The following is a 72,089-nucleotide window of genomic DNA, read 5'->3' as shown; positions in this document are numbered from 1 at the left end:
TTAAGACACCCTTATCACCCCACTTCCCAGAGTTACCGATATCATCCCCATAGGGTTATGTGGATGGTGTTAAACCTAGTGTTACTTTGGGCACACGAATTATGCCACATCATAAGGAGCACGACAACCAAACGCAATGGCATTTAATAATTGTTGTCTGTTTGTGTTTGTGTTTGTATGTGTACTTTCACTCCACAGGTGCAGAAACTCTCCTGAATTTGGAGGTTTTTTTGGGGATCGAGCCTTTGCTCTCCCTTTTTATGCACTTTTTTTCTATCTCGCTCCAATTTAGTGGCTATTCTGAGACTGATTTGGCCTCTCTCTTTTTGTTTATCTACATTGAACCGGGGACTGAGAGAAGCCTCCTTGACTCTCCCTACCTCTCCCATTGTTGTTTTGTATCATAGCAGCGCACAGCTGTGAGAGCCTAATTTTATTCAAGCAATATAATATTTTATTATTATTGTTTGTTTTAGCCACATACTCATACCTCCTTTCATTACAATCTCACTATGGCGAACTTTGGCCTAACATTCTCTGAATCTGAAATTGAGGCATTGATGGCCGATCCTGCAGTTTTTGCAGATCCACATATATCACAAGCAATAGCGAACACTACCGAGTGGGAAAACCTTACTGAGAAAAAAAGAGAGCACATACGTACCATCCTTCATGGCACCATCCTCAAACAGTACCTTGTCTCAAACTCAGCACCAAAAGGCTTGCTGGTAACTAATGCCCCCCGCATTTTTCTCAACGATGCAGCCTTTAGAAAAGACTGGGCAATGATCGCGTGGCACTGCACCCGCGACTGGTTGGTCCTGATAATTAAAACAGCACTGAGACTCTCTGACGCACTAATGGTGGAAATCAGAGAAACTGAGTCTCATTTTAAGGCAACAATCACGGGGTACAAAAAGCGGCTTGACGAAATTAACAAGGATTTAAATGAATATAAAGACAACCTCATGCAGTCGAAAGTTACTAAACTCCAGAAAGACCAGAAGAAATTTGACTTTGAGAAAGTGTACCCATACTCTACGGCAACCTTTACCCCACCAGCACGCAATGAGAGCAAATCCGACTACACGGATGATGACTCCTCAAACAGTTGTGGGTCTAGCAACAACTCATTCAGACAGACAAAGAAAAGAGGCAACCGCGGCAATAGGAACAACAGGGGCAGGCAAGGAAACCAGGACAACCAGCGCCAATGGTATCCCCCCCAAATGGGAATGGGCCCGCACCCTTATGCCTTTCAACAGCCACAATTTCCATTCATGGGTTGGAACCCGGGTTTTATGCCTCCAACACACTTCCAGAATCAATACAGACAGACAGCCTTTTTTAGAGAACGGCCGGAGGGGCAGAGGCAGAAGAAGAGGCAACAACAGAGTGACCTGGGAAGAGGAGGACCCTGTATCGAATCACACCCGCAGCAACCAACAGCCGGGAACGAGCGGGATCTGAGTCTGGTGACGAACTTGTCAGATAGGATATTAACCACCACAGAAATCTAAGTACTTGAGAAAGGCTTGGGTTTTGTCCCTTCAGCGAGACCGGATAAATTCAAGTTACATTGCGAACTTGCAGGTTTCTTTCAAAAATTAAAACTCAAAGCCTTCTTTGAAGGTAAAACAGACCCGAATGAGATAGTCAGGAAAGGTGACACGGGACTTAGACCTAGTTCCACTTTCACCCCTCCCACGCACACTGTCCCGGCGGCTATCACCGCCTTTGAGCATGCCGTATTTAAAGATCTGGAAACACACCATAACCCTAAGACCTTTGGAAATTTCAGCACTGCCGAACATCAAGCGCTACGGACGTTGCAGAGTGACACCTTTATAACCATAAAGCCGGCAGACAAGGGTGGAGGGATAGTTATCCAAAACACTAGAGACTACGAGCAAACCTGTAATGACCTGCTTGGAGATACCAGAAACTATACCTCACTCACAAGAGATCCCACTACAGATCTCACTAACAGGATCACAACCTTGGTCCGTCATGCAGAGGAATGCGGACATTTGTCTAAAAACGAGGCGGACTTCCTTAACAACCCTAGCAACGTTGTACCATACTTTTACACCTTGCCCAAGATGCACAAAAACCGATTGCCACCCCCCGGACGTCCCATCGTGTCGGGGATCGGTTCGCTTCTGGAGCCCTTGTCACAATTTTGTGACCACTTTTTGAAACCTCTAGTACAATCCACTCCCACGTACCTCAGAGTCACCAAGAGCCTCTTGAAACTACTATCAGAAATCCCGTTCACCGAAAACACAGTTACCCTAGTGACCCTCGATGTAGAAAGCCTCTACACGAGTATTCCACAGGACGATACCATCAATGTCCTTGGAAAATCACTAGACTCAATCGAATGGAACCACCAGACACCTAAAGCCTTTATCATCGAATGTGCCACCATAGCCCTAAAAGAGAACTTTTTCTCTTTTAAAGACAAACTGTTCCTACAATGCTCAGGGACATCTATGGGCAGTGTTTTTGCTCCCAGTGTGGCCGGATTGTATGTTGCGGATTTTGGGGCCAAATTTATATTGCCACCTACTGCAGCATTCTCTACTTATATGCTTTTATGGAAGCGTTACATCGATGACATTCTGCTTCTCTGGACAGGGAGTGATAGTGAACTTGACACTTTTCTGATCTGGATCAACACGCTAGACCAGAATCTGAGATTCACCAACACTATAAGCAAAACAGATATTGTCTTCCTTGATGTGGTCATCTCTGTTGTTGGCACTGGGCTCACCACTAAGACCCACCATAAGCCTACAGCTAAAAACAATCTTCTGGACTTTAGAAGTTTTCATCCTCGCCCACTCAAAGAGAATCTCCCGTATGGGCAATATCTGAGACTCAGAAGAAACTGTAGTGCCCTCTCTGATTTCAAGGAACAGTCCACCTGTCTTACAGAGAAACTGAAAGACAGAGGTTACCCAGCACCTATCCTGAGCAAGGGTCTGAAAAGAGCAAGAAACCAACCAAGAGAGGCACTCTTGGAAGATAAGGTGAAGAACCCGGATTCAATACCACTGACTTGTGTGACAACATACAATAGCCTGTCCAATGTAATGAAAAAGACAATTAATAAACATTGGAATATTATCACATCTTGCAAAGAAAACTGGGAGAAACCGCTTTTTTCTTTCAAAAAAGGTCGAAGCTTGAAAGATGCCTTAGTACATACTCGGCCAAAAGAGAAACCTACCAACAATGTGCCATCAATAACCACAGCGTGGGGTCTACCAAAAGTCACTGGGCACTACCCGTGTTCTGACTGCGTTGTCTGCCACTTGACAGAAGCAACTAAAACTTTATCATTGGAACCAGGTAAAATCTGGGTACAGAGAGAACATACTAACTGTAACTCAACTAATGTAGTGTACCTGATTACCTGCCCGTGTCAGCTTCGCTATATTGGCATGACCACACGCAGGGTTAAACAGCGCATATGCGAACACCGGAGTAATATAAGGTGCAAAAAAGTAACCACTAAGCTGAGCCGCCATTTTCTAGACAGTAATCACACACCCAATGATATGAGGTGGACTGTAATTGAAGCACTCCAGGGGACCACTAATATCACAAGCAGACTCTTTGAAAAGGAGCAACGCTGGGTGTACCGTCTGGGCACTGATGGAGCGAGATAGAAAACAAAATTTTGTTTAATCTCGTGAAGTCACATTTCCATAACATGAATAATAATATTAATGATTTGTGATATGTCGTGTTAATACAACTTAGATTAAACTTTACACATGGGGGGACTAACATGTGTGCTCATAAACATGCATAATTGTTGCATCTTTTTGTTCGTGCAAAATAATAAAATAATTTATTGTTTTCGTTTTTGTCATTACTAACTGCTGCAAACTTAAAAAGAAGCATGTGCTTGTTTTGCTTTTCCTTGTTTGTGTGATGTCATTTCTACTATTCTAGGTGCATTTAAGTCTCATGGAATAACGGAGACTGGTAGATATAAACGCTGCTTTATTTGTTTGCATTGGCTAGGTAACATTTTGATTAATCGGGTGGGTTAATTAATTAGTAAATCTTGGGGTGGATACAGAATCTACATTATTTCTCACATTAATACTTTTCTTGTGTTTGTTTTATACTAGAAAGCTTAAGTTGCCTGCTTTTGGGCCTAGTCATTTGAGTCGCAGAAAAGAGCTGACTTGTAATTCTGCAAAAGTCACGAGACGCCCATTCTGAATTAAAGCGATTGTCAAAAGCTGCATTCACAAAGCAAAAACTGATGTGCTGTCATCATTCTGTCGGACATGGCCAAGGTCGAAAATGAACATTTTGTCAGCCTTAACTTGGCATCCGCGGAAGTTGCTTGGACGTAGTGAGAACAAATTTGAACATTTGTTGCAAACTCAGGAAGCTCCTGGTTTCACGTGGAAGAGACAATGGTCTCTAAGAAAAGTGATTTAATAGAACTTTTGAAAAGTGGGTGACATGTCACTTGTCACTCTCAGCCAATGGGACGTCGAAGATTTCTGAAAACTTTCCTTTGCGTAGTTTAGTTAGCGTAGAAAGGTATAAAAAGTCATGCCATTAGGGATGGGCTGGCTGCTGCTTTCTGACTTTCCGATGAGGGTGAAGTGCTGACGGACTTTGCGTGGAGCACGTAAGAATCCTCAAAGAACTTTTCTTTAATTTCTATCTATTTAGCTCAGTTAGGGAATTAGGTTTTAGAAATGCTAAACTTTATATATTCACTTTAAATTTGATTTACTTGCTTGAATTGTATTTTCTCATATTTCTTTACAATCATGCTTGCTTTATTGCTAATAAAATTCATTTATAAAACTATCAACTTATATACCATAATTTAGTAAATAAAATCTTACTTTTGACAAACAAGCTGGTCTTGGTTATTCAGGAGTGTAGGTTACTATTAGCTAGATCACGTCGCCAATGGTGGTCGTTTAAATGATTAGGTTTTATTCTAATGACGATATTCTTTCCGCAGATGTATAAAATGTATATAGTTTGTAAATAATATGTATATAGATTTAATCTGACCACCTGATTCAGTAGGCCCAAAATATGTCAGGTTTATAAATGGGTCCATATTTAGTATAACATTTTGTTTATAGGTTATGAAGTTGGGTAGCGTTGTTTATGATATATTTTCTATAGGCCGCTGGATCAATTCTCTGGTAGCAGAAATTGATGGTTGCTAAGAGTAACCAAGGTAATATGGTGGTTGCTAAGGGTTACTAAAATATTATGGTATGGAAATAGGATCGATGTTTTAACACATGTTGAGTTCGTTTTTCGTGCTATCTGTAAGCTATACCGGTATAGATTGTGTGGCGAGAAATTAGTCACGCAAGCCATCTGTTCTGTTTGTAGTGATATCGCCGAGTATCACAAGAGGTATCGCCGTGTACCATAGTGTTGTCGCCGAGCAGCACAGTTTTAGGGCTAGGTCTGAATCTTGTAAAGTGAGGGTTTTCTAAGAAATTAAAGCAGCATGAGAATAGGGACAAAGCGCCTTCCATAAAACTCACTGTAATGAGAGTATTAGTTATATCCGAGCTTGAGTGAAGGGTAAATTAGCGTCGGTGCATGAATATCTATAAACAGGTTAGAGTCCTGTACGGGTACATGTTTCATATCTATAAACAGGTGAGAGCCCTGTACGGATAACGTCGTTATTTTGCTAACGGTGCATGATTTCTATAAACAGGTGAGAGTCCTGTACGGATTTCATGTGTGTTTGAAATTAGGGAAATTTTCCGTGTGAAAGTGCGAGTTTGAATTGTATTTTATGTTCAAGTGGAACTCTTAGAACTTTCACTTCGCGGTGGGTTCAGAGCAAAACGAGTTCATAATTATACGTGTTAGAAGGGTGGGGTAAGGGTTACTCTACTGACAATTGAATATTATCCTTAGTGTGAATAGCGCCGTCTATTCCGAAGTGTGGATACTTGAATGTATGTAAACTATCCTAAATAGTGAAACGAACAGATGTTGTCTTTATAGTCATTGTTAAGAATTAATTTACACTGAAAAGTGTTCTTAAAATGGCGCTGTGAAAAGATTTTGTGAAGGAGGGGTAAGCGCCAGTAGTGAGAAACGAGAAACCGCAGCTGCTGTGTACGTCACAGAGCCGCGCTGGGATTGGGTGACCTACGTCACAAGCTATATTCTGATTGGCTCTTGAGTCTCTGACGGCCTGTGAGTTGATTGGTCATTCGGAAAAACTCCAAAATTATTGGTTGAGCAGAAAAGTGACGTAGCTCAACTGTCATTGGCTTGTTGGTGTGTTTCGCGCACGGATTGGTTGTTTTGCGGAACATCCCGGAAATATTTTACGAACGATTTTGTGAATTAGATTTAACTCCTAAAAATGAGTTATCATTTTAAACATGTTGAGAAAAAGCCAACATTATTTCAGAAGTTTAAGAATTTATTTTCACCTGACAAGAAAATCGAAACGCGAGGTGGTAAACTACTTCATAAGTATAAAACACCTGCAGCGTATATGGAAGGTGAATATGGATATCATACTGTCTTATGGTTCGATTGTTGGAAACGCTATACTAAAAACGACGGTGTTTTAACTTGGCCTGATGATGGTTCATTTAATGTAAAAGTTTTAAGAAATTTACGAGAGAAAATGAATGCTCTTGTTCCGAAACCGAGACCAACTCAATTTGAAGCTTTAGTTGAGTGGGAAGACGAGATGTATCAGTTACAAAGAGAAGCTAGTGGAATTAAAAGACCTTCTAAAAATCCACCTTGGAGAAGAGAAACTCATGAAGATAGATTGCGAATGTGGAGACAGGGAAACATGAGTGAAGGATTGTATTTAATTCATGAAATGGTAATGGGTACTCCTACAGGGAAATCTATGGAAAGTGAATCTGAGGATGCAGTTATGGAAGAAATATATACAACTGCTAGAAAGAATCAGCCTTTGAGACCTCCTAGATCATGGTCTACTCCGGTGGTTTCTACTGAAACTTCACCGAGTGCACCTCCAATTAATGAAGCTCCTAAACTTTATCCTAATAATTGTGAAATCATTGAAACTCCTAAAAGACCAGAATTCGAGAATGCTCGAAATGAAGGTAGACATTTTACAATGGCTCCAAGAGCAAGAGAACCTCCAAAAGATTATACAAGAGAGGCAAGAAATGTTGAAGATGTTGATTATAATGAATATTTAAGATCAAAAGAAGAATTAATAAAAAGAATGACAAAAGGCATGGAAGCTGTGACAGTTCCAGTAACAATTGGTCCTGTTCAGCCCGTATTTGACCAAAAGGAAACAAACAAAACTGGATTAACTATTCCTTTAAATACAGAAATTCAAAAGGCTGCTGAAAAATTTTATTCAGACTTATCTGAAATAAACTCTTCTAAATCGAGAATGCCTGATTTAACCTTTAATGAGGATTTATCTCCAAAAACACCAATGGGTGCTATATCAGATATAGGGAGTCCTGAAGTCAGGGTAACCACACCAAAACTTGATGTGGCCAAATTAAAAGCGAATATCGAAGAATTAATAATTGGAACAATTGGTCCAGATAGTTTAAATTACTATCGAGATGATGAACTACTGTTCATTTGTAAAAGCATACAGTGGAAAACGAAAAACAAATATGATCAACTAGAGGATCTAGCAGCAGAACTTGAAATTGATGTGAGTAAACAAAAGAATTTTGCAAAGCATTACAGATTAGATTTTTCAGAAAGTGACATTGAGAGTTTGAACTCAATGGGAAGAATAGTTCATATTAAAGATTTGATTGTCTATATCAAAAAGCTAGGAGAACTGAACAAATGGAGAGTAAAATGGACGAAAAAGAAGGAAGATGAAAGATTGGAAAAATTGTCAAAACAATTTCCAATGAGAGAAATTGCAGGTGGAGGATATGTTCATGTCCCTTGGTCGAGACAGGACATTCTGTTATTTACAAATGACTTTCCAAAATTAAGGGAAAAACCAGTTGAGTGGTACAGGCAAGTCGATAGATTTATCAAAGTGTCAAAAGTTCTGTGGATTGATTTAGATGGATTTTTTGATATTGTCGTTCCATCTGATCTTTGGACAGAATGTAAAATATCGATTAGTTGGCCAAAAACAGAACCTGAGCGAATCAAAGAAACAGGTGCTCCAAATCCACTTGTAATGGATTTTTATGAAAAAGTAATTGTTTGGATGAAAAACAAAATTCCACCCAAAGAAGTTGATTGGGTTAAAATAGAAAGGACAGAACAGGAAACAAAAGAATCAGTTCATTCTTTTTATGAAAGATTACTGTTAATTTTTAAACAATACAGTGGTTATGAAAAATTAGATGAAAAAGACATGAGCCATTTTGTCTATAGATTTGTTTATGGACTAAAACCTGAAATTGGAGAAATGATCAGAAATAGTATTGTCGGATGGCAATCACTATCTGTAGATGATATTCTAAGAAAAGCAAAGTATTGCAGTGATGAAATAGAAGTAAAACAGAAGAAGCTGAAAGAGAAAGCCATGTGGGCTCAGGTAAAGGTGGCTGAGCAACAGATTGCCAGCATGGGAAATAAGAACACTAATTTTGTTCAAACTGGAAATACAAACCAGATACAAGGAAAGTTTAAAAATAATAATTTCCCAAAGAAATTTAGCCCAAAGATTGAGGAGTTGAAACAAAGATTACCTTGTTTTAATTGTGGCGAAATTGGACATTGGAGAGACGAGTGTCCTCATCCTCCTAAAAACTTAAAGAATCCCTTATTGAATCCACAGATGCAGAATGGTGTTGACCTGCAGCGACAGCTACAGATGCAACAGGGGTTAAACGAATTTAATATTCAGCGACAGTTACAGCAACAGCAACAACAACAGGTGAATAATCGTCAAGACCAATTGCCACAACCACCTTTTCCGAATTGTGGGGGAGTTCAAAAATATAATCCAAACGTGGGATTTCAGGGAAGTGAACAGGTAATAAAACCACAAAAACAGCAAAAGCAGCAAAGGGTTCAAATGCAAAATGCTTCACAACAATTTTTATTAGCAGAAAGTCAAGATAGCGATTCTGATGATTATTGTTGACGGTGCCCGAGAGAGGAGGAAGAGTGTGTTGTTGGAGCCACTCTTGAGGTTGACCAGTCTGGTCCTTTTGTAAACGGGAAAGTTAATGATGTAGACATCACTTTTCTAGTGGACACTGGTGCTACCCGTTCTACTGTTAGATCAGTGGAAATCGAAAACCTACCTCTCTCTGGGGATACCATCCAAGTTGTCGGAGTAAGTAATCAACAAATTAAAACTGACTTAACTGATCCAGTACCAGTTGAAATTGGAAACTACAAAGATAAACACAGATTTGTGGTTTGTAATAGTAGTCCAGTAAATCTATTGGGCAGAGACATCCTATGTAAAATGAATTGTAGAATATATTGTTCTCCTGATGGAGTTGAATTACAAACAATGGAGGAAGATGGTTTATACAGAATGACAATGATGATGATGGAAGCAGAAGAAACAAAATTGTTTCCTGCATTTGAAGAAAAAGATTTACCAGAAGAACTCAAAGAAACAGTGAAATCTGAAATATGGGATTTTACTGGAAATGAGATGGGTCTAATGAAAAACGTAGATCCAGTAAAAATTACATTGAAACAGGGAATAGAATTTCCAAACACTCCACAATATAAAATGAAAACAGAAACAATTGAAGGTATTACACCCATAATTGAAAAATTAATCAAGCAAGGTGTATTAAAAGAAATGGAGAGTAGCTCTTGTAATTCACCAATTATGGGAGTTAAAAAGTCTAACGGAACATTTAGAATCGTACAAGATTTGAGAAAGGTTAATCAAATTGTCGTTCCATGTTGTCCTGTGGTTCCAAATCCAGCAGTAATTCTATTTCAGATTCCACATGATGCTGAATGGTATACAGTCATTGACCTTTGCAATGCATTCTTTACTGTTCCCTTACATCCAGACAGTTATGAAATATTTGCTTTCAGATTCCAAGGTAAGACCCTCGGATGGTCAAGAATCCCTCAGGGCTATACAGAAAGTCCTTCAATTTTTAACGAACTGTTAAAAAGATCATTAGAAGATCTCGACTTACCTGGTAGATCTACGCTAGTGCAGTATATTGATGATTTGTTAATAGCTGCAAAGACAAGAGAAAATTGTGTAACAGACACAATAATTCTGTTAAATCGCCTTGCAGAAGAAGGACATAAAGTGTCCCCAGCAAAACTACAGTTTTGCAAACAAGAAGTAAAATATCTTGGTCACAGAATTGCAAAGGGAAAAAGACAAGTAACAATAGAGAGAATAAAAATGATTCAAGCAATGTTACCACCAAGAACACAAAGACAGGTAAGAATGTTCTTGGGAATGGTTGGTTACTGTCGACAATGGATAAGTGGATTTTCAGTAATTGCAAAACCACTACAAAGACTGACAAAGTCAGATGTAAAAGATCCAATTATTCTCAATAATGCTGAGATGGATTCTTTTGAGAACCTGAAAAAGAGCTTATGCCAAGCTCCTGCTTTAGGTATGCCAAATTATGAAAAAGATTTTGAACTGTATTGCAGTGAGAGAGAAGGATGTGCATTATCTGTGTTAATTCAGAGACATGGAAATTTAAAGAAACCTATTGCATACTTTTCTGCAGTTCTTGATCCAATTGCAAAAGCATTACCAGGTTGTTTGAAAGCAGTTGCAGCTACAAGTATCAGCCTCGAACAAAGTGAGGGGATCATAATGGGATTTCCAGTAAAAGTTTTTGTGCCTCATTCAGTTGAAATATTACTGACAAGAGGTAAGACTCAACATCTAACAAGTAGTAGATTGACAAAGTATGAGAAAATCATACTAGGAGCAGATAATGTTTCGATTTCAAGATGTTTAAATCTGAATCCTTCTACATTACTGCCTGATTCTGAAATTGTTGATGACATTGAAACAGAACATGAATGTTTAGATGTCATGGAATTCTACACTAAACCAAGAAAAGACATCAAAGACAGACCTTTGTCTGAATCGGATTTTGTCTACTTTGTAGATGGGTCATGCTTAAGATCCGAAGGAGGTGTCTTAAAAGCTTCATATTCAGTTTGTACAGTCGTAGATGTTGAAGAAGCATCATGTCTTGAAGGAGTTCGTTCAGCACAAGTGGCTGAATTGATTGCTTTAATTCGTGCATGTGAAATATCAAAGGATATAAGAGTTACCATCATTACTGATAGTCAGTATGGGTACGGAGTTGTGCATGATTATGGACAACTCTGGTCACAGAGAGGATACATGACATCAGCAGGATCACCAATTAAAAATGCAGTTTTCATTAGGAGATTAATTGAAGCAATACAATTGCCAAAAGAAATCGCCATTGTTAAGTGTGCAGCGCACACTAGAGGAACTGATTATATTTCCAAGGGAAATGCCTTCGCAGATGAAACAGCTAAATACTGCGCAAGCAAAAATTATTCATACAATCGGGAGAGGAGTAAAGAAACTGATTCAAATTCATTAATGCTAACAACTGTTGTAGAAACATGGCATGAGATTAGAGATTTACAAAATGAAGCAGAAGATGAAGAAAAAGACTTGTGGTTAAGATCAGATTGTAGACCACGTGAAGAAGATGGAGTGTGGGTTTACAAGGATGGCAGAGTAGTCTTACCAAATTGTTTGATTGCTGATATGGCCAGATTATATCATGGTCCAGCACATCTCGGAAGAGATTCTATGGTTAGACTTTTCAGAGAAACATGGTTCAATACCAAGTTTAGAACTATTGCTGAATCTTTTTGTCAAAGGTGTTTGTCATGCCAACAAATGAATCCAAACAGAAAATCAGTGGTGGGGACAGGAATAATTGGTCGAGAAGGTGGTCCCTTTACCAGGTTACAAATGGATTTCATCGAAATGCCATTACACAATTGTTTGAAATATGTACTTGTAATTGTGTGCTTATTTTCAAGATGGGTAGAGGCTTTCCCTACACGACATTGTGATTCAATTACAGTGGCAAAACTAATGCTCAGAGAAATCATCCCAAGGTACGGTTTTCCAGTCACTATTGAGAGTGATGGAGGAAGCCATTTTGATAACAAACTGATGAAGTTAATTTGCGAAGCTTTGAGCATTGAGCAGAAAATACACTGTGCATACAGACCAGAGGCATCAGGAGTAGTTGAACAAATAAATGGAACAATTAAAAACAGAATTGGAAAAATGTGTCTTGAAACAGGTATAAAATGGACTGATGCTCTTCCACTTGTTTTAATGTCATTAAGAAGTACACCAGATAAAAAGACAGGTTTGAGTCCTCATGAAATTTTAATGGGAAGAGTTATGAGGCAAGCTTTTGTACCTGTAGGTAAACTGTTGAGCATAAATGACAGTGCAATTTTGGATTACTGTAAAAGGTTATCTGATATGGTAACTTCTGTGTCTAATCAGGTGGGAACTGAAGCTCAATCAGATGAAAAGGTTTTGACACATGATCTGAGACCTGGCGATTGGGTCAGAACGAAAGTACATCGGAGAAGGAATTGTCTAGCTCCTAGATGGCAGAAACCTAGGCAGATAATTTTGATCACTACTAATGCTGTAAAGTGCAGAGGATTGAAACGTTGGATTCATCCTAGTCATACTATTCCAGTACCAACTCCTGAGAGTTCTGATGTTGAAAGTGATACCACAGATGATTCTGATTCTGAGGCAGAAGGCGAAACAGAAGGTGAAATAATTCCAGATTCTGAAGATCGACAAGAAAGTCGACATCTGGAAACTGTGCCAGTGAATGGAAATTTGACAAGAAAAGACTTGGAAATAATTGAAATAGATTCTGAAGGTGAAGAGAATCTGTTAAAAGGAAAGATAACTGAGGATTCGGTTGTCTCCATTGAAGACAAAGAAGCAGAACAAAAAGAAGTTTCAGACCAGGAGAGTATCGAAAGGCAGAGAACAAACTCTAAAGTAAGGAACAGAAATCCGAAATCTGGGAAGTTAGGGGTAATTGAGGAAGAGGAGGAAGACGAATTACCAAGTACCAGTGATGGAAGACAAAGTGAAGTTCCTGAAGGAGTGAAATTGCCGAATAGAGAAGTTCCTGAGTCAATTGAGATTTCAGACTACGAAACTGAAGAAAGTGACGTGGAAGGTGAAAGTGAAAACAGAAAGAAAAGGACTTGGAAGTCAGAATCAAATAATTCTGAACCAAAGAAGAAGTACGTGAGAAAAGCAGACTACTGGCCAGGTGGAAGATTGAGAGTCAGATTGATCAAAAAGCCAAAAGAACAAGTTGAAGAAATCAGTAGTCAAAAGAGTCCTGGAAAAGAAGTTGGAGTTGGAAGAAAAATTGAAGTGATATCGAGAAAAGGGAAGAGAATAATAAGACCAAACCAAAAATACAAGTCTCCTGAGTGGACTTACTTAGTAATTCCACCTGTTATTGACATATATGATAGTAGTGAAGAAGAAAACGAAATCCAAGAAATTAGTGACAATGATTGAGGTACAAAAATATTAAATTGGCAAAAGGCTGAAGAAAATTTGTTAGTTGACACAAGGTCGAAGAAAAACTGTTTAGTTGAAGAAAACTTATGTATGACATAAGGTCGAAGAAATCTTGTTTAGGGTTTAAAAAAAAAAAAAAAAAAAAAAAAAAAATATATTTTAAAAGGGGGGTGTAAATATAAATTTAGAATTTTAAAATTTATTTTTATTTTTATTTTTAAGCTAAAATTAACCAAGAATGCCTTATGTTAAGGAGAGCACTTCAAAGTGTTCTGTTTTTAAAAGATGCTGTAAGATGACTCTGGTGTGTCTGCTCATTTTAGTTCTGCTCTGGTTGGTTCTAGCTGTAATTATCCCTTTGGAAATGAATAGAGAATCACACAAAGTTAACTTAACAAGCAAAGCTCTGGTTAGCCAAACTAAACATAGTGCGTCTGCAAAAGTTATTGATCATCAGCCTAACATTCATCAAGATAAATCAATTGGTGATTTCTCAAGTAATACATTCACAAAGCTATTGAGTGAATATGTTAAGGTAATGGATGCAAAAGACTGCTACGTCTGCGTTAAGTTACCTGCTTCTGTTTCTGAGGGAGTAACATATAATATGCTTCCTCTCACTTATGCTGTAACATGTAGTGTATTAACTAGTTTATTTTATCAAACTGGACGTTTAGAATATTACTATTCAAATTATGATGAAATTTTTGCAAATATTAAGATTGATAATGCTTTAAATAAGCATAAGAAAGCAAAACAAATGAGAGAATTTTTCCTTGTTACTAATGAACTCACTTATGAGTATGCTTATAAAAATAATTTAACTTGCAAATTAAGTGCTGAAGGAAAGAAATTTTTGAACATGGTTGAGGAGAGAAGAGCAATTTATAAGAGGAATGAATTAGTCAAGCAGACTAAGTCAGGCTTCTGGCAAAAAGAAGATGAGAAATTAAATGGCAAAATGCTTGAAAATATTGCAATTCACATAGACAAACCAGTTAGTGGAAAACTTTGCATTAGAAGAGATAATACACTTTTTGATAATTATTTTGTAGGTGCAAGTAACTGTGAAGATACTTATCAGATTTTGGGAGGTTGGGGATTCAAAGGTGGAAAAGATCCTATCTTTCCTGGGATCTATTTTGTTTGTGGTGACAAAGCCTACTACAACCTTCCAGACCACTGGTATGGAACTTGTTATGTGGGAATTGTTTTTCCTAAAGTGTTTCATGTTGACAGAGATTCAGAAGGATTGTTTAAAATTCATAATTATGTAAATAGAGTTAAAAGAGAAACTTTTACTGAAGTTCTGGGAGATATTTTTCAAGCTGTAATACCTTTTGTTGGTATAACCCTAAATGCAGGAAGAATTAGAAAATTATCCACTATAGTTGATAGATTATCAACTGACACAGCTGATGGATTTCAATTAGTGAATGTTGAAGTTATTGCAATTAGATCTATGGTAATTCAAGACCGCCTTGCTTTAGACATACTCCTAGCAAAAGAGGGAGGAGTCTGTGGCATTTTACATGTACAACATTGTTGTACATATATACCTGATGAAAGTAAGAATATTGAAATGTATATTAAGAATATTACACAAATGCATTCAGAGATAATTCCTTTAGAAGAAGATGATTTTACAGGGAAACTTTCAAAAAGGTTTCAAGCAATTAAAAACTGGTTTCATAATATCGGAAGTTCAATTCTTGGCAAGATTTTGGCACCTTTGATTATAATAGTATTCATTTTTATTTTGACCAAAATAGGTTGTTTGTTACATAAAAGAAAGAAACAGTTGAAAGAAAAGAAAAGAATCTATAAACTCAGAAAAGAAGAAGAAAGGGAGATCGAATTACAGGAGTTACATAGAGAGCGTTATGCTAATTCCAAAGATTATGCAGAAACAGACTTTTAGGTTTACTGATACAAATGAATTTGAATCGATTTCTTAGAAATTTAAATTATCAAAATTTTGAGTGCTGGTGTGGTGATTTGTTAATCACCAGATGAGGGAGTTGATGGAGCGAGATAGAAAACAAAATTTTGTTTAATCTCGTGAAGTCACATTTCCATAACATGAATAATAATATTAATGATTTGTGATATGTCGTGTTAATACAACTTAGATTAAACTTTACACATGGGGGGACTAACATGTGTGCTCATAAACATGCATAATTGTTGCATCTTTTTGTTCGTGCAAAATAATAAAATAATTTATTGTTTTCGTTTTTGTCATTACTAACTGCTGCAAACTTAAAAAGAAGCATGTGCTTGTTTTGCTTTTCCTTGTTTGTGTGATGTCATTTCTACTATTCTAGGTGCATTTAAGTCTCATGGAATAACGGAGACTGGTAGATATAAACGCTGCTTTATTTGTTTGCATTGGCTAGGTAACATTTTGATTAATCGGGTGGGTTAATTAATTAGTAAATCTTGGGGTGGATACAGAATCTACATTATTTCTCACATTAATACTTTTCTTGTGTTTGTTTTATACTAGAAAGCTTAAGTTGCCTGCTTTTGGGCCTAGTCATTTGAGTCGCAGAAAAGAGCTGACTTGTAATTCTGCAAAAGTCACGAGACGCCCATTCTGAATTAAAGCGATTGTCAAAAGCTGCATTCACAAAGCAAAAACTGATGTGCTGTCATCATTCTGTCGGACATGGCCAAGGTCGAAAATGAACATTTTGTCAGCCTTAACTTGGCATCCGCGGAAGTTGCTTGGACGTAGTGAGAACAAATTTGAACATTTGTTGCAAACTCAGGAAGCTCCTGGTTTCACGTGGAAGAGACAATGGTCTCTAAGAAAAGTGATTTAATAGAACTTTTGAAAAGTGGGTGACATGTCACTTGTCACTCTCAGCCAATGGGACGTCGAAGATTTCTGAAAACTTTCCTTTGCGTAGTTTAGTTAGCGTAGAAAGGTATAAAAAGTCATGCCATTAGGGATGGGCTGGCTGCTGCTTTCTGACTTTCCGATGAGGGTGAAGTGCTGACGGACTTTGCGTGGAGCACGTAAGAATCCTCAAAGAACTTTTCTTTAATTTCTATCTATTTAGCTCAGTTAGGGAATTAGGTTTTAGAAATGCTAAACTTTATATATTCACTTTAAATTTGATTTACTTGCTTAAATTGTATTTTCTCATATTTCTTTACAATCATGCTTGCTTTATTGCTAATAAAATTCATTTATAAAACTATCAACTTATATACCATAATTTAGTAAATAAAATCTTACTTTTGACAAACAAGCTGGTCTTGGTTATTCAGGAGTGTAGGTTACTATTAGCTAGATCACGTCGCCAATGGTGGTCGTTTAAATGATTAGGTTTTATTCTAATGACAATATTCTTTCCGCAGATGTATAAAATGTATATAGTTTGTAAATAATATGTATATAGATTTAATCTGACCACCTGATTCAGTAGGCCCAAAATATGTCAGGTTTATAAATGGGTCCATATTTAGTATAAAATTTTGTTTATAGGTTATGAAGTTGGGTAGCGTTGTTTATGATATATTTTCTATAGGCCGCTGGATCAGCACTAATACCAACGGCCTTAATGATGACATTCCATGGAATACTGTATTATCTTGAACAGGATGCCTTAGCGCCTATGTGACAATATGATTCACTGCTCTGTATAATGATAAGGTTCCCTTTGAGTTAATGCCTTTCTGTGCCCTTTACTTTTGCCTCACCACATACCTGTAATAAGAATCTGTGCCACATGCCTGTACTTTACAGAGCATCAGTTTTCCCACTATTCACACCGCTGATAATTTATTACACTATTACTATAACCAGAGTGTACAGTTAGGGCGCTATCTGTCAATTTTAATAGACGCCCGTTTCTGTTCTCATGACGCTGGCAAATTGATTTACAATCCGTTTTCCCGTGTTATATTTTTCCAGCCTCAGACTCGACTGAATAATGTTTTGCCCTGGCTAAACCACGTCCCTCCCATTCTGGGCTGGTGCGTGTCAAGCCTCCATTCCGGCAATGGGCGGGCGCATTCCAAGCCTCGTCTTGGCTGGACACGCCCACCAGGAAGAACGCGACGCGCAGCTCACATGCTCTAATACTCAGTTACCGGCCCCGCTCTCCATCGTCGGGGTCCGGTTCTGAGGCAGATCCTAGGTTTCTAGCGGGCTGTGAGCGTCAAGGGCGTGAGTGTACCTGGATCATATACAACGCCGATCTGCTACGAAACGAAGCTAAGTACCGCCCGTAAATCGGGGACCTAATGGCTAAACCTCTTTTCAATTTCAGGATGTGCCAGGCACGCTCCAACCCCCCTCCTGAGACCCATGGTGCAAGTAGCGCCACATTTTAAAGTGAGATATGTGTGTGATACTATCATCGTAGGGGGTCACAGACCTTTTGGTCCATTGATCCCTTCAGAAGGAGCACATAGAGTGTGTTTTTAACCATCTTCCCAAACGATTGAGTTTTTAAGACACCCTTATCACCCCACTTCCCACAGTTACCGATATCATCCCCATAGGGTTATGTGGATGGTGTTAAACCTAGTGTTACTTTGGGCACACGAATTATGCCACATCATAAGGAGCACGACAACCAAACGCAATGGCATTTAATAATTGTTGTCTGTTTGTGTTTGTGTTTGTATGTGTACTTTCACTCCACAGGTGCAGAAACTCTCCTGAATTTGGAGTTTTTTTTTGGGATCGAGCCTTTGCTCTCCCTTTTTATGCACTTTTTTTCACCTTTTTTTCACTTTCACGTCCCTAGGTTAGGGTGGACGATTAGAGAGTCCATACCGCCGGGGTATAGTCCTGATGAATGCCTTGGTAAATTTACGCCTCTTAAATGGCAGAAACATGTTGACTGACTGATTTATTGTATTTCTCTGAATTTTACCATTCCTAAACCTTGGCAACTAAATTCAGACACATAATACTTGTAAATACGTGTCTTAGGGATCATCTATTAAAATTTTTTTTTCCTGATACTCTTCCAGACACTTTTAATTTCACTCACCCTCACAACACGCCCTTCTTCACACAACCAGCTCCGCAGTCTTTCTGGCGTTGTAGCACACCGAAGAGGCACTCGGCCTCTTTGGTGGGGCCCGATGATGAAGCATGACACTGACCCGGCCAGATGTAGAAACAACATAGTCGCGGCCGTTGCGAGCTGACAAGTAAGTTCGAAATTGCGAACTGGTACACAACCCTCGCGAACTGGCAGAAACCCTTGCGAACACAAAAAAAAAATCCGCAAATTCGCGAGAGTTCGCGGATTTTGCGGATTGCGCCCATACTTAATTGAGATTCTCTCCAAAACGCCATAAGGAAATCGATATTCCAAATGATTGAAACTCTTTTGAATTTCATTGTCGATTCCTAGTGGGTCACAAAAATGACCTACCTCATGCATATTAATGAGGTAGGTCGCAATTTGTGACCCGTAAGAAATTGCAGTCATCACAGGGATGGTTGTCTGCGGAGTTCAGCAGTACACCATGTCTGTGTTTGCTTTTTAATAAAGTATCTTTTTTTTTAATGCAGCCCCTTTTCCTTGAAGGAAAATGGGATGTGTTTCAGAAGAAATAATGAACCTTTGCAGCGTGTGACTACTACCTGCTGTTAACAAATATTTTTTAAACATTCTCAAGGAGGAAGGTGTCCCCAAGAACCCTTCTCCTTTGCGAATGGATTACCACCAGTTTAAAACTGGTGTTATTACTGTTTTGCAACCGTAAATTCGTTGCAAAACATAATACATACCATTTCTGATTTGGTATTTGGAAGGGACGTACAAAGCACGCCCCTTCCAAATTCCAAATTACAAATGCCAATTACAATTCAGTAACAGTTACAGAATCACATTTTGCATTATGTACATTAGAAAAAAGCATTTTTCCGTCAACAATAGGCCTAATTCTGCAAATTGGGTTGTTTGTGACCGGAAAAATGCTTTGTACATATAGCCCTTACACTTTTGCAGTAAATGTACCCTCAGAGGGTTCGATTCTCAAAGGTAAACTTATATATTCAGTCTAAATTTATCCTCGAGTGTGGATATAAAGTTAGTACTCATAAATTTTCTTTATGAATTCTCAAAGAAGCAAACTTAGACGTTTGGTTGGTTAGACCAAATGTTGAAGTTTACCGCTGTGAATCGAGCCCAGGGGTTTTTGAACACGAAAAGTATTAAATGTTTTGCAAATGGTAAACGTACTCAAACGTTTAACTTACTTTTGTGAATAAGGGCCTATGTGTGTATATATGTCTATGTGCATTGATAAACGAAAAAGGCTATGCAAATATGCCTTGCGCCTAACTCACCTATGTGGCTTGGTGCAAATAACAAAATGTAATAAAACAAGAATTAAAAGCTAAAAAGGTAGCTTAAGGCGGATACACAGAGAAACAGCAGCTTTTGATTGCCTTTCTTATGTTTTTTCGGAGGTCATAAAATTATGAAAACAGATGGAAACTTTCAAAGAATCTACATTTTATCCTCCTCTGATGATCGCAGAAAGGAGAGCCAGTGGTAGGCAATAAACTACTCATTGCAGGTACCACATAATATGTGGATTTTCAGTGACGGAACTATTAGTTCTCTTCATTTGTTCAAGAAAATATTATATGCTTCCTTTTTAGACATCTTTATCTATCTTGAAGTTAGATTGTAAGGGAGAAAGATGGTAGTCTCATTTATCCGCGACCATGGCACCTTATGGGACCTAAATGTTTGTAGTGCCCAGCTCAGTTGTGTTAGCTCACAAGCATTTTCGCCTGTCCACATTGCAAAGAATTTAAATCTTCCTGCAACAGAGGAGGTTATAGTAGAGACTGCCGTATACGTTTTGAAAGTGTCTAAAACCCATTGTCATTGACTTTGAAAGTGGTTTATATTATTTTTTAATCAGCTTCCCTAATTCCTTCTGTAGCTTCTGTTTCAGAATGAGCCTGTTCTTGCTTTGTAGCAGCATAAATCATGGTAAATATAAACTTTCTGTTTTTTTACTGGATATGGTCCAAAAAGAAAATCACTTAAATCTTTATCTTCTCTGAACTTTAACATTTATTTTCTTTTTACAGAGCTCAAACTAGTTTGAGACAATCATCCTTGGCACAGCTTTTCTATGGTAAAAATAGTTACAGTCATAGGAGAATATGTGTTATACCTAGGATCTAGTACACTTGCTAATGGACCGGAATTTTTAGACAGAAACCTGTTCATAGATGTATTAGTATATATTGGTCAAAAGGCTAGGACATCCATAACATGATCAAATGTTTTTTTTCCTTTCTGCACCATTTCATTCAGATCACTATCAGTGATATTCTCTATCCATTTCAAATCTGTGAAATGTCTCACCGTGGTTTTAATATTTTCTGGTGTTCTTACTCAAACTCAGGCAAGTTGTTTACGGCACAGTCTTATTCTTTATAAATCATGTGTGCACCGACCTGTCACCTATCTGTCCACCAGGTAGGCTGCATAATATTCAAGAGTCTAACATGTGACAAAAAAGTCATGGTCCCCCAGTGATATTGTCACCGATTAACCACATGGTAAAGTCAGATTTTGTTAAATATTTTGGAAACATAATGTTTAGTAAGTTACCCTTTACCTGCCTCAGCTTTCAGAAGGGTAATTAGCATTAGCCACTGCCAACCCCTAGTTTGCACTTGGCCTGAATGAGCTGTTAATGAGGGGTGCAATTCTTTCCAGAAGCTACTCAATAGGTCAGTTTGATTGACAGGTGAACATTAATGGGCAGGGATGTCTTCTCTGAGCTCAGCAGAATATTCTGGGTAGAGGGTGCAATGCATCCTGTTGGCACAACAGTGTCAAATTCTGCCTAACACATCTGGCTGAAGCACATGTAAAACTTAGACACACTGGAAAGAAAGCAAGCAGGATGATAGGACGATTGTTGCGTAACTCTTGCCTGGGTCATACCAGACATCTGTCTCCTTGTTGTGGGTACATGGACTTCTTCAAACTGAAGTTTAGTGATAGATGGGGCAGTCCTGCTGGATTCCTGAGCCGGTTTTCCTGTGTGTGGCGGAGCGGAGCACGCAGACAGTATGTCTGCGCTCTTTGGCAGTAAGCTGCTTGCCATTCTAGTTGTTGCAGCTCGCAGTTTCCTGCAGTTGCATCTCTTACCTGTTTTCCTTCCGGTTTCCCCCTCTTGATACTTGACGTTCTTCAAGGGTTTCTTCTTGTTGGGGCAGACTCATCCTAGTGTTGTCTCATGCCGCTCATCTTGGTGTTTTCAGCTCCGCTCAGCTCTCCACTCCCGGATATCCCCTGCTTGATACCTGAAATGACAGAAAGACACAACAAAGGATATTTGTTGCAATGGACTACTTTCGGGTAACGCCCCTAGCATGCAATTGCATACACATGTTGAATTCAATAAAACCAATACTCTTGCTGGTGCTTTTTGGTTCCTCTGGTTTGATTATAACTTGATATGATCTGTGGGGGATACAAAAGAAGCAATTTACTTAATAATCATTAAGAACTGGGCTATTGCATATCATCTTGGTGGACTGTCTGCACACCTAATTGATTTTAGGCTTGTGTATTTGTATTTTTGTGATTATTGTTCACTATTATTGATGGTTAAAAAACTATGCGCATGACGTAATGCACTGAAGTGTATGAGATTTGCGTATATGTTGTTCTCTCTACTATACTCTATTTTTCATTCAGCCATCCTGTGTTAAGCCTATTATTTTAGGAGGCATTAAGATTGCAAGAGGTAGGCCATCATAAATGTATACTTGATAATCTAGGAAGCATTAGTTTTACATAGATTCCTGTACATCATTCTCTCCTATTACCACTAGATATGTGACATACCAAGTTTACCTTATTATCACCACTATAGATGGGAGAGGGGGGTTCTAACAGGTGCACTGTATTTAAAAAAGCATGTGTATTATAGAGAAAGACCAAATATAGCTTTGGGGTGTTTGTATGATACACTCTTTTTTATATAACAGGGAATGCCATAGATGGGTCCCGATAGATGCATCTCTACAGAACAGTCTGCGGCGGACGCTCTTATTTGTTTCTCTCATCCCTTCCCTGCTGTCCCACCAGTCAGGATTGGCTTTGACTTCATTGGGCCGTTGCAGTCGAGGAGGAGGTTTGAACCTAACATCGTGACCTCTTCTCTCTCCCATAGAAAAACCAGGTAAGGTTTTCACAAGATGTTGAAAGACAAAACTGTATATTAGAACCACAAGTTGAAAAGATATGTTACATATAAGCCTCTGGTTCATTTCAACGGAAGCAAGCCAAAGATTCCCTTGGGCCCCATTTATATAGCTTAGATGGTGTGTAGTATAAATCATATAAACTTTTAATAGAATGAGCCTGGAGCACAGAAACATTAAGAGTATTCTGGGTCAGCATATTGGTGTATTTCTGCTCACGTTTCCCTGGTGCCCCAAAAGCAAATAAAAAGTATGTATAAATCCGCATTTTTTAATCTTAACAAATCTCTTAGGAAATTTACTGTGATTCATACTGATTTTATTATTGGGATGTCATAATACAAATTCTCTCAGTGGTAGAGAACAGGAACGCCACCCGCAGACACCAACACCTCATCAGATCAGCCAAAAGTGTCTCCTTCAAAGATTGCCTAGACAGCAACGCACACAATAGCAAAGAGCTCTTCATCATAGTGAAGGAACTCTCCAACCCCAGCTCCAACACCAACGACATCCCACCTACGCATGACCTGTGCGACTCGCTGGCCACCTTCTTCCACCGCGAGATGGCAGACAGCCACAACAGCTTCAACAACACGACCCCCACGACTACCACTGAGACCCCCCCCCACAACCACCATTCGCACCAACCTCCTACTCTCCTGGACCAACATCAACGACGACAACACCATCAAGATCATAATCACCATCCATTCCGGATCTCCGTCAGACCCTTGCCCACACCATAACTTCAACAAAACCAGCACTGCCATCGCACCCCATCCCCGAAAAACCATCAACACCTCCTTCGAGACAGCAACCTTCCTGGAGAGCTGGAAGCACACCGAGATTAACGCCTTACTCAAGAAACCCAAGGCGGACCTCAAGGAACTCAAGAACTTCCGGCCCATCTCCCTGCTCCCGTTTCCTGCGAAGGTCATCGGGAAGACCGTCAACAAACAACTGACCAGCTACCTCGAGGAGAACAGCATCCTGGATCCTTCCCAGTCTGCCATCTGGGTTCCGCAGCAACCACAGCACCGAGACTGCCCTCATCACCGCCACCGGTTACATCAGGACCCTGCTAGACAACGGAGAAACCGCGGCCCTAATCCTCCTGGACCTCTCAGCCGCCTTCGACGCGGTCTGCCACCGCACACTACGAACACGCCTCCACAATGCCGGGATCCAAGAGAAGGCCCTGGACTGGACCACCTCCTTCCTTACCGGCAGAACACAGAGCGTCCGCCTCCCTCCCTTCCACTCCGAAGCCACCGAGATCATCTGCGGCGTACCCCAGGGCTTATCCCTCAGCCCAACGCTGTTCAACATCTACATGGCACCTCTCGCCCACGTCGCCCGACTGAATGACCTCAACATCATCTCCTACGCCATGACACCCAGCTGATCCTCTCCCTCACCAAGGACCCCCACACTGCCAAAACCAACCTCCACGAAGGAATGAAGGCCGTTGCCGAATGGATGAGGAACAGCTGTCTGAAGCTGAACTTGGACAAGATGGAGGTCCTCATCCTCGGACGCACCCCTTCGGCCTGGAACGACTCCTGGTGGCCGACTGCACTGGAACAGCTCCAACACCCACTGACCACGCACGCAACCTAGGGGTCATCCTCGACTCCACCCTCTCCAAGACTGAGCAGGTCAAAGCCGTCTCTTCCTCCTGCTTCAACACCCTGCGCATGCTCCGCAAGATCTACAGGTGGATCCCCACCGAAACAAGAAGAACGGTCACCCAAGCCCTCGTAAGCAGCCGGTTGGACTACGGAAACACCCTCTACGCAGGAACCTCGGCCAAACTCCTAAAATGGCTTCAATGCATCCAGACCGCCTCTGCACGCCTGATCCTTGACATCCCTCGCTGCAGCCACATCCCACCCCACCTTAGAGACCTGCACGGGCTCCCCGTTAACAAGAGGATAACCTTTAAGCTCCTCACCCACGCACACAAGTCACTCCATAACACCGGGCCAGCGTACCTCAACAGCCGACTCAGCTTCTACACCCCCACCCGCCAGCTCCGCTTCGCCGACCTTGCCCTGGCCACAGTCCCCCGCATCCGAAGAGCGACCTCAGGGGGCAGATCGTTCTCCCACCTTGCAGCCAAGACCTGGAACACCCTCCCATCCACCTACGGCAGACCCAAGCCTTGAGACCCTCACGGGTAAGTAGTGCGCTTTACAAATACTATGATTGATTAGATGATAGAAACTCTGGGCCTTATTTGTAAGCCCCTTGGGCTGCAGGTACGTCACTTATTACAATATTAAAAGTGACGCTCCAGTGGCACAAGGGGCTTGTAAATAAGCCCCTCTGATCTTAGGAAGCTTATGATCCCTGTTCATATCCTCAAAGGATAAGAGGTCTCCATCCTTAAACAATTTACCCAAATAATGGAGTTTTGCTATGCACCAGCATTTGAGTAAACTATCTTGGAAAGAGAGTGGGAGAATAGGGTTGTTACCAAGCGAGGTATATTGATGGAACCTGGGTACATGATAGATTGATTGAATAGCCTGCCAAACCTTGTGGTAAGCCAGAAGGGTCTTGAACTATGTGTGTTTAAAGTAAGCAATATCTACCAGGCCTTTGCTTAGCATAGCCGTTGTTGGTATATTCAGGTGCTCTGAAAATAGGCCTACTAGATCCCAAACACCAAGACCCACCACCGTGAAGGAGTCAAAACATGAACACAGCTAAATAATAGTTCCACAAAAGTAGGAGGACAAACCCACCCTCACTGCGGGGCAATTGGATATAGCAAATGGCACAACAAGGTTTTTCATCAGCCGATATGAATGTTGGTAGAAATCCGGGTGTCGATTTTTTTAATCACAATTGGTCAAAGACAGGGGGCAATATGAGCCGCAATTGAGAGGGTCTTTGTTCCTCTTTAGAAATATAAAGATATATGTTTCCCCCTAAGATGGCGGTATCGATGTTTAAAAAGTCATGATGTTCTTAAACTGCTTATAGAACTCAGTTGGAATAGAAGCAGACCTTGCTGCTTTACCATTCACCAGTTGTGTGATGGCCACTTCAATATATTCCCTGATAATTATGACATCCAGAACAGCTTGTTAACCTCTGTAAGCTCGTTAAAACTTGAAATCTGCATGTAGGAATCAATCATGCGCTGAGGGGCAATGCAATGTTCCCTTATTTAAATCCAAGTAGAATTGATGGAAAACCGTTAGGTTCTCAGGTCAACTTGTGACCACTTTCCCATCAGAATCTCTAATACCGCAAATCAAATAATTATTATTCTTTTCTGTCAGTTGAAATCCCAGTGCATGGCCCATCTCCTCACTGTTTTCACAACAGAATAAGCACTTCACCCGGTATTTAGAACAGGCCATATCCCAGACCATTTTCTTCAGCTGCATCTGCAGCATAGTCAGTTTTTGTAAGACCTTCAAAGTGCTCTCTGAGCAGTTTTGAAGCGTTTGGCAAGATGAATATTCTAGCTCAAGTTGGATAAGCCTGTTGCATAACCTAGTCTCTGTGGCCTGCTCTTATCTGATTTTATGAATAGTGTGGCTAGTGGTCTTACCCCAGATTAAAGCCTTTAAGCCAACCCAGACCATGGCTGAGCAGACAGACCCCCTACTGATGCAAATAAATGTACTAAAGTCAGAGCCCATACAATTAATATATAGGGATCCAGCAATAACTCAAAAGTTCACCTGCGCGAGGACAAAGAGTTAGACATATGACTTCACTTAATGAATAGTCACAGTGGATTATGATCTCAAACAATTTGAGGGTTTAACTTAATAGTCACTGCAGGCAGGAAACTAACAAAAACATATCAAGATGGAAAGATGTACCATGCCGGATAGAGTGAAATAGCTGCCCTGGACTTACCCATCCTCCGCTGAGCAGCTACTGAGAACAAAGTTGTTTAATCCCCCCGGTATCATGACCAGGTTGAAGTCCCCACATAAAAGTAATTGGGTCTGGCTATATACTGAGCTTGCCTAGTCGAAAATTGAACAGTGAGGGATAATCAGAGTTTGATGCATAAACCACACAAACTGTTAGTAGTATGCTACCATGACCTGTATGTGCAATTAGCCATTTCCCAGACCTGTCTAACTTAATCTGGCCAGTAAAGTAAGAAAGTAAAAAGTAGAAAGTAAGGCTATCCCCCTCTTCGGGGCATCAATCCCAGCTGCAGCAAGGGTATGGTAGCCTAACCCACCCAACTTATAAAGTTCCTTAATGGTGAAATGGGTCTCTTGAACACAGAAAAGATGAGAATTAAGTATGCAGAGTTCTCCCCTAACACAGTTAACCTCAGTGGTAGAGCGCATACTGTTAATGTTCCAGCTAATAAGCTATATCCACTGGTTGTGACCACAAGTAGTGTTATCTATTAATAGGCTGAAATAGACTTCTAGTTACAAGAAAAGGATATACCCGGAGTCACTGGGACCTGGGTGCTAGACAGTATATAATAGAGTGGTCCCAGTGTATTGGTGGCTTTCAGATAGAAGGGAGAAATGAACAAATCAAAAACTAACATTCAAGGTGTTGAATGAGAGAAAACACAATAATATTCAACCAATGTTATTTAATCACATTGGAGATATGCATCTTATGCAGAGAATAAATTGTAGGGAAACCTAACAAGGTAACAGAATTCACATGAATAGTGCCCGAGAAGGGGGGAGGGAGTGCATGATGGTAGTTGGCGAGAAAGAAAGTTTGTGGTGGTGACAAAATATCACAAGCAATTCTGGTATATATTGTTCATATACCGGATGGTCAAAGTACACATAATATATACATAGTCGCCATATAACACATGAAGTCACAGTCTATTCATTACTGTTGATTGGGTATTGGCGAGAGTTCTAATGTCGACGTTTCAACCCATTTTCTCGTAGGTATCTTGAACCTTACTTGCGGGGTCTTCCTCAGGACAAGTGAGAAGTGGTAAGGGCTGGGGGCACCTAAAGAGAGAGGGATGGTGTGTCATTACCTAACTGCAAACAGGAAAAAGAAAAGCAGAGTCCCAATACGTTGGGCAAAGTTACCTAATATTACCATGAGTGCTGGGGCGGGGGGTCTCTCACAAATCAATCGTGGAGCAGGGGGGCTTCTTGGCTCTCCATGAAAAACTGTAGGGTAGGAGTGAGGCGTCACCTGTGTAGTAAAGGTGACGGTTAGCCAAACTAATAGGCATGGAGAAAATTCGCAATCTGAATTTGAAAGGCCACTACGCACTTACTGAATGTACGTATGTAGCGTTCAAAGGTCCAATCTATCAAAGGATTTCTTCTCTGGCGGGCAGGATAGTCCCGAAATTATATGAGAATGTTGTCAAGCATTCGAACTGCCATTTGAACTGGAGTGGAAAGTGATTTCCATATCTTATACGGATGTAAAGGCGTCTGAAATTGTCAAGATCGTGAGGCTGTCGCAAGTATTACTTAAACATAAGGGTCCGCTGCTCTGGAAAATTCAGGTGTTAATGGACGCAGTATATTCCAAAGACCTGAAAAAAGCTGGAAAAGGCTCAGGGTGCCGTAAGTAATATGTGTTAAAAAAGGGGAGTAGGGTCAATCTAGCAAAATCCGTCCACTATTGTCCAGCGCGGGGAGAGGACGTTCAATAACAGAGGCCCAGCGGAGGCATACGTTTAGAATCGTGTGGGCCTTAGAGTCCGTGAAAAATTGCCGTAATACATTAAATAAAATGGGTGTACATTCATAATACTGTGATTGGGCAGCTACCTTAAGTGAATAAATAAAAGTGAACGATCATTGAAGTTTATGCGCTTTAGAATATCCAAAGCCTTATTGCTAACATGGCCCGTTAGACCCATCTACAAATAACGAGTCAAAATGAAAAATAAGAATAGGCACGGTAGTGCTCGGTCGCAAGGACCGGGGTGTAGATAAATTATGCTGACAAAGTGACGGGAACAATCGCAAGGCACTTATTACGATCTCCCTTCTACCCTTTCCGGACAAGATCACGGAGAAAGTGGTCAGCAGGACCCTCTCCAACTATCTGGAGCAGCACAAATTGTTGGAGGAGGCTCAGTTCGGCTTTCGGCCTGCCCATGGTACAGAGTTGGCCCTGGTTACCGTGATGGATGAACTTCGGTCGCGGGCAGGCAGGAATCAGGCAGTGGTTCTTATCCTGCTTGACCTGTCTGCCGCGTTCGACACAGTTAAACATGGAACTCTGCTGAGCAGGCTGGAGAAGGTGGGGGTGAAGGGTCGCGCCTTGCAATGGTTCCACTCTTTCCTTACGGGTCGAACGCAGGCGGTGTCCTTTCCTCCATATCGGTCTGAACAGATTAACATCATTCATGGGGTACCTCAGGGCTCGGCTATTAGCCCGATACTCTTCAACATTTATATGAAACCATTGATTGCGGTCGTTAAAGAGCATAGGATTAACATCACAAACTACGCCGGCGACACGCAGCTCATCTTCTCACTGGAGGGTGAACAATCTACCTCTATCGAGGAGTTTCATTGTTGCTTGCGTAACACGGCTTAGTGGCTGAAAGATAACTCATTACAATGCAATGCCGGTAAGACGGAGATTCTTTTCTGCTCTGTTGACAGAATTCCCTCAGTGCTGCCTAGTAACTTGTGGCCTGGTGACATGTCAAATGTAGTGAGACCAGTGGAGAAGGTCCGCAACTTGGGCATTATGTTTAACAACAAGTTGACCATGGAGGCTCAAGTCACTAGAACGGTAGGAAGCTGCTTGGTGATCATTAGGTCACTATGTAAAATTCTTCCTTTACTACCTCCTCAAGCGCGGGCACTAGTTGTACAGAGTACAGTCTTGAGCAGACTGGACTATTGTAATGCCCTTTTGCTTGAATCTCCCAATCCCTTTTGGACAGACTTTTGAGAATTCAGTCCACCGCAGCTAAACTCGCTTTGGGTTGGCCGAGGCGGTCCTCGTCCTCCAGGGCCCTCGCAGAACTACACTGGCTTCCTGTGGGACAGAGAATTAAGTTCAAGTCCCTCTGTCTCATGTTTAAAGCTCTGCATGGGATGGGCCCGGTCGTGCTACAGAGGAAATTTGAGTGGTACGTTCCAGCCAGAAACCTTCGTTCCGCCTCAACTAGATTGGTTAAGGTAGCTAGGTTTAGGAAGGTCAGAACCAGTGGCAGAACTTTTACGGTTGCTGCGGCCAGACTGTGGAACGGACTTCCTTTGGAATTAAGACAGATCAGTGATCTTCTGCCATTTAGAAGAAGGTTAAAAATCTGCTCTTTCCTAAAGTTGAGCTGCTATACTGTTCTGTACTAGTTGCCTGTGCCTCTCTGTTGTCTGTCTTTTGTCGTGTACTCCGAGTTACTCAGCGCCAGGATGCCCTCAGGTGATACAGCGCTTTATAAAATAAATAAATGAAATAAATATAACTCACCCGGCCGGTAACTCGACGGTAGTAAACGGAACAACCTGAACTCGGCGCGTTGCTGTTTGGATTTAAGGAAAAGGCTACACTTCAAGCATGCACGCGAGCACTACGCGTGACGTGTTAGGCGAGCGTCTGAGGTGAAGAACGGCTCAACCGCCGAGGGGGGGGGGTATTTTGTTAAAAACATATTACCGGCATAGAGGAAAGGGGTTTATTTTAAAGGGGCATGGGGGCGGTGGGATTGCTTCATATTGACACAGAAGTCTCATCTAAAAATAATTATTCTGCAGCATGGTGACTTCATATTGACCCACAAATCTCATCTAAAAATAACGGTGCACGTATTATTTTACAGTATGGTGGGACCCACAATATGGATGACACATCGTAAAGAACATGAAGCATAAATGTTACTAAGAAACAACAATTTTCAAAAGAGGTACACATCATTTTTAACATTATGGCTGCTTAATCCTAAATGTCAGATATCTGGTGAACAGAGGTCAAGATTTAAGTTATCCATGTTTAAGGGCAGGGAATGTAGATGTTGAATGGAGACACTAGAGAATTTACATTTGTGAACAGTATATGGAGGAATACAGCTAGTTCAGCAGTCCTGTATTGGTAAAAGCATGTTGAAACAGACTCACCAATGGGTATAGTAATAAACAAATGGGGAATCGTTTACTTGTTAGTCTGTCTGGCCACAGTGACGAGCAAAACAAACAGTCAATGGCTAGACAGTCAATAATAAACAAGAAATAGTCTATTATAAATATTCAGATGCCAGAGCAAATCAACCAATGGTTACAGTGGACAATACATAAATAAATAAAGAGGGTTCACATGATAGTCTTCCATTACGGCTAACAGGCCAAGTCTGAAGTAGAAAGGGGTGACCATCATTTCTTTTGACATTTGAGGGAACAACCCATATTCTTATAGACCCTGCATGGGACAGCAAGAGCAACTGAATAATTGTGGACCCAGTTCTGCTTTTTCCAGGACGAGCCATTTGAGTTGGTCCAGAGTGTGACTTTGATTGACAAAGTGTTCAACGAGCGGCGCTCCCTATACCTGGCATTGTATCCGCTTTGATGTTGAAGTATCCTCGTTTTTACCTTCTGCTGGGTCTGTCCCACGTACAATGAACCACATGGGCATACAATTCTGTGAATCACATTTATAGAATTGCAGTTGGTAAACAATTGTAGGTCAATCGTATGTTGCTCGTCTGTTAACGGTTTTTGTCTGAATAGTGGTGGCACATGCCTTGCATTGACCGCACTTGTGGTGACCTTTTATCAGTGTTAAGTTCCACATGGACTGAATAGTTGGATTATTTTCTGTCTCCAGAAATTAATGGACCACGTGGTCCTTGATGCTTTAGGCTTTTCTGAATGCATGCATTGGTGGCTCCGGTTGTTTGACGTCATCTGACACCAAACTCCAATGTTTATCAATCACTTTTTTTATTGCGTTGCTCCTTGTTGAAAGCGTGGTCACGCAAATCAACCTCTGCAGTGAGGTATCCTGTCGGTTTCTCGGGGTCAGTAGATCGTCCCATGGGCTGAACCATGCCCTCTTCTGCGCTCTCCTGACCATTCTTCTCGGGTAGCCTCTGGCTAAGAGTCTGGAACCAAAACATCCGATTCTTCTATCTAGTACGTTTTTTTTAGAACAATTCCTCTTGATCCGCAGAAATTGGACAACAGGGAGGTTGTCTCGCAATGCCCTCGGGTAGTGGCTGATGTACCTCAATAGCGAATTACGTTCCGTTGGTTTACGGTAAAGAGTAGTGTACAACTCGTTGTTCTCATAGCAGATCTCAATGTCTAGGAATGCAATTTCAGTGGTGTTTGACTGCTTGGTGAATTTAATGTCTGGGTCACACTGATTCAGCCACTCGTAGAAGAGATTGAGTTCAGTTTCATTCCCTGTCCATATCATCAAGATATCATCTATATATCTTCTCCATAGATCTACCCTCAGTTGGTACGGGTTGTTCTCAAAGATAAAGGATTTTTCAAAATGGTCCATATAGATAATGACCAGGTCTGGGGCGAAGGCTGCCCCCATCGCCACACCCTTTGTTTGAACATAATAGTGACCTTGAAAAAAGAAAAAGTTCTTCTTCATTGCTATTGTTAGCAAGGCAATGATGAGCTTTGTTGGCACCTCCACTGGGGCTGGTCGACGATCAAGATACTTGGTTATGACAACTAATGCCGGATCTTGCGGAATACTTGTGTATAGAGATAACACATCACATGCCACTAACAATTGTTGGGCTGGATTGTATGGACGTTCATCAATCAGTGTTATGGTCTGCATTGTGTCCCTCAAGTATGCAATAGTGTTCTCTGCTATGGGCTTTAAAAAGAAGTCAATGTATTTACAGAGAGGTTCCAACAATTACCCACAGCCTGACAACATGTGGCAGCCAGGTAGTTTGGACATATCCTTATGCATTTTTGGCAAAGTATAAATTGTGGGTAAGAGTGGGTGTAGTTGATTCAAGTATTCAAATTCCAATTTGCTCAGGAACCCAAGTACACCCATTTTATTTAATGTGTTACGGCAATTTTTCACGGACTCTAAGGCCCTACGATTCTATTGAACGTCCTCTCCCCACGCCGGACAATAGTGGCCCTATTTTGCTAGATTGACTCCACTCCCTCTTTTTTAACACATATTACTCACGGCATCCCAAGCCTTTTCCAGCTCTTTTCAGGTCTTTTCAGGTCTTTGGAATATACTACATCCATTAACACTTGCGACAGCCTCACGATCTTGGCAATTTCAGACGTCTTTACACCCTCACGGTATAAGATATGGAAATCACTTTCCATTCCAGTTCAAATGCCTAGACTATTGCGATGCATGCCCACCGCTTGTGCCGGTCTAACTTGCGTTGGCCACCAATTTTATTTCATCAGTGTTGTTTCTTACTGTTCGCCCCTCATTATTTTACTACTAACAGAATGCCGATCTGAACATATGTACTAGCTTGTCTCTCCTATCCTCCTTAGATTTATTCCACTTGCTTCCCTTGATTGATTCAGGCTTGACATCATTCTCATAGAGTTTCGGGACTATCCTGCCCGCCAGAGAAGAAATCCTTTGATAGATTAGACCTTTGTACGCTACATACGTACATTCAGTAAGTGCGTAGTGGCCTTTCAAATTCAGATTGTGAATTTTCTCCATGCCTATTACTTTGGCTAACCGTCACCTTTCCTACACAGGTGACACCTCACTCCTATCCTACAATGTTTCATGGAGAGCCAAGGAGCCCCCCTGCTCCACGATTGATTTGTGAGAGACCACCCGCCCCAGCACTCATGGTAATATTAAGTAACTTTGCCCATCAAGATACCTACTGGAAAAGGGGTTGAAACGTCGACATTAAAACTCTCGCCAATACCCAACCAACAGTAATAAATAGACTGTGACTTCATGTGTTATGTGGCAACTATGTATATATTATGTGTACTTTGACCATCGGTATATGAACAATATATACCAGAATTGCTTGTGATATTTTGTCACCACCACAAACTTTCTTTTTCACCACCTACCATCTTGCACTCCCTCCCCCCTTCTCTGGGCACTATTCATGTGAATTTTGTTACCTTGTTAGGTTTACCTATGATTTATTCTCTGCATAAGATGCATATCTCCAATGTGATTAAATAACATTGGTTGAATATTATTGTGTTTTCTCTCATACAACACCTTGAATGTTAGATATGTTCATTTCTCCCTTCTGAAAGCCACCAATACACTGGGACCACTCTATTATATACTGAAACAGACTTCTATGCATGAAATAATTGTTCAACTCAACTACCTCTTGTACTATTCCTCCTCTTTTTGCCTCTATGAACCCCAAAACTCTTCCCGAAACCTTGGGAACATGGCCCAAGACCAACTGCAGTCTATTGCACCCCATCCAACCCCACCCCTGAATCCCCTGTGCCCAACCCTACCCAACCCCCCACTCCACATCCCACTACCGAACCCCATTTCTGCCCCATTCAACTGAGTAGGACTTTGTTGTAGCCCTTGGTGTGAGTCCACGTCAGCACCCTGTACATAAATTTGGTGACCTGGCTGACAACAAACCCCCCCCACCTCTAAGGGCATTCAAAAACTGAAACAGCAACAAAGTACTCCCACGAAAAAGAAAAAGCAAGAAAGTGAGGCTAACATATCTGGAGATAGAAAGAGGAAGAGAAGAACAAAAAAACATGAAATGTTTGCAAGTAATTCAAGAACCCCTGGAACTCAGTAAAGCATTCAGAGAACAGTAACAAACAGGCATCACTCATTAATCACTAGTCAAGTACTGGAGTCCAAGCCGCAAAGCAGCTAATCTTTAGATTCTCCTATTGATTTCAAAAAGTCCTGAGCTTTCTCTATGTCTTGGTAATAGATTGTTTGGGCCTTAAACGGTTTCCAAAAGCTAGACCTTAGTCCCAAGATTCAGGAAATATGGTCCCCTGTAGTCTCCATCTGTGCTTCATTGTCTTGCGACCTTACAAAAAAATCCACGCCGCAGGCATTGAATGGCTTATTTTGATGGTCCAGGAGGAAAATGTGCTGCCGGAACATGAAATTTCCTATGTGAATCAAAATTGCCCGTGGGTGGTAAGCAGCTTGGCCCTCATTGGGTTTGCGGAAAGGTAACCTATGCACATGCTGTACTTGGCAGTCTATGTCCCAGTCGTTAAGTTGGGTAAAAGCCTGCTGAACAAGATAAACAATGTACCTTCTAGGATCGTCCCCCTCGTTCTCTTCCGGTATCTCCAATGCACAGAGGTTATTGCACCCCATCCAGTTTTTAACATCCTCAAGCTGCTGGGACATAGTCTGTAGTCTGCCATCATGTTGCTTCATGTGATCTTTAATACACTGACATCAAACTGGCAGCTTGGCTCTTTATATCATTAAGGCGGCCATGGAGAACATCCATATTTTTAGACATTTTCCTTAATATAACTTGCATCTTGAAATGGAGGTCTTTAAAGCCAGTGAGCCTTCTTGTATTCCTCCCTATGTGGTAAAAGCAGACAATATATAGATGAAAGAGAGGGAGTGTCTACAGTGGGAAATATTGGCTGGCTGCACTGATTCCACACTCTGGTGGGTATTCATTACTACATATTGGCTATCTTGAATGCTAACTGGGGTGATGTGGAGCAGGTCTCTTGTAAAGTTAAGTCAGTAGGAGTTAGTTCTACATCTTCCAGATCCCATAGCAGCTCACCCTTACTAGTGTCTCTAAAGTTATCCAAAGGATTAAGGGTGCTCTTAGCCTTCACACCTGACTTCCCAGATGGTTTTGTAGACTTTGCCTTGGTCACACTTTCATCAGCTCCAGCCACCTGAGCCCTAGATAACTCCTGGTTCTCCAAACCAACCTCATCATGCTGACAGTCTCAGAGAAATTTGACTTGAGAAAAAGGCATCCAGGGCCACTTGGGACTTTTGTAGCACATTGGAACTGTGGACCACCTGAGCTGATGCCCCTTCGGAGTAAACTGGCTGCTGGAAGGCATCCACAGCCCCGAACAGCAGGCAAGGTCTAAGCAGTGCTGCTACCATGGTTCTCTTAATGGAACGTAAAGAAGAATCATCAGAGAGGGTCCCTACTAAAGAATTTATCTTACCGCATAGCTTGGATGCCTGGCTTGTGGGTAAAGAAGCAGATCCTCTGTCAAGCTCCATCGAGCCAGCTCCTCTGGCCTCTCGGTAGGACATGTCGTCCGTCTCCAGGGCACAATGCTCAGTTCCCCACAAGGGTTGAGCACCGAAGGTGCATGATTGCCAATTATGACTTTGATAGTTCCATGGGGCTACCGGTGCTCCACATGCGCTCAGTGCACATCATCCAATGTTTTGGGCACTTAAGGCTCCTCACGGTTTGGTTCAGGTGCCACCTGAATCAAGTAGCAGTAGCAGCACCAGGTGCTTCTGTTTATTGATCCTGTGGCCTGCCTGAGCCGGCAGCTTGTCATGTCAGTGTACAGCGTGGCCGTGATCAAGAAGCTTCTGCTCCCGTACCGTTCCCCATGCCGACTCGTCTGTCACCCCCCTCGAGGCCTGTCATCTTCTCCTCCATCTTCTACGAACCTTGTGCAGGGCTTGCGAACCATCCACCAGTGTCACAGTGGGATACGAAGTTCCAGGCGAGGGGCCAGTGGTTGGCATGAAGGAAGGCCTTTTCCTTCTCCCACAAGCTGCAACAACACAACAGTGAGGCCTGCGTGAAATGTGAAACCAGCCAGAGCAGCATCTGGTTCATCTCGGACCCGCACATTATTGTCTCAATTCCTCAGCTAAGTGGGAGAATCTACAGCATTCTTGGCCATAGCTTTAAGAGGGGTATAGGATACTTAGCCCAGCTCCACCATCTTAAATCCAAGACCGGTCTTCCAAGGTACTATACAGTTCTGGCACAAAGTATTTGTACTAATCAATCAACTTTTTCAATCAATCAATCAATCAGGTCATTTATAGAGCGCACTACTCACCCGTAGGGTCTCAAGGCGCTGGGTGGGGGGGGTGCCGTTACTGCTCGAACAGCCAGCCATTGTTAACCCTGATCTAACACCCGTCCTGTTTGGACACGCTCCTGATGTTCCAAAGAGTTGTTTGCGTTTTTTATTTTGCAGTGACGTCCACAATATTGATGATTGCTTGAGCTTTGATACAAAAGGATAGGCCCCGGATTCCATATCTGGGTGGCGGGAGTTTATATTTCTTTGCGGCCTGGAACTTGTAATAATAGAAAACCATCCTAGCCACTTTAAGTTAAGGAGAATGTGGGAATCGGTTAAGAGGGGCTTATTGGATCTCTTACCTGGTTGCGACCTGAAAATATGAAACAACCTGTATATTCTGGGACTTAAGTAATTGTTTAATTTTCTTTGCTTTTGGAAAAATTGACAGTTCTTGACAGTTCTGATCTACTGTACCTAAGTATGTTTGATGGTTCTTTTACGATTAATAAATCACATTATTATTTGATACTAATCCATTTGGTCCTGTACGTGTAATATCAATGTGAGATTTCAATGAAATATAACTTCTGAACAAAAAAATTTAGATGTTGTAGGACACTAGTGATTTCCCTGTGTAAGCCCCCCCCACACCCCCCATCCCTCAGATCCCAACTTAAATATTATTTTTTATTAGCATTTCAAATAGTTACAGAACTTAGAGAGCAGGTGTCAAATTGGGAAGGTGGGGAAAGGGGGGAGGAAAAAAGGGAGATACATAGGTAGGTGTTCATACATAATCTATGTCTGAGGATCCCACTACATGCTACATCTCATCTGGCTATACAGTTACTGATCATACAGTTGGCTTTTCTATGAATATCTTCTTTACTTCCGGTAGTCACTGACCCCCTATGATTGTAAGTGTGCAACAAAGACTCTTATTTCCTCCTCTTCTCCCATCCCGGTCCAGCCCTCTTGACCTAGGTTCCCTAATTGCTGTTCCCCATTTCCTTGGGCTTAGTGTTGTCATAGTCTTAAAATAGACAGAAGTGGTTCCCAAATTTCCCGAAGCCATGGTGCTTGTGGCATCATCTCCCAATAAGCTGCTAATTGGTCGTGGAAGTAGTGTGCATTACACAACCTGTGGTCTACTCATGGTGCAGTTCTCCCTCTCCAGTGTTTGGCTACTTGCCGTTTAGCCAGTATGAGAAGCATGGCTAAGAGTCATCTATATTCTTGTGGTGCTTCCTTAACATACCGCAAAAGGCTGACCACTGGCGTCCGTGTTGTGGTGTGTTCCATTATTTGTTGGAGGGTATGTGTAGGAAAGTGGGTTTCTGTTGCAGTAACCTCCCCACTTTTTGCCAGATGCATTTTGACTTGATGTGCCTTGAGTCCCTGCCAATCAGGTTCCCGGGGCCTGTGTTCTTTCACCAAAAACTAACCCAATTGGCATCTCTAGCCACTGGTCAGCCCCTGGTAAATGCTCCCACAGGTACTATGACCAGGGAAGACCTCTAAGGGCTGCATCACCTATTGTGCCACCCTTAGAGGCCCTGTAACTTTAGACAGATACACTGCCTTTGCAGGCTTTGTGTTTTGGTGAAGAACAAAGAGAAGAGTCGACATGGCACACATCTCTGTGTGCCATGCCTACAACCCACTGCCCTGGCATAGGTCAATCACCCCTCTAGCTGGGTGCACTATGCCAGTGGTGAGGGTACAGGTGATTAAGCCCTGTGCCCCTACAGTGTCTAGGTCTATTCTTAGACATTGTAAGTGCAGTGCTTCCATTAAGAGAATATGGTGCTGTGAGTTTGCCATTATGAACTCCACTGCACCGTAATGGAAACACCGAAACCTGAGAAGTTTGGTATCATACTTCTCAGCACATTAAACCCACACTGAGGCCAGTGTGGGATTTAATGTTAAATGCACAGAGAGGGCATTTTAGAGATGCCCCCTGAAAACTAACCTACCACTAGTGTCCAGGCTGAGTGGCTGCCACCACCAGACATGTTTCTGGACCCCTGGATCAAGAGCCTGCTGCTCTCTGGGGCCTGAAACAATGCACATCCTGGGACGAGCTGCCAAGCCTCCTCCCCCAGGATGGGCAGGGTTCACAAAGGGGAAGCTTCAAAAGCTTGCCTCTTTTGTGAGCTTTCCCAGGCCACATGCTGCTTTCAGCAACTGGTCTCCGCTGGTTCTGACCCCCACTTTGAGCGGTAGAACTGGTAGAAAAACAAGTGAGGTAGAGAGGTGATATGTAGCTCTTTGCAAGTGGCTCTGAGCTGTTGATATATGAGGATATCTGTGACTGACTGTTGGTCGGCATATAGTGTCCAGAAGGGGGGAAGGAATCATCCCCCTGGGTACAGGCCTGCAAATGTGTGCAGCTGTCTCTGGTTTGCCTTGGTTTTAGTATTAGAGTCCACCAGTGCCAGTATCAGTGGGTTGTTGATTATTGGAATGGAAAGAGCGTAAAGGTGTGGGAGTCATGCCCGATATCTTAGGCCGTCCCATGCCCATCTCGTGCAGTCAACCGTAGTTGCTGCTGTGCATGTGTGTCTGTATGGGTGATATTTCGCCATGCACAAGGGGGTGCGGTGTTCCAGATCTGCCTCCACTACCACATGTGGTTGAAATTTAATGGCATATGTCCAGTAGTGGACATATTGAGCCTGAGCGCATAGTGTGTATAGAGTCATGTCTGGAGCGTTTAATCCACCCTGACGTAGGGGTAGGGTGAGGACTTTCCATGCTATCCTGGGCTGTTTTCCGGTCCATGCAAGTGTTATTGATAGTGATCTTAGTCGCTTTAGGAATTGGGAGGGTAGGGTCAGCGGTAGATCAACAAAGAGGTACAGGAATTTTGGCACAACCACCATCTTGCTATTACCAATGGTACCAAAAGGGAGAGCGGTAGACGGTTCCATATTAGGAGTCGGTCCTCTAGCCAGACGATTGCTTTGCCGTAGTTGCTATCCATAGTACCCCTCTGTCACGGCTAAGCCATATTCCCAGATATTTGAGTGGTTCCATTGCCCATGCCAGTGAGTACTCAGATTTGAATTGTGGGGTATTATCCGTGAGGGGGAAGATAATTAATTTAGTCCAGTTAATCTTGACACCCAACAGTTGCCAAAAGTATATGACCTCCGGGTAACCCGGTCTAGATTGGTGTGAGGCTCTCGAACATAAAGTGCTATGTCATCTGCGAACATTGAGACCAGCACTCTGTGAGATCGAAAGTTAATCCCTCTGTGTGCATGATGTTCTCATAGCCGGGCTGCTAGTCGTTCCATCGACATGGCCAACAGGATTGGAGAAAGAGGACATCCCTGCCGAGTGCCTCTTCTAATGGAGAATTGGGCTGATGTCATTCCGTTAAAGAGTAGGAGTGCCGTCGGGGACTGATATAGCAGAGTTATGAGACAAATGAAGTGGTGGCTAAACTCTATTCGCCTGAGGAGGCAAAATAGAAAAGGCCATTTCACTTAATAAAACACCTTTGTGGTGCCTAATAGGGCAGCGGCCGCTGCTAGTGTAGGTTTCACACATTGCATAGTCGCAATCAGTGTTTTGAGATTATGTGCTGTTGACCTGTCAGGAACAAAGCTCAATTGATTGGGTTGGATTATATCTGGTAGGAGGGGGTGTATTCGATTGCCAATTAGTTTAGCTATAATTTTATTATCGATGTTAATCATAGACTAGGGGAGGTAGGAGTCACATAGATGTGGTGGTTTTCCGGGTTTCGGTATGGAAATAGTCACTGCTTCTTGTAAGGATGAGGGCAGTATTTGGGCTTCTAAAGATGCTTGATACATAGCTAACACATGGGAGACTAGCAGGGTGGCATATTCTTTGTAAAAGGAGGCTGTTAGGCCATCTACACCATGGCTTTGTCATTCGGGAGGCTGCGGATAACCTACAGGATTTCCTCTTCAGTAAAGGCTGAGTCCAGGAACTGTCGCCATACATTGTCAAGCCACAGTAATTCAATAGTATTAAATTATTCTATTAGCAATTCCTCAGGTGTCTCGCCCATAGTATGGTAGAGGTTACTGTAGAAGGAGGTCATTGTGACAAGTATAGCCTGTGGGGAAGTCTGGTTTGTCGATTGCTCATCATGGAGTTCCGTAATGTAATGTTGGGCTCCATGCTTGCTCAGCAAATCTCCCAGGGTCTTGCTAGCACATTCAACATCTCAACACTGTCTCACTTGAAATTCGCAAGTTAAGTAGTGGAGTTCGCAATGTGCTTCCTCCTCGTATTCGGTGAGTTTCTCTTGTATTGACGCTAGTGTAGCAGGAGATCGTGTGTCACAGTGCAGCGTTTGGAGTTCCCGCAGATCCATCTCCAGCTGGGTAAGTCTGGAGCAGATCGCTTTTACCCAAGCCTGTTTTGCGATGGAAGTCCTTCTTATCGCAGCCTTGATGGCCTCCCATAGTGTCTGGGGCGAACTGACTGAGCCTTCATTAACGGCAAAATATTATGTGATGGCCTTGTCTATTCCAGCCTGGAATAACTGATCACGTAGTGCACCAGGAGGAAGGTGCCATGTGAAGGCGCAGGTAGTTGTCGAGGGGAGGGTGAGCTCCAGAAGCACTGGGGCATGATCAGACAATGTCTGAGGGTGGTGGGTCATGGCTGTTGTCCATGTGAACACATCTCTGGTGGTCAGCCAGAAGTCTATGCACGACCAGGCTTTGTGTGCCATTGTCACGCAAGTTCCTTTCTTGTGGTTCCTGTTCTCATATCTCTATACATCAGTTAGGTTGAAGTCTTGCATTAAAGCATAGAGCTGCACCGTCGCTTTAGGGTGGGGCCAATGGGCAGCTCCTGATCTATCTAGTTCAGGATCTGAAAACACATTGAAGTCTCCCCCGATTATAGCTCCCTGGCCCTTTTTCGCTATTTGGTGCCATAGCTCACTGTAGAAATCAGGATCGTCTATATTGGGACCATAAACACAAACCAGTATGACAGATTGCTGTTGAAGTTGGCCTGCGGCTATGACATACCTCCCCTCAGTGTCCTTCTTTATCTGCGTGATCGTCCATGGGGTGCCATGTATGCAGTGCCCCTGGCGCAGTTGGAGGATTGATCCCGAGGTATTCGAACTCAGCATCCGGCCTCCCCCCACTGTTGGGTATTTCAGGGGTAGCCAGTCATTCACGATTCCGCCAGGCCTGCAACCTGCCAAGTATTTGTATTTGTATTTGTATTTATTTTATTTGTAAAGCGCTAACATTCATCCTAAAAGGACATCACGGCGCTAAGGAAAAATTACAAGTGATTTAACGGCAGCACTTTGGAAATTATTGACCTGGCCTGGGGAAAAGGAATGTTTTTAATTGTTTCCTAAATGAGAGAAAGCAGTCAGTTGTTCTGAGTTTGTGGGGTAACTCGTTCCATTTTGTTGCAGCAATGTGAGAGAAGGCCCAAGTGGCTGTACCTCACCTCCAGGATGGACAGGCGTCAGCTCCCGGGGTCTCCAGATGTACACAGCTGGCACTTCACCACCTGCTCCAAGGCCTAGCACTCCAGTCGGCTGACACACTAGTCTGCTTGACCTGCTGACTCCCCGCTGTGGTGCTGTGTGATGTAGTTGCTGCTTGCCTGCAGCGGGCTCTGCTTCAGTGGGCCTAGCTCTGTCGCGGGCCTCTCAGGCCATCAGTTTTTATTTAAGTTAAGCTGTGATGATGCAGCATGTTGTAGAGGCTCCCATCAGGTGAATCATGGTGAGATCAGATGCCAATTAAGGCCTCTCTACAGTTGTTCATTCCCCCGATAGGTACAGATTGTGGCAGATTATTAGTTTCAGCCAGCAGAGCCCCTCAAAGAGAGGCCATCTTGCTGCGTGGCTAGGCTACCCCCCTCAGAGCCCAACTTTCAAGTGGCTAGAGGCTTTTGCCATCTTGAAAATTCCCTAGTATATGGCATTTTGGGCTTGCAGTGGCGTAAACAAGAATTACTGAAAAAGTAAGCAAGGTGCCCCTGGAAACCTTTACCTTGTTGGTTAAAGAGTGCCCAATTTTCATACTCACCTACTAGTTGGGAAAAACCATAAATGTGGCACCCCAAGGTACCCTTCTCAGAAACATTTTGTGACTTGTAGAAGAACAGAAGCAGACTAGATGTATTGTCATTGACCTGAGGGGAGCCCTAAAGGACTGGTACCCCTCCCCTTATACCCATGACAAGAAAGTAGACTCCCAAGTCTCAGTTCGCTGACCTTTGAGGTCACACGGATCAAAGACGCCTCAAGAGGATTTTTCTAAGGTGCCCATCTCACCAGTGGCAACTGGACTTCAACTGGACTTTTTTGTTGGCTTTTTCCTGAGTCTGAAAGTGCCTCTCCTGAGGTCCTGGGGAACTTAGAATCATGCTCCTGTGGTTGCTTGGGACTTGGAAAAAATGTCAAAGTTGTTCTTCAGGAAAGTCACTTAAATACTTTTTCAAACGTTTTGACTTTCAATCCACATGTTGTATCTGACTAGGACTCCATTGTAATTGGCCTCAAATCGTGCCTAGGCCCCGGTTTATCAAGCCCAATTGACTATAATTTGTGCTTTCCACTTGTTGGCCCTATTTCTGCTTAAAATTGTATTATTGCCTCATTGAATTTTTGCCATTTTGGTGTCATTTTGCTTAATGTTATGTTTGTTATGTTATGCACTTTTATTAGGCGCACAGCTGCTCCAGCGAAGGAGCGTCCTGGCGCCGCGACAAGGTAGCAGCACAACACAACAAATAAAAACAGTAGTGGAAGTGGACTAAGGGAACAGGAAAGTTTTCACAGCTCGGCGGAAGGAGAGCAAGTCCCTAGAGGCACGAATCGCCGGGGGGAGAGAGTTCCACAACATAGCAGCGCGGACTTGAAAAGAACGTCCGCCGGCTCTGCTGCGCTTAACACGGGGGACAACCGCGAGTTCCAAATCAGCGGATCTTAAAGATCGAGCAGGGGTGTAATGAACCAGAAGCTTGGATAGGATCCTGGCCGGGGATCCCTTAAGTATTTTGTAGGCGACACAGAGGACCTTAAATTGGATCCGCTGAGCCACCGGTAGCCAATGCAACGATCGCAGGGTGCTAGAGGTAGGACAAGATCTAGGTAGTCCTACTACCGCTCTCGCAGCGGCATTCTGAATCCGCTGCAAACTACCAATTTCTGCTTGGTTTAAGCCAGCGAATAAAGAACTCGCGTAATCCAGCCTAGAGATGACAGTGGCTTGGATCACGAGTTGCCGGGTGGCGGCATCAAAAAACTTAAGCACTGGGCGAAGGCCTCGTAGGATGCCGAAGCAACAGGCCGCCGTACGTTTAGTGTGACATGCAAACGTAAGGGAGGGATCCAACCATACTCCGAGGTTTTTAAGCTCGGAGACTGGGATAGGTGTAGGACCCAAGTCCCCTGGCCACCATCTGCTACCCCAAAGTTCCGGTTGCTTCCCAAAAATCATGACCTCGGTCTTACTGGCGTTCAGCTGGAGACAGTTGGACGTCATCCAGCCAGCGACCGCCCTCAGTCCTTGTTGGAATCTAGGTGCATCCACATCGGCATCCCCGCTGATCGTGACCGCTAGCTGGGTGTCATCGGCGTATGACACCATTGTCATACCCCATTGACGAACAACCTCAGCCAGCGGCCTTACGTATAGATTGAACAACGTAGGACTCAGCGAGGAGCCTTGGGGGACCCCCAGATCCAGCAGATGGGGTTTGGACTGATGTGGAGGGACGGTCACGCTAAAGGTCCGATTAGCTAGGAAAGACCGGAACCATTGGAGAGCGGTACCCGTGACACCAGCCTCCTCTAATCGACGCAGAAGGATGGGGTGTGATACGGTGTCGAAGGCGGCGCTCAGATCTAATAGCACCAGCGCCGCCGTTTGACCCGCATCAAGCACGGAGCGCAAATGCTCTACCATATACAGCAGAGCCGTCTCCGAGCTATGGCCTGCTCGAAATCCATTCTGCGTCGTATCGAAGATATCGGCTTGGAGAAGATGTTCCGAGAGGACCGCGTTGACATGCGCCTCAGTCACCTTGGCAGGCCACGGCAGAAGAGAAATTGGCCGATAGTTTTCGGGCTTACTCCCGTCCAGGCTTGGTTTCTTGAGAATAGGCCGCACCATGGCCTGTTTCCACTTGAGTGGAACTACACCAGATGTTAGCGATGCATTTATCAAGGAACATAACGGTGAGATGTCATGCACCGCCAGATCCTTGAACACATCCGGGCGGAGCGGATCTGCTGGGGACACTGACCTCACTTGGCAAGCCAATTTACCAAGGCTTTCAGTTGTTAAAGTCGGAAAAGAGTGCAATTCCTCTACAGTCAAGGGTTTAAGAGGTGAATCTGCCGGTGAACTGGCCGGCGGAAAAGCCCGATAGATAGCCTTCACCTTCTCCACGAAAAAATCCGCCAGAATTTCACAGTGCTCCACAGAGCTCTGGAAAATAGCAGTCACCTTTTTAGTGGTAAGATCTTTCAACACCTTGAAGATAGTTTTTGAGGGATTGGTGCTAGTCCGAAATTGTGAGGCGTAAAAAGCAGCGCGGGTTCTACACACTGCTCGATGGTAGAGTTTAACAGTGGCTTGGTACATGGCCTTCTCCTGGTTGTTGTAGGTTTTACGCCATGCCCGCTCTGCACGCCTACAGGAGGTCTTAAGTACCCGCAGCGCATCGTCGTACCACGGGCTAGTATTCCTGGCCCCAAATTTACACCAAACTGTGGGGATAAGGGAATCCAATGCCCTAATCACCCAATTACAGAAGCCGTCATATCCTTGATCTATCGTACCAGTTATGTCTAATGGGTTGGACGATAAAAGATGGTAAAACTCGTCCAACTTTAGTTTATTCCACCGCCGTCTAGGGGTTGGACAGGCCACTGGTTTGGGCTGCATAACGGGTACGGGGCACTGGATCTGTATCAAGTAATGATCAGTCCATGCCAGCGGTGTAAGGCTAGAGATGCAGGCTTCTGTCAAGTTGGTGAAAAATGGGTCAAGAGTGTGCCCCCCTGTATGAGTGGGTTGTGCGACCATCTGAGTCAGCTGAAACGACTCTAAATCTGCAATAAAACTAGCCACCGAAGGGCTAGAAAGATTATCAAAGTGCAGATTCATGTCTCCAATGATGGAGAAATTGGAGCATCCAACAGCCAGCTTACAGATAGCATCTGGTAATGCAGCTCTAAAGGCTACCTCACTCCCGGGGGGTCGGTAGATCAGTAACCCCGACCAGGTGAAATTGGGCGTGATAGCAACTTTAAAGATAGCGATTTCGCAGCCAGCGATCTTCAATCCCTGCCACGTGCAGGGGTAACAGGACTTGACCGCGAGAGCTATCCCTCCGCCTCTGGAACCTCGGTTGAGTGTAAATACCGAGTATTCCGGCAGGAAAGCCAAGTTGACAATGGCTGTATCGGCATCCTGCAGCCAAGTCTCTGTCAGGCAGAATATGTCTGGCGAATCATGGCATAGCAGGTCAGAAATATCAAGATGGTGCTTTACCAGTGACCTGGCGTTCAGGTTCCAGATGCTGATTGTGGGAGATGACCCAGCTGACACCGTGACACACTCCTTGGTTCCCCTTCCAAGGGGGGCGGGAAGACTAAACCGGCCACAACCACATGAAAGGGGGCCACCTAGGGGATCCACCCGCGTAGTCTCACAGGACCCAGATGACAGACCGATGGCAACAAGGCTGTCTCTGTCATAGCACAGCATTATGGATCGAAGGATAAATCATAAGGGGCCACAGGCCTGCCCCGACCTGCACGTCCTGTCGCGGACGGGCGCAGACGGGCAGGACTCTGGCACGACTCCGGCCACGCGAGAACACGCCCGCTGCGCGATCCCGCTGCGCTAGGGGAGGAGCGTTAAATAGGTGTTCCCAGGCGGCGCCTGCGCACTGAAGCGCTGGTAGGTGGAAACGCCTTACTCCACTCACCCCACTCCAAGATGTCCGTCAAAACGAGCAGGGCACCCACCCCAGGACCAGACCCGCCCAAACGGCGGTGAGGGGCTCAGAATTATAGTGCAGGTAAGGGGGGAATTTAAAATACAGGGCCAAAATGCCCAGAGCCAGCAAAAACAAAATAACAGTTAAAATAGCGTTTTTACTGCTAAAACGCGCGAAGCGCTCTCGCAGCAGCAGCTACCTTGTCAGGGGCTGAGAGCATGAGGGACTCGCCTAAATAGGTGTTCCCAGGCGGCGCCTGCGCACTGAAGCGCTGGTAGGTGGTAACGCCTTACTCCACTCACCCCACTCCAAGATGTCCGCCAAAACGAGCAGGGCACCCACCCCAGGACCAGACCCGCCCAAACGGCGGTGAGGGGCTCAGAATTATAGTGCAGGTAAGGGGGGAATTTAAAATACAGGGCCAAAATGCCCAGAGCCAGCAAAAACAAAATAACAGTTAAAATAGCGTTTTTACTGCTAAAACGCGCGAAGCGCTCTCGCAGCAGCAGCTACCTTGTCAGGGGCTGAGAGCATGAGGGACTCGCCTAAATAGGTGTTCCCAGGCGGCGCCTGCGCACTGAAGCGCTGGTAGGTGGAAACGCCTTACTCCACTCACCCCACTCCAAGATGTCCGCCAAAACGAGCAGGGCACCCACCCCAGGACCAGACCCGCCCAAACGGCGGTGAGGGGCTCAGAATTATAGTGCAGGTAAGGGGGGAATTTAAAATACAGGGCCAAAATGCCCAGAGCCAGCAAAAACAAAATAACAGTTAAAATAGCGTTTTTACTGCTAAAACGCGCGAAGCGCTCTCGCAGCAGCAGCTACCTTGTCAGGGGCTGAGAGCATGAGGGACTCGCCTAAATAGGTGTTCCCAGGCGGCGCCTGCGCACTGAAGCGCTGGTAGGTGGAAACGCCTTACTCCACTCACCCCACTCCAAGATGTCCGCCAAAACGAGCAGGGCACCCACCCCAGGACCAGACCCGCCCAAACGGCGGTGAGGGGCTCAGAATTATAGTGCAGGTAAGGGGGGAATTTAAAATACAGGGCCAAAATGCCCAGAGCCAGCAAAAACAAAATAACAGTTAAAATAGCGTTTTTACTGCTAAAACGCGCGAAGCGCTCTCGCAGCAGCAGCTACCTTGTCACTGTACTCTATTTTTCTACTTTGATTTGGGATTTTTATTCCTTGCTCTTTTGACATTATTAATGTTTTGGTAGTGCATGAATGCTTTGTACTTTCCCTAAGTTAAACCTGTCTGCTCTGTGCCCCATCAACAAGGGGGGGTTGAACTCAGGTTAATTTTGTGACTTTGAGGGTTCACCCTGACAAGAGTTGTCAATATTCCTTGAAGTGGGCAGTCGTCCACCCAAAATAATAATCCAATTTCTTAAAGTGCAGTTTGTTTTTCTTTGCACAAGGAAGTAGTGGCAGGATTACAGTGTGTGTACCTTCTACCCCATGAACTGGAGCAGATGGTCTGTATATTGTATAATTGTGAAGAAGCATCAGATGAATCAGTTTTTGACCCTGTCCCAAAGATCAAGGACTGGGACAATATATTGGGATGCAAACAACATTTGGAAAGGGGTTCTTCCACCGAATAATCCTCTATGCATCTTATTTAGTGCTCACTGAGCCCCAAACTGCCCACGTCAGTCCTCAACCGTGCTGTTTGATTTCATATGGAAAGGATGAGAGTAAAGCAGCCATACCCCAAGGCCAAACATAGCATCCACAAATACCTTAGCAGTGAACACAGGGTGCCTGTCTGAATGAAAAGTAGGAATTTCTTCCTTACTGCTAGGCCCTGCAAGTCTTTTATGACTGTTCGATCAGTGAACGACTTGTAGCTAAACCCCAAAGGAATTTAGAAAAGTCATCAACTGTAACGAATATGTACATATAAATATAGATTATCAGCAATAGACCAATATGATCGATAAACATGACATAGAATAGTGTGAGGGCAGTCAGAGTTGGTCTTACTGCAGTTGAATGGTTTATTTGTTGAGAAAGCATACATTTCTGTTCATACTTTTTTTGAATCTTTGGTAAATAAGAACCGTGATATCATTGTTGTAGCACTGACTGAGTAAAGCCGATGCCAGCATGACCGTCCCTAATTAAATCTAATGCAGCTTGCTTAGTTGCTACATGCCTACTCCCAACCACAGGTATGAAAACCATTGAAACTTTGGTCCTGATTACGAGTCTGGTGGTCTTCCGACTGCCAGACCCGCGGTGTCACAGTAGTGGTGGTCCACCACCCGCTGCATTACGAATTCCAAAGTTGATGCTGCAGTGGATCGTCAGCTGCGCCAGGGAACAGTCATTCCCTGGCGGTGGCGCAGGTGGCGCAGGAGCGCCACAACGCAATATGCTGAGCTGGGACTGCTGCAGTCCCGCTCAGCATATTACGGGCTCCTGGACCGCCAGCCTATTCATGGCGGAGCTCCGCCATGAAAAGGCTGGTAGTGCAGGAACAAATGGGCCCCTACCATGGGGATACATTCAGGGGGGCACAACATGTCACCCCCTGTCTGTACCCCCATAAAGTTCTGTCCCCCACAAAGTTCCAGCATGGGATGGACGACCATGCCGTACTGGAACTTTTTTGCCCTTCCCTTTGCAGTGCCTGTTTTCCAGGCACCGCCATGGGAATAGCAAAGAACAGCTAACCCTATTACGAGTTGTGCATTTCCAATGGCACAGCGGAGGCAGCGTTGCGCCAGCTCCACTGCGCCAAACTCATAATCAGGCCCTTTACCTTTGATGAGGGTATATGAATACTTTGAATGGAAACTGCCAGTGTTGCTTGTAATGCCACCAGAATGTTTGCATCGATCTGAGTTTGTGATCCAGCTACAGAATCTACTTTAGGTGCACTGCAGTGTTTGCAATTTGTATGAATTCCTTCTCTTTTATCGCCCATGGTGTGTTGTACACAGACTAAAGGAAACTTGTCCTGTAGAACTAGCTACTCTTTAACATAGCTGTTTCAATATTTCTTTTGAATCAGTGAATCTGTTTAGTCAAGTCCACATTGTAACCCTGTTCACAGAATGCTGAGTATGACATAATAAGTCTGGGAACTGAGGGATTGCCTTCTGAAGAGCAGGTAATAGGGCTGGTATTTCCGTTGTGTGAGGAGTGGATTACCTAAAACTATGGTTCTGCAGTGCGCCTTGAATTCACCACCCTCAATCATTCCCTGCACTGCAGCGCAAGCCACAATAGAATTTAATTTAGTGTCAACCGCATGCTGTGAGGAGCCTTCTATGTAGAACACGCACTTGTACTTATGTATGGGTAAGTTGTTTGGAGTTTATCAAATGTTCTGTGTGTACTGTAGAAATTCTTTAGTCTGAAGAGTTGCACCATACATAAACTTTACCGAATTCGAATTATATATTGCAGCCAACGGCACCAAATAAAGGTGTAGGTCTTACACATAGGTGTAGGGCTTAGACATAGAAGATACTAGGTTTAGTAGCTTCTTCTAGAGTAGGTACAGAGGAAACTATGACTATTTGTTTTTTATGTGGTGGAGGATGGTCCCTTAAAATGGACATCTGAACTACCATGAGAATTTTTTCTGCATCAACAAAATGTTCCTCTGAATATATATGAGATGGATAAACAGTGGGAGTCGTCTGTCCCTTGTTCCAACCTATGTATGAGTTGCTAGAAGTGCTAGCAACAACCACAATTATTAGGTTTATCTTCTTATCCATCTGCTATAAGTATTTGTCTCTAACATGTCTGCTTGCTTTCCACATAAGAGAGCTGTGTATCTTTTCCATTCAATATTTTCAGAAAACATGGGTGTAATGTATCCACATAAGGGGACTCACTCTGCATAATGTGATAAATAACTCTTCCAAAGTTCAGAAACCCCATAAGGGCTTGCACCTTTCTCAATGTATTAGGAGGTTGTAAAGTAGCATACTTCCACAGAAGTACAGATGAAAGCCCTATCCTAATTTATACCCAAGAAATATGACGCTAAGGTGCAGAATTTCAGATTCTTTAAAGTTTATATTGTACCCATGTTCGGTTAAAAGTGTCACTATTTAATCCACTCTATCTTAATGTTCTACTAGGTGGTCAATATGTGAATTAGATGTCATCAATGTAGAATAACCACATCTGCTTTTAATTCTAATGCCACTGGGGCAATCTTATATGATTGTATTGCATTTCACTGAATGTGAACGCTGTTGAATGCTGTGATTCAGGCACTATATTTTGGATGAAAGTTGCAGATGTCCAAATGTTTTGCATTTTTTCCTAACTAAGGGGCCGATTAGGATGGAGGATTTTCCACCTCCTCCGGGCCGGCGGAAGCCACCGCCGGCCCGGAGGAGGCGGAAAATCCTCTGCGGAGTCACCAAAGACCCACCGCCGCATTACGATGGCTGGTGGGTCTTGGTTTCTGTCCGCTGCTTTTCCGCCGCGGTCGGATTACAACCACGGCGGAAAAGCTCTCATTTGGCTGGCAGTGTCTATCAGACACCGCCAGCTAAATTAGGATGCATTAGTAAACATGCTTTTCCGTGGCGGTTTTTCCGCCGTGTGAAAAGCATGTGTACTTTTGATTTTGGGGGCACGTTGCGGGCCCCCAGGGTGTAGGCGGGTGGAGGGTGCACATGGGGGGTACCTATGGTACCCCCCAGTATTTACATGCACAAAGCGGCAGGCACCGCGCGGTGCCTGCCGCTTTGTGCATGTAAATGTAAAACATGCACTTTTAACATTGCGGCGGGTGCTGCTTGAAGCAGCACCCGCCGCAATGTTAAATATCCAGGATGTGACCGCCAGGGTGGCGGTCACATCCTAATTGCCATGGAGGGACCGCCGCTGCCCATGCGGACGGTCCCTCCTACTCAGGGGTGGCGGACGGACGCAAGTCCGTCCGCCATCCTAATCGGCCCCTAAGTTTGTCATCTGTCAAGTACTATGAGAATTATGCACCACATTCAAGTGCATGTGGGCATTCAAGTTTCTATCAATCAGGATTCAATCATTCAGGATTTGTGAAGCATGGCTAATCGCACACCAGGCTAACCAAGGGATAGTAGGTCCCGGAGGCTCATTCGAACAGCCAGGTCTTGACGATCCTTTAGAAAGAGATCCTGATTCAGTCAGGACTTGCCGACTTATGCTGTAGTCATGCTCCATTGTGATACATTTCTACACTTTGCCATAGTTGGGATTATGGTCCTATCTGCAGGCGACACGCTATTGAGCTTTTTGAGTGGTCGACTTCTGAAATCCATCCTGATCTCTTGCCTGTACCCAGGGTACCTTACTATGACTCGTGAATTTAACATTTTCACTCCCACCTTTCCAGGGGGAGCTCCTGCACTAGTGCACTTTGTGGGTTGGAACCCATTAGAACCATCCCATCGCGGCCAACTGTATCCTTGCAGACCTGAGCCCCCGACTATTGCCCCGGCCACTAGATACTCAAGCCCTGTCAGAATCCACCATGTACCTATGAAACCTTAAAGGCAAGAGTGGTCAGGAGAGCACAATCCTACAATATAAGTATACGTAAGACTAATGTGATATAAAGTCTAGACATCTCTTAATCCAAGTGAGGTCAGCAAATTCTCATAAGGTACAGGACAAATAGATCAGTAAAGTCCATATTATGTGTCTTCTTTTTCTTTTGTGATTCTTAAAAGTGATTTTCCAAATCGATAAAAAGACAGCCGACACGTGTTTCGTTCGTACTATAAATTGGTACAATGACTTTTTCAAGGCTAATAAAGTAGGCTATTGCAGCACGTGTGTTGTCAGATCACATAAAAGAAACAGTAAATCACGATCTGACAACACACGTGCTGCAATAGCCTACTTTATTAGCCTTGAAAAAGTCATTGTACCAATTTATAGTACGAATGAAACACGTGTCGGCTGTCTTTTTATCGATTTGGAAAATCACTTTTAAGAATCAATAAAGACAAAGAAGACACATAATATGGACTTTACTGATCTATTTGTCCTGTACCTTATGAGAATTTGCTGACCTCACTTGGATTAAGAGATGTCTAGACTTTATATCACATTAGTCTAACGTATACTTATATTGTAGGATTGTGCTCTCCTGACCACTCTTGCCTTTATGTTTACTTGTCAATCTTTTGGTTTGACAAGTTGTGTTCCTTCCTGGTAGTGGGGGATTTTGGTCTAACAAGCACTCCGTCTTTGATATTGAGAAAGATCCTATTGACTGTCCAGTACTGTTTTCTATTTCACTGATATTAGTGTATGTGCGGTTCTTTTCCAAATCTTTGGAAACACCACTACCATTCACTGTATGTACCTATGAAACCTTCCAGGCAGCTATCATCCAATGTTGTGTTATTTATGTCCTGATGATGACCTCCAGTCATGAAGGTCGAAACACCATCGAATTTTACGAGCTTAATTTGGACTGGGAATTTTGACATGATTTACTAAACTTCTTCATATATTTATTGGTTCATGCATAAATTCGTTTTGAGTTCTGGTCCAATACCCTGTAGCATTCTTTAGCTTTTTTTCACTTGTTTCGTTTGCACCGTTTAATATGTTTTCACAAGCACAATGTGCCAACCTTTACTTTAGTACACAACTTAAAAAGCACGGTTGATTCCCCATTTTGATTTGTGAAATCCAATCTGCATTTCTTTGCTGATAATATAATTGCATTTAACTGTGTTCCTGTGACTATTTGACATTACTTAATGTATGCAGTATAAACAGATTATTCTTTAAATCATTTTCCCTCATTGATTCCTGTTGAGTCATTGTTGCATGTTACTAGAATTAGCCAGGTGTCGACTTGGACTATGGGTGTCTCTTGTGGTTGCTAATATCTTTGGAAAGAAAAGGAACTCACAAAATGGTGGAAAAAGCAAGGAGAAAGCAGTGAAAACAGGGGAAGAGCAAGGAGAAGGCACTCAAAAATGGGGACAGAGCACGGCGAAAGCAGTGACAATGAGGTAAATGCAAGGAGGAGGCACCCTAACAACAGGGGCAAAGGTAAGAAGGAAAAAAAAGTGAAAACAAGGGAAAAGGAGCAAGAGAGATGCAACAACACTGGAAGAGCTGGGACTAGGACCTATTCATGGGTGCTGCCTTGTGCAGCACACATGGAAAAAGCAAAATGCCTTGAATTGTTTATGTACAGGAAGGTCCCCCTTCCTGTACATAAACAATCTTTAAAAAATGACATTGTGCGACGTTCATGTGTGCTGCATTAAGCAGCACACATAGAAGTGACAAAATGGCATTTAGAAATTGTTTATGTACTGGAAGGGGGACCTTCCTGAACATAAACAATTTTTCCCGTGCATGCAGACACCCTTGCACTATGGTGCTAAGTGTAGCACCAGCACAGGGGGAAATGCAAGGCTGCACCATATTGTTGTAAATATGGTGCAGCCTTGTGTTTCTGAAGTGGTGGAGTGAAGCGTTAAGCCATGGCGACTAACGCCTCACTCCGGCACTTCCTTGAACATATGCCCCCAAGTGTGGAAAACATTGTCCAATCTCTGCTTTCAGGAGCTAGATTTTGGCTGACAAAACCATTGGATATGTCCAGGGTTGTTTTGAATTTTTTATGGCCTATAGTGTTAATTACCGCCGTACTGTGTATATTTTGTATAGAAAAGGTGCGTGTGTGACTGTTTACATGTCTATAGTCTAAGACTATGCGATATGAATGATCTGGTTTTAACACAGGAAAAAACGATTATTCACCCGAGAGATACAGGGTTTAATTACTCCCTGGTACTCAAATTGGGAGAGTATTCCTTGAACGGGTACTTTAGCATCTCGTTTAATAGAGTATTGTAGTTGCCCTTGCGGGCTGGACCATATGTGTATTATGTAATAAGGAGAGTTCTATCCCAGATGACATGATTGCGGTATAAGCCGGGGCTTGTGCAAGAGCCCATTATACTGCATAAGATTGTTTGACCTCATCAGGGGAAAGAGCAGATGTGGGGATGCTTGAACAAAAAGTGGGGGCCAATAAGACCAAGCTAAATTCTTACAGAAAATTGCTCCAATGATGGGCTGTATGTCACCCTCAATTTGCATTTCCAAGTCATATAACCTATCCGGAGAGGCTACATACCCATCTGGTGTTTAAAACATAACAAATGTATCAGTTGCTCTAGTTGCCAGAAACTCCTGGAGATTCTGGCATACTATTGTGACTTCTGCCCTGCTGTCCAGGAGAGTCACCGCCCAACTCCTGTACAGAAGGAGGGTTCTCAGAGTTAGTAGCCTATTTTGTGGTAATGGCCGCAATCTTCTTTTTCTGAAATTTGGGTTTAAATTGAGGAGTTCGGTCCTCACGCTTTATATTCACATCAGACAAGAATTGTGAGTCCCTGCCGACAACTTCTTAGAAGGCTTTTGGAGATGTTCTTTCAGATCAAGGGCACTAGTCACTCGTTTTATAAGGTCCTTCAGATCACTTGCCGTCGTTTCTTTGATGGCTCTGAATTCTTTGGTGTCACATACTCTTCTTGGCTGCGCTCTTCTCACATACTGCTTTTCAGATGAGTCCTGCAAGGAATGAGGAGAATGTGTATCAGAACTCTGATACTTGTTTGGGGCCTTGATTTTAGTGCAATCAAAAAGAATGTAGCCCTTCTCAGAGGGCTCCGGGGGTGGAGAATCTCGGTGAGATTTTCCTTTTGGTTGTTGTTTACATTCATCCCATGGTTTTTTAACAATCTCACAGGTTTGCTTGGCCTCCTTGCCTGTACTAGGTTTGCCAAGACATGGTTTTGTAGGTCTGGTTCACAAATTATTGTGTCCTAAGGATGTGTACACATCACCAATAATTATAGGTAGCTCACGTTCACTGTCAACTAGTGCGACTGTAGTGAGTCTCTGGCATATAGCCAGTGATGCTGCTTTGCCTTTAATATTATACAGATTCATTGTGGACATCATATTAGTTTCACCCTCAACTCCAGGGCAGCAGCTGCCCTGTGTTCATTCTGTATTTGTTTTAACACGTCCGACAAAACTGACATGAATGGAGTGCTGTGACTGATGGTATAGACAGCTCAAAAGATTCCCCCCACTTGTTGCAATCACCTATTCCAAAAACCATTGTATGTGGTTAGGACATAGTCAACATTCTGTGCTTGTCTTGTGGTCCCGTATTGGGAAACACAGCTTCAATTTGGTTACCCTTTTGGGCAATTCAAAATGAAACTTCCTCGCTATTAGCGGGACTTTTGCCCATAACTGAATGAACAATTATAGGACTTATTGTGGGCACTCCAGGCAACAAGGCTTGCTCTGGCAGGCCAAGCCATGCTGGCACAGCACACAATGTACGTGCTCTAGTTTTTATTAATAATTTTTTTATTAATAATATTTTTTTAATTGATAATTGTTAATTATGGAAGTATATATTTTTTCAAAATTTAGAAGTGTGTTGTGATTTGTGTGGTATTATAGGGTAGGAAATAAAATAAATACTGAAGCCGCCATCCATTCTCTGAGCACACCAGAAGGCGCTGAAAAGCAAGCAGGGGCTCCCGCAGCACGGGACGGCCGTTCAACTGCTACCTAGGGGTGAGAACCACATTGCCCACAGTTCCTTGTGGCTAGAGCCACCATCCACTCTCTGAGCGTGCCAGGAGGCGCTGAAAAGCAAGCAGGGGCTCCAACAGCACAGGCTGCGCCCGGGCGCAGCTCGGGCCAAGAGCGGACCCATCCGCCTCCGTCATAGCGCGGAGGAGGTTGGGCTGGGCTACCCCTCTGAGATTGCCTCCGGAGATAGCTGGACCTGATGCTTAGACATCGTGTGGACTGAGGTTAGTGCTTAACCCCCTTGCAGAGCATATACTTTGCTGTTGAGCCCCCTCCTCCTCTCATAACTGTGTGGTCTAACTAAAGCTCTGTCAAACATCTGGCCCTTGCTGTTATTTGTTAAGTGTTAGAGCACTAAATGTAAGAGGTGACCCCACATATCCTAACGTGCTGCAAATAAACAGAAGAATGGGGAAGCAAACCTGTGCTGATAAAAAGCAAATGACACGCCCGCAAATTTCTTCCTCATTGCAACCAACTTCTATTAACAGGATGCTCCAGAGGGCTAGAGTAGGGGTGGCCATTGAAATTGAACTGACCGAAAGGCGGCTATCGCTAACCCCGAACTTAGACTTTCCCTTGACAGACCTTGATGCCTCACGTACTTCAGCAACCTGGGCCAGTAATTCACCCAAGGTTTAGTCAAAGAGTCATGTGACTATATGTGAAACACTTAACACTGATCCGTATTTGGGGGTTGCTCTGTCACAGCCCCTGAAAAAAGAGAAGTCTCAGATAGCTGTGAGATCTGGGGCAAAACGGAAGAAGGGTGCAGAAGAAACAATGGACACCAGTGACACTGGGGAGGGGGAAACAGCTGGTTGCTCAGCAATAGACAAGGGGCACCCAGAATGGGTGACAAACTTGTTAGGGGATTTACAGGAATAAGTTAGGGACATTGTGAAAGACAAGCTTAAATCTCTGGTAACACGGGTAGGCAAGCTGACACCACTGTTTGAGGCTTGAGTAGGCAATCAATGAGTAAAAACCAGGGGGAACGAGAATGCTAGTTGCCAGGCAACACAAGCCGCACCCTGTACTATCAGGGTTGATTCCCCACTCATACAAAAATGAACCCCCACTATTGCCCCAAACCAGGCCAATCAGGGCTCCACAAATGTAAGTAGTGCTAAACCAACTATGCCGCCAGCACACGACATCAGGCAGCGTCAGGGGCGCAGCCACCTGCCTCAACCCCATATGTTATTGTTCTAACATGTTTACTAGAGCTTATGAGGGGGCAAAGGAAATCACACTACGAATTAAAAAACAAATGCATGTTTTGGCTGGCGAACCAGAGGCAATTTTCTTATAAAGATGTGGGTGCGATCCTCCTGACATGCAGAGTTGGTTGGGTGGGTCGGAGATCGAAAGATGTAAAGGGGGATTGTATTGTGATCAACTTCAGAAATCCATCGGTTGCCCGTGCTCTTTTAGGTAGGAATGATCATAATCAAGATGGGGGCATAAAGTCTCTTCCGCTGGGCTATTTATATCCTCTGGGGAGAGCCACACAAACTAGACGGCAGAATGGATGTGAGGAGGGAATGTGGAATCAGAACTATCAATCTGTTAACCTAGAACAGGACCAGCCCAGACAACTACTTTTTAACATACCACCAGTAAATAGATATGGGGCCCTATAGTCAGTCGACTGACTCGTACCTGAAAGGCACCAGTTAGAGAAAATCCATTGCTGAAGGGAGCCCCAGGGGAGATTTTTACGACTGGGGAAGATCCCTCAACAGAGCATGTAAACTAGGTTGGATGGGTTCCTTGGGAAGGTGCACACTGACGAAATGGAAGGAGTTGACAGGAACCATGGGGCCACAACAAGCAGACCTCTGCTAAACCTACCTAATGAGATTGTGAAGGCATCTGACTCAACCATAGTGGAGGCCCCACAATCGTCAACCCCCACATTTGATAACAGTGCTGCTAACATTGGACCTATGACTCTGGGGGGGGGAAAGGACCAACCTCCCTCATGAAGTACCTGGTTCAACATTGTTGGCTGGCCAATTTACCAGCATAGATAGTTGTTCGGGCCTACCCAGATTGTGGGTATTATCTTGGAATGTAGCTGGACTTGTTTCCAAAATGGCAGACCCTGAATGGGGAGTATTCATAGAACAACATGAGGGTTGCATGTTCCAATAAACCTGGGCTAGGGTGGACACCTTCAGATTAGCCAATGCATCATTTAGTGTAGCTGCCACTTTGGGGGGTAAGGGAAGGCCCTCAGAGGCTTTGCACTTGGGTCTGTGTGCACTTGAGCTGCTTAGCAAAACAGATGGTTACATTCTCAAATGACATCCTAAGCATTTTTCTAACTTTCCCATCAAGGATTAAAATTGCCCTAGTCAATGTCTACTCCATGGCAGTTAGCTATAGTCAAGAGTCAAGGACTCTCGATGAGCTAACAACTTTTTTGTCTACTATCCCGACAACTTTCTGGTGATTCTTGTCAGTGACTTCAATTGCCAGTTTGATGCATGGCTTGAACGGAGGCAACCCCAGTGAAGAAGACACTGGGCTGTCCCAGAGACTAACATTCCGCCATCTACGACCTGGATCCCATTGGTGCTCCAGTTGAATTCCCTCACACTGAAACATTCGTTAAGGTCATGCAATGGGTAAACAAAATCGGACGCACTGGGGAATTACACCTTTAACAAAATAGGGCATGCTTCTATTTTAGACTATATCTTGTTGGATATAAAATCCCGGCATAGGGCAATAGATTTTAAGATTGTGCCCCGCCAATAGCAACCACAATGCCCTGATACTAGAGATGGTCACGCCATGCCCTAAGAGCGATCTGTCCTGGAATCCCCAGCTGATAATAAATTAATACTCACTAACTGTAGGAAGAGAGTCAGATTGGTGGACATATATGCCAATCCCAAGAAAAGTTGTCCTCCTTATATCAAACTGTTATTTCGATCCTTATGATTGCGAAGCAATCTGTTTTGGCTAACAGAACCTCAATCGCACTCCTGAAAGTTGCTGAGAATCACATAACACTAATAACTACTATGGCCAATTTCTTTCACCCTAATAAAAGAATAAGGGAGCATAAAAAATCTTGACACCCCTGGTTCAGCGAAAGCTGTCATATGGCCAAATCAGCTCTGATCTCTGCCATTAAGGCCAAGTATAGGCTTTTAATTAAAGAAAAAAGGCTTGAAAAGTTCCACTCCTAGACAATCTAAGATTTGAATACCAATGAACAATTTTTAAATTTAAAGAAAAAAGGTCAGCCTACAGAAGTAGGATGGATGAGGTCAAAAAAGGATGGGAATATGACAAGTGGGACACCCTGAGAAGTTCCCTGTGTACTCATGATATAATGACTTTCTGGAACGTGATGAACACTGATTGTTCTGAAGGCAAACAGGCAATAGAACCCAATAGGGGTGGATGTGTGGAAGGCTCATTTCGAGTCCCTCTACCAAGGGTAGAGACAGGGGATAGTTCAACAGGTAATGAGTCTCCCTCCACAGGCCAACTACATTGAGGCACACCTGATAACCTATAAGGAGATAGCAGACGCCCCTGTGATAAGTTTCAAAGAGATAACTGCAGCCCTGAGCAAACTAGCACCATCTAAAGCTCCAGGGCTTCATAAGGATCCCGGGGACCTCTTTCTCATCTGGGCTCCCTATCTGTGGACTCTGTGGACCCTGTTCCCGCAACGAATGTAAACTCGTGCTACTTGTGCAGGCGTGGAAATTGGACCAGTTTATAAAAAGGGTTCAGCACTCCTCCCTACAAACTATAGACTTATAAGCCTCACCAATATCAACCAAAACATATTTGCATGAGTGCTGTTGGGTCGACTCCAGAGCTGGATGGAGGAGTACAACAACCTCAGCCCATTCCAAGCTAGGTTTAGAGAAAATATGTCTACATTAGATCAAATTTTCAGGTTCCAATTACTACACTGGAAACTGTGTGCATACAGGGTGTCAGTCTCTACTTAATATTTGGGGACCTAAAATCCGCTTTCGACCTGGTGCCGCGAGACAAATTGTGGGCAACCCTACTGGACCTGGGGGCTCCAGCTTACCTTTACCATCTCCTGAAACGACTACACGAAGACAATTTTGCCCAAATTAGGTTTGACAAATACAGAGAACTTACTAAGCCCATACCCATAGACAGAGGTGTTTGTCAGGGCTGTTTCTTCCAAATTCTTTATCCTGTTGTCATCTCTATCTCAATCACGCATACCGAGTTTGTCACAAGATTGGTAAGTCGTTCCCTTGCACAGCCGGTCCGATAAGGTCCGACGTCGATGGACAAAGAATTTGGAAGAATGTGAGGTGTGCATGGCCTTCTGTCTCAAGTCTGTTTCTACTTATATATGTATTTTTATATGTCTTATACATTTGGAGGTGCATGATGTATAACAAAGAGGTGTTGTTGCTTTTTATGTGGTAGTGAGTACTAGTAGAATGGTGAAGATGCAGCACAAAAGTGTGGTGTAAAAGATGGTGACATAAGGTGTTATTAATTAGGCTTCATTTTTAGGTTTCTAGAGAGGTACAGTTGGAGTATGCTGCATAATTTTTGATGTTTGCTTGAAATTAGAAGTGTGTTCTGTGGTTTCTTTTAGGTTTGGATAGTGTTATGGTACAGACATATTCATGTATGGTTTTAGTAATATGGTGAGACTTTTACTAAAGATATGTGAAGGGTTCCTACTTTCTATTGGGGTAGGTGTAATATTATAAGTAGTTGTAGAATGGTTAAGCAGTAGCCTGAAAGTGAGGTTTGAGATGTTTGTAGAGATGTTATTTATTAGAGTAATTTGTATGATGTGAAAAAAGTTAGAGTTCATATATACCACATAATTTTCAGTGTCTTTTTGAAAATTAAAGTGTACTCTGTGAAGTTTTGAGCTGTGCATGATGTTGTCACTGAGATATGAGTCTACTTGCTCATACACTTATAGAATCACCCAGGCACTACCTTTGCACTCCTGTAATCACAAAGGCAGTAACCTAGTACTTCTGTAATCACCCAGGCAGTACTCATGCACTTTTAAAATCACCCACTCACTTTTTATGTATTCCAGTAATCCCCAAGATATTATCTCAGCAGTAATGCAATCACACAGGCACTAGTTATGTACTATCCCTAGAGTTATGCAATCATGCAGGCTGTACCTATATAGTTATATAATAACCCACACACTATCCTTGCAGTCATAGAATCATCACTTCTGTTGCATGCATCTATTCACCTAGGTATTACTCAAAAAATCATCTATGCCTTCAGGTGCTATTTATACATGTATCTATGCACTCAATATGTATGTTTGCACTCATGCAATTAGCCAGTCACTGTGCATCTTTTCCTGTAATTATCCAGTGACCACCCTTCAACTCATTCAATCACCCGAGCACTACCCATGGAGTGTTGGAATCACTCTGGCAGATCTATTACATATCTCAGTTTCTAGGTTTGACTATATTCCAGAAATATTGTATACCTATTCGTTTTAGATCTGAAAAGATGTATGTATGCACGCTTTTAACAATACGGAGAGATTTATGGTTGAATCATGTAATAGTGTGCTGCTTTATATTTGGCTAGGCCGAACACTCATGCAGTTATAAAAACACTCAAGTACTACCCATGAAGTCTTCAAATGATCCAGGCACTACATATGAACTACTGTACTCACTCAGGCATTACTGCTGCACTCATGCAATAATTTAGGCACTACCTATGCACTCATGCAATTAGCAAGGTATTACTCATGCACTCTTTCACTCATGTAGTCAGTACGCATGCACTTATATAATCACCCAGACACTACCTATGCACTCATGCAATCACCCAATTATTACTCATGCACTCTTGCAATCACCCAGCCACTACTCATGTACCTATATAATCACCCAGGCACTACCGTTGCACTCCTTCAATCACTGAGGCACTACCCTTGTACTTATGTAATCACTCAGCCAGCAGTCATGCTGTTATGAAATCACCCAGGCAGTACCTTTGCACTACTTTATTCACTCAGGCTCTACCCCAGTAGTCCTGCAATCACCCAAGAAGTACCAATGCAGTTATAAAACCCCCAATCACTTCCTATGTAGTCATGTAAATATCCAGGTATTATCTCTGTAGTCATGCAATCACCCAGGTGTTACCTATGTACTCATTTAATCCCCAGAAGTTACTGTTGTACTCATGCAGTCACCAATACATTACCTATACAGTGCTTCATATCACCCAGGCAAAATCCTTGCAGTCTTTCAAACATGCACACACTACTCTTGTACTTATGTAATCACTCAGCTAGTACTCCTGTACCTATAAAATCACCCAGGCACTATCTTTGCAGTCATGTAATCACTTAGGCAGTACCTTAGTACTTCTGTAATCACCCAGGCAGAACTCATGGAGTTATAAAATCACTCTCTCACTTTTTATGTATTTCAGTAATCTCCCAGATATTACCCCTGCAGTCATGCAATCACCTAGACACTAGTTATATACTACCTGTACAGTCAGGTAGTCATGCAGGCTGTACCTCTGCAGTCATGTAATAACCCACACACTACCTTTGCAGTCATAAAATCACCCAGGCCCTACTGTTGCAGTCATTTATTCACTTAAGCACTACTTCACGACTCATCTATGTCTTCAGGTGCTATTTATACACATATCCATGCACTCAAACTCTATGTGTGCACTTATGCAATTAGCCGGTCACTATCCATCTTATTCTGCACTTACCCAATGACTACCTTTGCACTCATACAATCACCCAAACACAACCCATGGAGTTATGCAATCACTCAGGCAGATCTATTACATGTCTCAGTTTCTAGATTTCACTATATTCCAGAAATATAGTATACATATTATTTGTAGCTATGATGATGATTTGAAAAGGTAGATTCATATGTATGTGTGCTTGTAACAATATGGAGAGACATAGTTGAGTCATGCAAGAGTCTTCTGCTTTCTATTTGGCAAGGCCCAACATTCATGCAGTTATAAAAACAACCAAGTACTCGCCATGCAGTCTTCCAATGATGCAGGCACTATATATGCAGTATTGTAATCACTCAGGCATTACTACTGCACTGATGCAATTATCTAGGCACTATCTATGCACTCATGCAATCACTAAGGTAGTACTCATGCACCCTTTCAAACATGTAGCCACTACTCATGCACTTATATAATCACCCAGGCACTATTGTTGCAGTCTTCAATCACGGAGGCACTACCCTTGTACTCATGCAATCATTCAGCCTGTAGTTATGGTGTTATGAAATCACCCAAGCACTACCTTTGCACTCCTTTATTCACTTAGGCAGTACCTCAGTAGTCCTGCAATCAGCCAAGAAGTACTCAAGCACTTAAAAAATCACTTAGTCACTTCCTATGTGCGGTTTTCAACTGGTTCCAACTGAACCACCTTAAGTGTAATTCAGATAAATCAGAGGTGCTCTTTTTTGGATGCCCTCCCGACCCTGGTTGTAAGTCCTGGAGCCCGGCAGCTATGTTTTCTCCCTCCGCCGCCACTTCTTCGGCCAAGAATCTGGTAGTGAAGGTGGACAATGGTCTCACCTTTAAGCCACAGATCCTGGGCCTAGTGGGACAGTGCTTTGGTCTCCTAAAAATGCTCAAGAAGTTACTTCTATCTTTAGCCCACAGGAGAACCATTGTCCAGGCCCTGATAGGTTCTCGCCTGGATTATGCTAATGTTTTATATTTGGGTCTTCCTGAATATCTTTTGTCTCATTTGCAAATTGTGCAAAATTCTGCTGCACGAGCAATTTTTGGTCTTTACCTGAGATCCAGCGCGGCAGCCTTTCTTAAAGCCCTCCATTGGCTGCCTGTACGGAAACGTATCATCTTTAAAACGTTAACCATGCCATTCAAAGCCCTCCATGCCATGCGCGCCCGGTATATTAGGAAAAGATTGGACTTTTATTTGCCATCACGGTCACTTCGGTCCTCATCTTTGGGCTTGGCTACTGTTCCGGCAATTAGGCGAGCCCGCATTGGAGGTCGCTCCTTCAAACGTCTACCACCCCAACTGTGGAATGCTCTCCCCTTGTCTTTGAGGAAGAACGATAATCTTTTAGTCTTCAGGAAAGATATTAAGACATGGCTGTTCGGACAGTAAGCTCGTCACTCTCTCTTGCTCTGTGCCTTTTTTGGTCTATAGCGCCGGGACACTCTTTGGAGTAGCTGAGCGCTCTATAAAACTCACATTAACATAACATAATATAACATGTATTCATGTAAATCCCCAGATATTACCCCTGTAGTCATGCAATCACCCAGGTGTTAACTATTAACTCCTTTAATTACCCAAACGTTACCCCTGTACTTATGCAATCACCAACGCATTAGGTATACCGTGCTTCAATCAGCCAGCCACTATCTTTACACTCTTTCAATCACGCAGGCACTACTCTTGTACTTATGTAATCACTCAGCCAGTACTCATGCACTTTTAAAATCACCCAGTCACTATCTTTGCACTACTGTATCAACTCAGGTAGTATCTTAGTAGTTCAGTAATCACCCAGGCAGTTCTATTATGTTTTAGTTTCTAAGTTTACTATATTCCAGAAATATTGTATACATATTTCTTTTAGATATGATGTTGGTTTGAAAACGTGGAGACATATGTATGCATGCTTCTAACAATATGCAGAGACATGTAGTTCAGTGATGTAATAGTCAGCTGCTATATATTTTGCTAGGCCCAACACTTATGCAGTTATATAAACAGCCAAGTTCCACTCATGCACTCTTCTAGTGATCCACACACTACATATGCACTGTTGTATTCACTCAGGCATTAGTGGTACATTCAAGCAAACACCCACGCAATACCTATACACTCATACAATCCCCATGGTATTACCCATGCACTGTTTCAATCATGTAGCCACTACACATGCACTTATGTAATCACCCAGCCACTACTGTTGCACTATGTCAATCACAGAGGTACTACCCTTGTACTTATATAATCACTCAGCCAGTAGTCATGCTGTTAAGAAATCACTCAGCCACTACCTTTGCACTGCTTTAGTCACTCAGGAACTACCTGAGTAGTCCTGCAATCACCCAAGCAGTACCCATGCGGGTATAAAATCACCCACTCACTTCCTATGTAGTCATGTAAATCCCCAGATATTACTCCTGTAGTCATGCAATCACCCAGGCGTTACCTATATACTTCTTTAATCCCCCAGATGTAACTCCTGTACTCATGCAATCAACAACGCATTAGGTATACAGTGCTTCATGCAGCTAGCTACTATTGTTCCACTCTTTCAATCATGCAGGCACTACTCTTGTACTTATGTAATCATTCAGCCAGTACTTGTGCACTTATGAAAACGCCCAACTACTATCCTTGCAGTCTTCCAATGATGTAGGCACTACATATGAACTACTGTAATCACTCAGGTATTACTGCTGCACTCATGCAATCACCAAGGAATTAACTATGCAGTCTTTCAATCATGTAGCCACTACATATGTATGATGATACAACGCGTACCATCACAACGCGGTATGTTACATCACGGTTTTAACAACGCACGTCGTGGACTTAAGAATAGTGTGAATTACTATTCCAACCCCAGTCTACGAACTGAAGGGAAGGTGTGGAATAGTAATTCACACTATTCCTTAGTTTAGAGGGCCCTCTAGTGCAAGTTGTGGTAACAACTTGCGTTGTTAAAATCACGATGTAACCATATCGCGTTGTAATGTTTACGTGGTAAAAGGATGTTTCCCATCCACTACTCATGCATTTATATATTCACCCAGCCACTACCTTTGCACTCATGCAATTACCCAGGCATTATCCCTGTAGTCATGAAATCACCTAGGCATTATTGATGTAGTATACAATTAATCAGGCATTACCAAAGCACTTCTTAAATTATCCAGCTAGTGCATATTCACTTATGTAATGACCCAGGCACTACCGTTGTACTCTTCAGTTCACCCAGGCACTAAGGCTGTACTCTTTGTATTACCCAAACAGTATCTATGCACTTATAAAATCACCCATGCACTATCTCTGCACTCCTACAATCCCCCAGGTACTACTACTACACTCATACAACCTCACACACATTACTCCTGCACTCATGCAATCACCAATACTTTACTTATGCAATCCGCCAATCTCCTAGATATTACCCCTGCACTTATGCAATCACGCTGGCATTACCCATGCACTCTTTCAATTACTTAGACAGTACACATGGACTCTGTGCCTCTGTTCTTTCTTTCTGCACTTCTTTGTGTCTTTCTGCTTGTGTTACTTCTTTCTGTACAAGAAACAAACATTTTAGTGAGGGTCCAAGGGCAGGATTACCGACCTACACACCGACACGTGCCCCAATAGTACGTATTTACAACAAAAAAATGTCTGTGGGTCAATAGAAATAGGGGTTCAACTGTGTATACTAATGTGTGGCCCAACTAAAGATAACAAAGAAAAACTACTGGTGCAAATGTGCAACAAAAAGCACTAAATTCCTTGAGTTGGAAAAAAGTACCCATCAGTTCCCACTCGGTACCGCCCTAGTCATCATTTGGCTCTCCGTAACCCAGGAGAGAGTGCCGTCCGTCACTAGATGTTATTGTAACGGACAATCAACTCAAGATAAAAAAACGTGTTTTAAGCGGGTGCCGAAAAAATCAATACACCGGCGTAACTGAATTGCAGTGCATAAGTGTACAGTGAAAAATTGTGAAATATTATAAAATTGGATAGAAATGAGTAGTAATTGACAAATGTAATAGTTTCTCTCAGTTCTCCCAACATTAAAAACAATATAATAAGCCAACAGATTTAACAAAATATCTGTGTGCAGAAAGGGTCGACATGTTTCAGCATATGTGGCTAAAAATCCGCCACTGCTTTCTTCAGGACCATGATGTTATAGCTACTGCAATAATAATAAAAAAGATATCACCTGTATATTTTCAGGTCTTACTCAGTATCCTCCAATACACTTTGGGAAAAGTTGCGCCCAAACAAGAAACACAGAAAACCACAGGGAAGAAAAAAGATATAAACATAACTATAATGTTCAACCACATAGTGCCATTAACACAATATGTCACAAGAGTATGGTAAATTATCCCATTACCCCAGTTGGAACTCGCTTACCTATTTGGTTGGAGAAAAATGCGTCACCCCACCTGGCTGCAGCTCAGGTGTGTGGAGCACCGCTCTGGTAAAAAGACAAAACAGAACAGACAAACTCACATTCACAAACTTACAGGTATATTGAATTAGAAACCGTAGTATTAACAAGCGATCTCTAGATCAATCGTATCCTTATAGCGCATATCTATTTGCACAATCCATTCTATACGATCATTTCCAAGGTCTAACAATACGAGTCACTCTTGAATTACCGTGTTGTTATTAACCTGATGATAATCGTAATTGTTCTTTAAAACTAGTGTAAAGAAAACTCCTGTCTGCTGATCGTCAGGGCAGAAGGCATAACTGATTGCACAGAGAGTGTCACTACTCTGAAAACATGATGGGAACATATTAAGGACAGCAGATTATGCTAGCAGTGATTTGAAATGAGAGAGCCCAGCTACATAACCGCTGGCTCACTAGTAAACGCCACCGGGGCAGTAATGTTGTGAAAAAGCATACATTTTCTATATGCCCGCCATCTTGGAAAAAAGAGAGATTGCCAAGCTGTTTGTATCACCCAAGTAGTCCAATCCCTTCTCATGTTGTGAACATGACGATTAGGCTGCCGAAGAGAAAAATTAGAAAGAGCCCCAAATGTTTTAGCAGTAAGTCTCCAACGGGGCAGTATATACACTAACCTTTCCGTCGGTATACCGTGGCATCCCTCTGAGCAATCTGGGGGGGCACCGGTGTAAGTGTACTCGCCATATTTGTTTAGGTCCCGAAATCGCGTGACAAACAAAGTCACGTGACCAACGAACTACTCGGCTCCCATGTTGTGATGGGAGTTGTAGTCTATTAAATCCAAACCCTATATTCTCGGTACAAAACTCAAAAAACTCACAAATGACGATGATAATAGAAGTTTGCGGTTTCAAACCGGTAATTGTAAAGTTAATATAACATTTAGTGAGCTGAAGTAGTCATCACGTGAAGAAAGACGCGTGAACAAAGAACTACACAGCTCCCGTGTTTTGATGGGAGTTGTAGTTCGTTCAGTTGAAAACCTGTGTTTCAGGTTCGGGACTACCCCACTACCAGATTAAAAAGCCGGTGATTACTGAATGAATATGAATAATGAATATGTTTGCCCCGTTGGAGACTTAGTGCTACAACATTTGGGGCTCGTTCTAATTTTTCTCTTCGGCAGCCTAATCGTCATGTTCACAACATGAGAAGGGATTGGCCTACGTGGGTGATACAAACAGCTTGGCAATCTCTCTTTTTTCCATGATGGCGGGCATATAGAAAATGTATGCTTTTTCACAACATTACTGCCCCTGTGGTGTTTATTAGTGAGCCAGCGGTTAAGTAGCTGGGCTCTCTCATTTGAAATCACTGCTAGCATAATCTGCACGTCCTTAATATGTTTCCATCATGTTTTCAGAGTAGTGACACTCTCTGTGCAAATAGTTATGCCTTCTTCTGCCCTGACGATCGGCAGACACGAGTTTTCTTTACACTAGTTTTAAAGAACAATTATGATTATCATCAGGTTAATAAAAACACGGTAATTCAAGAGTGACTCGTATTGTTAGACCTTGGAAATGATCGTATAGAATGGATTGCGCAAAAAGATATGCGCTATAATGATACGATTGATCTAGAGATCGCTTGTTAATACTACGGTTTCTAATTCAGTATACCTGTAAGTTTGTGAATGCGAGTTTGTCTGTTCTGTTTTGTCTTTTCACCAGAGCGGTGCTCCACACACCTGAGCTGCAGCCAGGTGGGGTGACACATTTTTCTCCTACCAAATAGGTAAGCGAGTTCCAACTGGGGTAATGGGATAATTTACCATACTCTTGTGACATATTGTGTTAATGGCACCATGTGGTTTTCTGTGTTTCTTGTTTGGGCGCAACTTTTTCCAAAGTGTATTGGAGGATACTGAGTAAGACCTGAAAATATACAGGTGATATCTTTTTTATTATTATTGCAGTAGCTATAACATCATGATCCGCAAGAAAGCAGTGGCGGATTTTTAGCCACATATGCTGAAACATGTCGACCCTTTCTGCACACAGATATTTTGTTAAATCTGTTGGCTTATTATATTGTTTTTAATGTTGGGAGAACTGAGAGAAACTATTAAATTTGTCAATTACTACTCATTTCTATCCAATTTTATAATATTTCACAATTTTTCACTGTACACTTATGCACTCCAATTCAGTTACCCCTGTGCATTGATTTTTTCGGTATCACCCGCTTAAAACACATTTTTTCATCTTGAGTTCATTGTCCGTTACAATAACATCTAGTGACGGACGGCACTCTCTCCTGGGTTACGGAGAGCCCAAATGATGACTAGGGCGGTACCGAGTGGGAACTGATGGGTACTTTTTTCCAACTCAAGGAATTAAGTGCTTTTTGTTGCACATTTGCACCAGTAGTTTTTCTTTGTTATCTTTAGTTGGGCCACACATTAGTATACACAGTTGAACCCCTATTTCTTTTGACCCACAGACATTTTTGTTGTTGTTAATACTTCTTTCTGTACTCCTTTTAATCTTTCTGCAGCTCTGTTTTCTCTTTCTGCATCCGTGTTACCTCGTTCTTTACCTCTGTTCATTCTTTCTGCAATTTTTTTTCTGTACATGTCTTGCTTCTTTCTGCACCCTTTATGTCTCTTTCTGCACCTCTCCTCTCTTCTTGCACCCCTCTTGCCTCTTTCTACACCTCTGTTGCTTCTTTCTGCATTCCTCTTGCTTCTTTGTACACCTCTGTTGCTTCTTTTTGTCTGCAGTGTCTGACAAACGTTTGGAATATGATAAAAAAAATTTTTTATTTATATATGAGAATATTTCTATATTATTATTTTATTATTATTAAATGATTTTGGGAAAGTATTTAAACTTCTTTCTTTTCAGATACTCACAGTTATTATTAATAAAGATTGAGTATGGCAAGAAAAGATCAAAAGAAAAGAAAAGAGTACTATTTACAAAAACAGAAAAGGAGAAATCAGACAAAGTGCAACATGTGACATTGAAGAAAAAGGCTTCTGGTAAGATAACTAAAGAATTTGTTTAAAAAGTTTTAAAGAAGATTACACATTTTGAAAATCGAGAAAAGAAAAAGAAAATTAATACAACCATTCAGAAGGAAATAAAAAAAGGAGAGATTAATAGAAAATTATGTTTTGGGAAAATAATCTATGATGAAAGAAGGATGAAACGGTATAAGGATATTAGGAAACAAATGTTTAAAAAGTAGAGTACTTCACAATTCAATGAAAGATTGCAAGAAATATAAAAGAAGACCTGAATTTTTCAAGAAAAAGCAACAGATTGAAAGTGTAGTCGAAAACGCTTTTGAATTGAAAAGAAGATTGTTTATATTAGCTTTGAAAAGAATGATAACATTGGATAAAACAATGCATTTTATGAAGGAGAAATGTAAAAGAAAAATACTTCAATAGAGTTAACTTTTGCAAATAGTTTTTGGGTGAATGGAAGCACACTTCTAATACTGAACCTTTTTTTAATGAAGAAAGCTATTTTCAACATAATACATTAATTCATGCAGATTATACCAATGGTCATTCTCATGAGGTTAAAAATGGTTGTCCAATTGAAAAAGAAAAGATGGTTCCTAGAAATGTAGAAGAAGTAATAGATGGAAAAGTTCAAGGGAGACATTCACAAGCTCCAGTGTAAAGGTGGGATTGTAGTAGTATTTGCAGTATACGACAAAGATCTATTGACATTTTATTAAATTTCTTTCGAGAGTATGGTAAAAAAAAGTGTCAAACAGAAGATTAAGATGTTGCAAGTACTAGATCCTTGTTAAAGTGAGAAAATATACTGGCTTGCAGGGTCATTCTCTGGTTTGTCTTTCTAGAAAAGTGTGTCAAAGTACTTTTCATCATTTGGAAATATTAGCAGTACATCACTCAGAAATGTGGAAGTTAGTAAGAAGATTGTACTATGTAAAGAGTCCTGCATTATATTTAAGTGAAATAAACACTGCTCTTTCGCATGGTTCAGTATTGGATGTAAAAAAGTCTGTGATGATACATAGTTTTGTTTCTTTGGTCCTGAAGAGGATAGTAGAGAAAATGAGAGTTTCAAGTGTAGGTGTTGAAGAAGAGGTGGAAGATAGTAATACTCAGAAGTTTGCAGAAGAAATTACAAAGTTTAAGGTAGTTTGTTGTGAGAAACCAAACTATGGGCTCCATTACGATGGCGGACGGACACCGTCACGGAATTCGGGACCGTCCGGCAGGGGTGCGGTGGTCATGCATCTGAAAATAGGATGCCAGCGCCACTGTGGCGGTGGCAAACCCTATTCCCAGCATTGTGGCCGGTGGTGCTCACTGCACCGCCCGCCACAATGCTGGGAATGCACTTTGTGCATTTGCATGCATAACGTGACAGTCACCGCGCGGTGCCTGCAACCTTGTGCATGCATGGTACCCCCCATGTGCCCCCCCACCATCCTGGGGGCCCGCTACAGGCCCCCGAAGGCAAAGACCACATGCCTTTCCATGGCGGCACATGGGAAAGCACATCTCCGCAAGCATTGTAATATGGATGGCGGTGTCTTGCAGACACCACCGCCATATTAAC

The sequence above is a fragment of the Lissotriton helveticus genome, chromosome 2_1 (assembly GCF_964261635.1).
Source record: "Lissotriton helveticus chromosome 2_1, aLisHel1.1, whole genome shotgun sequence".
Classification (NCBI taxonomy): Eukaryota; Metazoa; Chordata; class Amphibia; order Caudata; family Salamandridae; genus Lissotriton; species Lissotriton helveticus.
Note: the sequence above shows the minus strand (reverse complement) of the source record.